Source organism: Mustela lutreola, chromosome 2, assembly GCF_030435805.1.
Source record: "Mustela lutreola isolate mMusLut2 chromosome 2, mMusLut2.pri, whole genome shotgun sequence".
Taxonomy (NCBI): Eukaryota; Metazoa; Chordata; class Mammalia; order Carnivora; family Mustelidae; genus Mustela; species Mustela lutreola.
Window position 1 is genome coordinate 140,990,119 of NC_081291.1, and position 61,482 is coordinate 141,051,600.

At 37.9% G+C, this 61,482-nt stretch overlaps 2 protein-coding genes across 2 annotated transcripts; one reads left to right on the plus strand and one right to left on the minus strand.

The window, feature by feature from the left end:
• Positions 1–10,930: 10,930 nt before the first annotated feature.
• Positions 10,931–55,616, minus strand: GFM1 (G elongation factor mitochondrial 1). The gene is made up of 18 exons (XM_059163667.1): positions 55,390–55,616; positions 54,008–54,160; positions 52,779–52,911; positions 51,758–51,962; positions 48,769–48,885; positions 46,457–46,607; positions 42,434–42,591; positions 41,752–41,836; positions 38,435–38,572; positions 37,185–37,286; positions 35,548–35,604; positions 32,525–32,662; positions 31,564–31,646; positions 21,047–21,209; positions 18,364–18,508; positions 12,919–13,079; positions 12,107–12,160; positions 10,931–11,960 (listed from the first exon to the last, which is right to left on the minus strand). The coding sequence occupies exons 1-18, from the start codon at positions 55,477–55,479 to the stop codon at positions 11,829–11,831; spliced, it is 2,265 nt and encodes a 754-aa protein (XP_059019650.1). The 5' UTR covers positions 55,480–55,616; the 3' UTR covers positions 10,931–11,828.
• On the plus strand, positions 24,975–31,534 carry LXN (latexin). The gene is made up of 6 exons (XM_059163666.1): positions 24,975–25,346; positions 26,855–26,917; positions 28,039–28,216; positions 28,488–28,624; positions 30,865–30,927; positions 31,204–31,534. The coding sequence occupies exons 1-6, from the start codon at positions 25,218–25,220 to the stop codon at positions 31,300–31,302; spliced, it is 669 nt and encodes a 222-aa protein (XP_059019649.1). The 5' UTR covers positions 24,975–25,217; the 3' UTR covers positions 31,303–31,534.
• Positions 55,617–61,482: the final 5,866 nt, after the last annotated feature.

A 61,482-nucleotide genomic window follows, 5' to 3' on the forward strand; every position in this document is an offset into this window, starting at 1 on the left:
CTGTGACACATAACGCATTGAGATAACAACATACTAGGACATACCAGGTTTCATAGAATTTTCTAAACACTTATTTTAATAACCTAACTACACAAATATAATTTAAGAGCATTTAGTATCACTTACTGACAGTGCTTCCCATGTAATCGAATGTACAAGCCTAATTAGTGTAACATACCTCCCTTTGTATAAGAAGAACAAATCTTTAAATGTTCCGTCAGGCCTCTGGAATATTTCAGTTAGAGTGTGGTTAAAAGATTTCATTTTAGACTTTGATTTTGGCAGGTTTCTCAAAAAATATCAGAAGGTTTAGACATTTGATTAAATAGGCTCACAGATCAATCTGAAACAATACTTAACAAAAGTGGTAAGAGATTTCAAAAGCAAGTACAGAAGGTTATATAGTTGTGAGCAATAAGGCTCAGGTGTTGTGTTTTTTTATAAAGACTCAACAGAGACAAAACATAGCATCTTTGTGTTTCTAGGCAGATTGCATGAAAGGTAAAGGAAAACTTTGTTTACAAACTCTTATAAAAAGCAAATCATTAGCCTAAGAAAATGTGTTCCTTTTAACAGAGAGAAAAAAACAAATTCTAATTTTGTACCACTGTACTTTTGATAGAAAATTTTTTTTTAAGATTTTATTTATTCATTTGACAGAGAAAAATCACAATTAGGCAGAGAGGCAGGCAGAGAGAGAGAGAGAGGGAAACAGGTTCCCTGCTGAGCAGAGAGCCCGATGCGGGACCTGATCCCAGGACCCTGAGATCATGACCTGAGCCGAAGGCAGAGGCCCAACTCACTGAGCCACCCAGGCACCCAGAACTCATTCTTAAATATTAATCTTAGCCAGTAATGACCATAAATAAAATTCCTTTCCAAAGGCTCCTTTGCTATGAACCTTCTACAACTTTTTGACTTTCAGAATTTCTCCTAAGTTTTCCCTCTGCAAATAATTAGACTCACTTTAGGACAAAATTGTTTTCTCCCTCAACAAAAATGTATTTTTTATATCTCACACTTTTTCTTACCAAAAACATGTACTTTACTTTCCTTGCATACAGAACTGTTTCTCTTATTTCTAGTACATTTAATACCATATACTTAGAATTCCTCAACCTTAGGAAATTTAATTTCTAGTAAAAACTAAGTAGTAAGCAATTATGAATTGCCTGTTACGCCACCAATTTTTACAATGGCAAATTTATGAATGCATTATATAATTTCTAGGAACATGAGTTTTGTCATAATATAATATTTTAATAAAGCACAAAACATGTTTACTAACAGACCCAAATTGATTTTTAGTTTCCCTGTAATAAGGAAACCAAAAGTAGAAAACCTTATGTTTAGTAATTATTTCTTATTTTGTCTTATTTGGAAATGACCTAGATATTCAATGAATCCAACATAGTTCATCTCTTAGTAAAACTTCAAAGTTCTAGAATTACCAAAAAGATCTGGGGAGAAACAATTTTAAAAGTTCACCTAACAACTTTTTTCTTATTTACCTCTATTCAATTTACTTGTTCTTAACAAGTATGCTTAAGTTACCCATAAAAACTTGAAGAGATAGCAAAGTCAGTCATCCTCTCAAGCTATGGTAATTATTTTTTAAACATTTTTTTAAACATATTTTTAAACATTTAAACAGAAATAACACCAACTTATTTGACTCTAAGTGAACACAAGCAGAATGAAAGTTTTAATTTTAATGCTGGTCATCTTAAAAATATGTCTCTTTTAAACCAACAACCTTAAATTAGCTTCAGTACAGAATATTTTTTTCAGATTTTGTGAACTTGAAAAACAATTGGGTTAGTTTCTGTCTTTCTAAGAGCTTTACAATGCCCGGTCCTTAGAAGTGCTTGCCTTCAAACCAACTAAATAGAGATCTTTCACAAACTAATTTTAGCAAGACAGACAGATGATAGATAGGTTGACAGACACACAAACAGATACAAACAAAAATCTTATAGCTTTTATTTTTACTAGTATTTGTAGTGAGGACATTATAGGCCTGATTTCCAACCTATTTTGTTTTTCTGATGAGAAACTTCTTTAAGTTTGTGTTTCCAAGGATGGCTCTTGGGTCCCAGAGAAGATGGGGGTAGAAAATTTACATCACAAAGACAGAGAAAGAACCCAACTTTTCTCCAAGATGGACTTTTTGGGACATACTGGCTTCTCAGAGGTGCTAGTCTGGGCATATCAGCCCTTTTAGCAATGTGTGTTTCAAAAAAGCACCTTTTCCGTTTTTAAAATCCCGTCGCATGTGAAATAAAACCAAAAATAAACTACTTGGACTATATCAAAATAAAAAGCTTCTGCACAGCAAAGGAAACAATCAATAAAACATAAAAGACAACCTATGGAATGGGAGAAGATATTTGCAAATGACATATCTGGTAAAGGGTTAGTATCCAAAATACATAAAGAACTGCTACAACTCAACACCCCAAAGCCAAATAATCCAATTGAAAATGGACAGAAGACATGAACAGACATTTCTCCAAAAAAGACAACCAGATGGCCAACAGACATAGGAAAAGATACCCAACATCACTTATCATCAGGGAAATGTAACTGAAAACTACAATGAGCTATCACTTCACACTGTCAGAGTGGTTAAAATCAATAACACAAGAAACAACACGTGTAGAAAAGGTTGTGGCAAAAAAAGAACTCCCAGGCACTGTTGGTAGGAATGCAAACTGGTGCAGCTGCTGTGGAAAACACAATGGCGATTCCTCAAAAAGTTAATATTAGAGCTATCCTCTGATCTAGTAATTGCACTATTGGGTACTTACCCAAAAAATACAAAAACACTAATTCAAAAGGATACATGTACCCCATGTTTATTGCAGCATTATTTAAATAGCCAAATTATGGAAGCACCCAAATGTCCACTGATAGATGGATAAAGATGTGGGGTGTGTGTATACACACACACACACACACACACACACATATATATATATACACACACAAATTATGGAAGCACCCAAATGTCCACTGATAGATGGATAAAGATGTGGGGTGTGTGTGTATGTGTGTATGTGTGTATACACATACACACACACACACATATATATATACACACACCCCACATCTTTATCCATCTATCAGATATATATATATGATATCCATATATCAGATATATATATATACACACATACACACACAACCATATATATATATATACACACACTGTTTAGTATATATTATGTTAGTATATATACACTATTATATTAATATATACTAATAGTAGACATGCTATTTATACATACTATTTATACTTTTTTATAAAGATTTTATTTATTTGACAAACAGAGATCACAAGTAGGCAGAGAGGCAGGAAGAGAGAGAGGGGAAAGCAGGCTCCCTGCTGAGCAGAGAGTCCGATGCAGGGCTCCATCCCAGGACCCTGAGCCACCCAGGCGACCCAAGATTTTATTATTTGACAGGCAGAGATCACAAGTAGGCAAAGAGGCAGGTAGGGCCGGGGGGGGGGGGGGAGCGGGGGCGGGAAGCAGGCTCCCCACTGAGCAAGAGCCCCATGAGGGGCTCAATCCCATGACCCTGAGATCATGATCTTTAACCCACCGAGCCACCCAGGTGCCCCCATACTATATATATATATAGAGAGAGAGATATAGATATAGAGATAGATATAGATATCTATATACCTATCTAAATGGATAAATAGATATGGAATATTACTTAGGCACAAAAGTGGAATGAAATCTGCCATTTGCAACAACAACGGATGGAGCTAGAGTGTATTATGCAAAGTGAAATCAGAAAGACAAATACCATATAATTTCACTCATACATGGAACCAAAACAAAGGAAAAAAAATAGACAAACCAAAAGAGACTATAGTGAAAAAAACCAACAAAATAACAACAACAACAAAACTGCAGGTGGTTACCAGAGGGACATGGTGAGAAGATGGGTGAAATATGTTAAGGGAATTACACTTACAGGGCCCCCCGGGTGGCTCAGTCTATTAAATGGCTGACTTTTTTTTTTTTTTTAAGATTTTATTTATTTGACACAGAGAGAGAGAGAGAGCACAAGTAGACAGAGAGGTAGGCAGAGAGAGAGGGGGAAGGAGGCTCCCCGCAGAGTAGGTAGCCTGATATGGGGCTCGATCCAAGGACCCTGAGATCATGACATGAACTGAAGGCAGAAACTTAACCCACTGAGCCACCCAGGCACCCCTAAATGACTGACTCTTGATTTCAGCTCTGTTCACGACCTCTGGGTTGTGAGATCAAGCCCTTTGTCAGGCTCCACCCTCAGTGGGGAGTCTGCTTCTCTCTCTCTCTGTCTCTCCCTCTGCCCCTCCCCCGATTCATGCTCTCTCTCTAAAATAAATAATCTATTAAAAAAAAAGAGAAGAGTCTACCATATAATGAGAAATAAGTAATGTATGGAATTGTTGAATCACTATATTCAGGTTTACACCTGAAATTAATATAACCCTGTATATTAACTATGCTGGAATCAAAATTTAAAACTTAATTTAAAAAAAAGGTGAGAAACCAGATGGGATCGGGAAGGAGAAAAACCATAAGAGACTCTTAATCTCACAAAACAAACTGAGGGTGGCAGGGGGCGGGGAGGTAGGGAGAGGGTGGTTGGGTTATGGACGTTGGGGAGGGTATGTGCTATGGTGAGTGCTGTGAAGTGTGTAAACCTGGCGATTCACAGACCTGTACCCCTGGGGCTAATAATACATTATATGTTTATTAAAAAAATTTACAAAATTATTTTTAAAAAGAAAAGGTGGGCTTGAAAAGATTTCTAGAGTTGCATTTCTGGTTTTGTGGCAATTTGTAAGACAAAGACAGTTGTTTCCAAAACCCAAAGAAATGGATTATAGACTGAATATCTATGGATTGACCTGCCTTTTTAATTAAACTTTTACCTTTTTTAAAGATTTCTTTATTTTAGAGAGAGTGTGTAGGAAGGGGGAGGGGCAGAGGGAGAGACAGAGAAGCAGAATCCCCGCTGAGGATGGAGCCTCGTGATGCAAGGGCTCAACATGGGGCTCGATCCCACAAAGCTGAGATCATGACCTGAGCCACAACCGAGAGTCGGACACTCAGCACACTGAGCCACTCAGGTGCCCCAGAAACTTTTAGTTTTTCTAATATCTGGGAGGTTTTCAACTAAAAAAGGGAATCTAAAGATTTTTGCCTTTGTAAAATCTGTGTCAAACATTTTAACAGAAGTCTTTTTTTCCGAGTACAGAATTTAACCTTAGCTGCCATTAGTGTCTCAATATTGGCCTTCCCCGATTCATTTGTAGAAGTAGGAGAAATTTTGGCCTTCTGTTTTCCCTCTGTGAAGGGCTTCTCCACGGGCCTATGTGCACGAATAACCATAGTATAATCATAGTGGAAGAATTCACCTTAGCAGCCAGTCAAGGTCTCTGGGAGTAGACTTGGGAATAGCCATTAACCTAATTCTTCTCTGAATTTGGTTGGATCTTCTGATAAGTGGAGGAAAAGAGGCTTTTTATTTCAAAAGATTGCTGCTATTCAGGAGACATGGGTTTTGCAGTGGTGGGGTTTTAGATACATCACAATAGTACTGCCCAGAAATTCCTGAAGCTGAAAGGGCCTGATTATAGCGAAGCAAGCCCTACTGCCTGTCCGGGGTACTTCTGCTAAACTCACTTTCTGGCTTTCAGCATGTACATGACTAGCCTGAATAGCCCGTCTCCTTTAAGCCTAGAGATTAGACCAGCATGTTCACTGTGGATCTTCCAGGTAAAGTTAAATAAGCAGATAGGGTTGGATTTTAAGATGAATTTATGTTAGATGTGGACATTAATATCTTAGGTCTAATTTTTTTTTTCCATCTCATTCAGGGAGTCCCTAGTATAGTGATTATACTAATCAGACAACTGAGAGCTCTCCATAAATAATTTTTTCCTTGCAAATACAGCCAATTTAAAGGAACCCTCTTCCGGCCACTGACAAGTAGGATCTTATTAATTCCAATAGCAACTCAAACCACTAAGCCCTTTTATGGTGTGATCAAATATGTAAGAGGTGTCCCTCTCTAGGGCAGATAAGGCAGGTCCTATCATACAAAAGTTTACTCCCAAGATTGTCTAAGAAAGCAAAGGGCTTTGTTGCACAGGCAAAACGGTGTCAGCTCTCTCCCACGAAAATGAGTAGATCCGCTGATGTGTGACGGCAGCCACTACTACTGGAATGGGACTTCCAACACTAACAAGCAACGAAGGATGACATGACGGAGGCCCTCGTGGGCTAGGACATTTTATGACAAACTCCCTTGAGGACGGGCATGCCCGGACAAAGCGTGCTGCTGGTAACTTGGAACCCCAGTCTATTTGGCCACCAAGGTACACACCAGTAAGTGCACATCTGGACAGTGAAGACGAGAAGATTCTTACTGATCACAAAGCTAGGCTCTTAGTACATGTAACAAGATGAAAGGAAAAACCCCACGTGCACATTGACAGCTTTAGCTAAGTGCTGGGTCTCTCAGATATGGTTCTCTTTCATATCTAGGAGGATGTGCTGTGGGTTGAGATTGTGCGGTGTTAGGCAGATAACCTCTTGTTAATCTAACCTGTTGTGACCAACTGATCCTAACACGGGAGTCCCTGAGTTAGGCAGTAAGCACTCTAAAAGCTTTTAAGTGCTCAACCCATGCCTACCAATTTTTAGGCTCTGGCTTCCAAGATTGCCCACGGCAACATCCTTTACCTCATGTGCACATTAATCCACAGGGGAGTTTGTCTCAGCAGACACCAGTCTGCTGAGAGCCATCACTTCATGAGTCTGTGGGGCTGGCTCCAAAAGTGCGCTTCTAGAGCACAGGCCTGCTTTCTGCCCCCTGGAAATTCCTTTTTATGACAACACAAAACACAGAGACAAAGGAAAAGAAAAGACCATCTCTGGAAGGAAATGGATCAATATTAGTACTCAACCACATCTTTACCAAGACTTGTTAAGTCCAGTGTAGTAGTTCCACAATATTTTCTCTTGCTAATCTAAATTTAAAGACAAAGGGCGCCTGGGTGGCTCAGTGGGTTAAGCCTCTGCCTTCAGCTCGGGTCGTGATCTTGGGGTCCTGAGATCGAGCCCCACTTCGGGCTCTCTGCTCAGCGGGGAGCCTGCTTCCCCTTCTCGCTCTCTGCCTGCTTCCCTGCTTACTTGTGATCTCTCTCTGTCAAATAAATAAAATCTTAAAAAATAAATAAATAAATAAATAAATTTAAAGCCCAAAGATTCTCATTACTCTCACTCCACCAGATTCTGCAGATTCTGGGAGGCAGACGTGGAAAGAAATCTTACCTTCTGCTGGTTTTATGTTAGATGTCCCAATACCTTAAAACTGCAGAATCTTCGGAGCAACTACTCCATGGAAACCAACTATAGGGGAGGAATTTAAATTTCAGTCTACCCATCAAGATTCTTTTCAGCTAGTCTAGGAATTGAGTTGGTAGGTGACAGGATTGGTAGGTGACAGATTAACAGGAGAAAAGTTTTATTATATGTGTAGAGAGACCCAACAGTGCAATTGAGACATAAAAAACTGGGTAGTTTATAGATAGATAATCTGTGAATAATAGATAGGACAAAGAAAACTTAACTTTGATTAACCCATTAAAGAATTCTAAACTGAATTAGGGCTGAGGCAGCAAATTAGTAACAAGTTATAAGCAGTGCTTATACAGATTTCTTGGCTCTAAATTTCCTATCTCTGATAACAAGGATGTTTCTTTACCTTGTGGTACAGAAATGGTGCCTTTTCACATCAGAGATTCATTTCGTGCTGTTCGGGGGAGAGGGTGTGGTCTGAGTGTCCTTGGGCACAGTCTTGTCTCTTATGCAACTTTTATTTAGAATAATCAATATTCCAAAGTGGGACATTTTGAGGGTGGTCTGTCCTTGGCTGCTACACATTTAATGGAATGCTTATATGAGTGTCTCAAAACCATTAACCAGGTTCCTTGGCCAGTAACTGATTAGGAAGCATCAGCCTTAAAATATGCCAAATTACTACTTTTAAGTCTATACTGTAAGAAAATTAGAAAAGTTTACACTGAAAAGAAAAATTTTATAGACTACAACAAAATAAAAATGAACAGAAACTTTTTAGATTTAATTTATGTATTTTTCTATTTAAACCCCTGTGTTTCATCTTCCCAATATCCACCTGATTTAAAAAACATTAAGTATCCTAAAATACTGGAAACAATTATTTAAATGAAACATATCTCCCACCTATGTAATAATGCAAAGAAAATACTTTTCCTAAAATATCCATCTACAAGGATTAAATCAGGTCAAAACCAAGCAACAAGCTCCTCTAACTGAAATCCCCTAAATAATCCTCAAAAAAGATACCAAGAGCATAATAATGTCAATGTCCTGTGATCTTTAATCAACTTTTTAGTATCGCCTTAAGGGCTAAGAAAGGGCTTTCAGCTTTCTAGTCTGGCTTATCTCAAAGTCCTCTTCTTCATGAAAGCATTTTTTAATTAATGAGATTAGGCTCAGATATGACCATTATTCAATTTACAGATTTCAGTGTAACATATTATTAAGAGGAATTCTACACATAGACAACACACAAACACAATTGTCTACATTTAGAAAACTTCCAAAAGTAAAACCAACTAAATATTTCTTACTAATATCATCATTAGAACATCTTTTCTAGCACAAACTCTAAAGTTGCTGACCTGATTTTATTAATATTGATTTTGCAAGCTAATGCAGAGAAAAATTACTTCATTAGCCTTAACATAAAATGAAAACTCTAAATTCCGGAAGTCGTCTTTCATTAGGAGGCTAAACTCTTCTGACTCACTGAGCCAATGGCAGGTATACATAGCATCACATTTATCTTCCTAATCTCTAGAACTTTCAAAATTTAGGATATACAAAATAATACCAGGACTTTGTCTGTATCCCACTACCTTCCACTGTTTCATTTTTCCTACCTGAATTGTGAATTTTTAGAAATTAAATAAATTCTTCTGAAAGTCATTTGGAAGCTTCTGTATTTGCCCTTGAATGATAGTTCCTCATCACGTGAGTTTATTCCACAAATTTCTCTCAGCTTAGAAAATTCTCTGACCTGTTCTATGTATGACCTTGCCTAGATTTCAAAGTACAACCACCTATTCACTGCCTAGCACTTATTTGAATGGACAAATGAATGAATGAATGCTCACAATAAATTGTAAATACAACAAACTATTTCAAGGGTACATTCCAGTGTTATTTGAAGACACTTGAAGCAGCAATTAAAGCTCTCATTCACCAATTCTTCTGAAATTCCAGTTTAGCAATGCAAATAGTTGTCTTCTTACAAAAGGATATACTTCTGCATGGTCACAATTTACTACTACCTGGTGGTGGCTAGTAGTAGCCACTGGCATCAATTTTAAAACTAATCCAGATTTCAAAATACAACAATATGAAAAATTCTAAGACTTCAGTATTAAAACTTAATGATTTTATAACTAAATAATCTAAGAGTGAGCAGGGAGGAAAGGAATGACAGAAAATTGACCACATTTCTTTAAAGACAAAGTTATCAAACTAAGAACCTATATGGCCCAAACTCTTAACATAACACAAGAGAAAATGAAAAATATGACACAAATAAACAAATCTTCCATGTCATGTCTTGAAGGTGCAGGGAATACTGGTCTTTAAACTTTCTTGTATATTAGAAACTTTTGATCTTGATCCAAAGAATCTGAGTATCTAGAGGCTGGACTGGGCATTTCTTTTTAAAGCTCCCCCTATGATTTTTAAATGCAGCCATATTTAGTAGGTTGGGAATCACTGCAATAGTGTCTGCCTAGTGCTATTACCTTTCTCCAACACAATACTGTCTTTCTTTAAATTAGCCAACAATTATCCTTTGTAAGAGTTAAAAAAAAAAATCCTCATTTGTGAATATTCTCATTAATTTTTCTTTGCTACAGAACCTTGGTTGCTATGTGGTCTTTACTAATTATAACCAAACTAATTAGCAAGAGATGCAGGTTCTGGTCCTAGATCTATCCCTATGTCATCCTGTTGCTGTTACTCCCCCACCAGTCAGGGCTGTGTTTTTGTCTATGAAATGCTGGTGTTGGATTAAATATCTAGGTTTTTTTCTGATGCTCTATCTTTACAAGCAGAATGTTTAACAAGTTAAAAACACATCAAAACTTATCCATCTTAGTTCCATTTTCCTAACTGTTGGCAATAGCCAGAGAAACTGCACTAAATTCTAGGAAGGTTTTTCATCAGGAACGATTTTGAAAATCATTGTCAATAGCATGAGATGCTGATGAAATGCTAAAGCCAATATTATTCAGGCTTCATGCTACTATAGCAACAAACATATTCATGGGGAAAATACATTTGGTTTCATGAATACAACTAATTACCAACTTGAAAATTCAGCAAGCTGTGTGGTCCCAGACAAGCTATTTACCCTCTCTGTGCTTCTGCTCTTTCTATTATGGACATAGTTACAGTACTGGCTTTCATAGGGTTGTGAAAACTAAATTAAATGCACTTAAAGCATTTGGCAGATACTTTGAAAACATGCTCAAAACTTCAAAAAATCTTTTTCTAGAAACCTTAAGTTATAAAGCCCAACCTGTAAATCAAGAAAAAGAAAGGAACCATTATTTTATTTCTGTTATCCACTAAGAGAAAGGACTAGAAAATGCCTTTCCCATCAGATCATTTGGGGATGAAATAATCCTCAACGATATGGCAGAACTGTCCAGGAAAGTCCAAACTAGTCTAGAAACAAAACTTAACATTTGTTCTTTCAGCATGTCAAGGAATACAATATAGGATAAACTCCCCACAGACTCAAATTCAGCTAGGGTTTACCAAGTGAATGAAACTGACCAGACAGCAACTATGTAAATTCTATTTTATTATTCAGAGTTGCAGAAACATTAAAATAAACATAGGTAAAAATAGCAATATGCAAGGGTCTGCTTTTCATTTTAACATATCCACAAGAAACTAACATAAAAGTAGGCATTTACAAATTTGCAGAAGTCACAAATTGAAGCAATCACCTGTATATAAAACAGCTAGAAATCTACTAGCCATTGTAACATCCCCATGAAGAATCTGGAACATGTTCTATATTAAGAACATATGAAATCCACCAACAAAAAAGTCTTGTTCAAGTGTGCGTTGGTGGTACAGTGGTGAGCATAGCTGCCTTCCACAAAAGCCTGCTCATTAAAAGAGGACACTTCCCCCAAGAACTTTCATGATATAAGCAATTCACTTTCAAATTGTTGCTTAGCAAAAATTTTTTTTAAAAATTAAATAGGTATGAGACACAAAGAGATAAGGCAACTATGACAAAATAAATTATTATGTGATGAACTAATTGTTAACAAGACTGTTCCTTATTGAGTGGAGGATGGAAGATACTGGCTATTCTCTGTACTGTCTTTTTCAGCTTTTCTATGTTGAAAATTCTTAGAATAAAAAATTCGGAAAGGAAGTTTACATACCATTCTAAACTTAGAAGTATAACTGATGTCAGTCTCTTCTTCCCTTAGATATTAAATATATCAGTAATAGTCATATTTTATTTGAGGTTTTTCAATGAACTATAAAGCCAATCCACAGATTTGGGATATATATAGAATTATCTTTGAATATGATAGAAGCTCCTGAATGTAAGAGGAAGGGCTTCTAAAATTTGTTTTAGCCTGAATTCATTCCACCAGAACCCATGAGAGTCTATAAATCTTGCAGATTCAGTTATAGCTAGTCAACTTAAAGTGAGGGAAGTTAGTTCTTGGCTTTTCCTTTTTTTACAGGGAGTTGACCTGTAGCTTCTAAGTACTTATTGATGAGGTCTTCTTGTGTGGACGATGAACAGGGCTGATATCTGCAGTACTCCATTGTGTATTCTCCCTTTCCCTAAGGAGTTAAAAACAACAGAGATTTTGTTTGTTTGTTTGTTTGTTTGTTTCGGTACATCTACCAAGACAGGATTTCACACATTTGAGCACTGTGTAGGGCGGTTTCTTAAAGAGCACCTGAGTAAAGTATAAATATCTGCTTACCTCTGTGCATGACCTAAGTTCAGTGGAATAACCAAACATATCATTTAGAGGGACCTGAAAACAAACACAGGATATTCTGGTATTGCTTACTGAAAAATATTTGAGTAAAGTACAGAAAAGCCTTAGGCATTTAATTCCTTTAGTCTTAGGTTTCTACTAACTACCCTTGATTTAAAAGAATTAAAAGCCAGAGAAGTATATATTTGTTTTACTGAAAGTATGAATCTTATTTAAAAATAATTTAACATGGCAGTCACAACTAGAAACCAAATCTTTCTGTTTCACAGGGTGGACACCACTCATACCCACTCCACACACTGGCTGCAGCTCAAACATGGAGAAGCGTTTCTTCTGTGAAAATGTTAATATAACTTTCCTCTGGACACCTCAATAATATGCTGATAGTAGTGTCTTTTAGGAGGCCTTATGTAATGTGATATACACTTTCTCCCATGAGATTTAAGTAAAGCACAGGCAATGGAACTCAATATTATCCAGTAAATAAGAGCTAATGTGATAAAGCAGTTACACAAATGAAACTTATAACAAGAAATAAAGACAACTTCTATACATCTAAGAAAATGACATACTCATCATAAAGGCCCACACAGATCTTATTTTTAGTTTTTGCATTTAAGAGCTGCTCTAACAGCAAATTATAGAAATTGCCACAAATATAATACCTGAATAGCTAGGAAAATGTGTCAATTCGCTCTACATTCTCCAAAACCAACTCTCCAAAACCAAAAACTAGCTCTCATTTCTATCTGCGGTTACTAAAAGCAAGATTGTCAATGATCAATAGTACTTACATCGGCATACAGCGTAAAATAGTCCTCAATCCCATCTTGTCCTGTGATTACCCCATGGCGTCGGTTAATTCCCGCAATCACAGGTCCTTGAAATTCATTTGGGGCTATGATTTCCACAGACATAATAGGTTCAAGAATACATAATGTTGCATTTGCCAGAGCTGGGTTAAAAAAAAATACACAAATTAGTTTATTAATCTTTAAATACATGGGAACTCTCCCCTACCCAGACATACAAAAGAGAGAGTGCTTCCAAAGGTACACGCAAGTGATGAGGCTCAAGTTTTGATCTGGACTCTCCTAGATGGAAATTCCAGTAAGACAACACATGATTACAGTATTAATAGTTCTAAACTATGTTTTTATCCTTAAACATCACTAAGCTGCAGAGAATATAAAAGGGGTATTCAAACGACATTCAATCAAGTTCTTTAGCATCAAAATTATCCAGCTGAGGGTTACTTATTCTCTTTCTCTGAATACTTTCAGGAGTAAAAACTCTCACTGTTAATTAAGTCTTTGTCCAGGTAAACCAGTTCCTTCTGGTTGGTCCCTGGAAGACAGTTATTTTTAACTGTAAGAGAATAACTTTTATCATATATTTGGAGACAATAAACAAGTCACACCTGAGTTATGTCTTTCTTTTCCTAGGCTAAACATTTTCAACACGTGATTGAGAATCAGAAGACCAAGTTTCTAGTTTCTGCTCTGACCTCAACAAGTTATATATGCCTTTTAGAAAAACAAAATGTGTCCAGCCCTCAAGTTTCTTCACCTATAAAATGACACTGGATGTGAAGAGACATTTAAGCACTGAAACGTGTGTGTCCAAGCTTATTTTTATTCCCCTTAATATATAACCAGAACACTTCTTAAAGTGACAAATGCCGACTGAGGGTTATATTTAACAATGTGGAGGGAACAGAATAACATTTCAAACATTCTTATCGAATTTGTATGTTATGACAGTGTGGAATAATACTTCAGCTTCAGACTGGATGAATCACCTCTAAATAAAAACTTTAAGCAAAACCTAGAAAAGATGACAAAGAAAATATTTTAAGATAATCACAGCTTTCCAGGCATCAATTTGTTTAGATTAATCAATTAATTAATTAATTGGCAATCATTCTCATATAGTCATTAAAGCACTTCTCCTAAAGCCACTAGTAGCTTAAGTGCAATAATTATAAGAACAGCAACTTAATATGCTTGGATTTCTTTGAATTATTCTCTAATTCAAATCATAGCTCAGACCTACCTTTGACTAATTAGTCCTCATTAGTGAATTTTGTTCTAAAAAAGAGAAGCAACTGAACTTTGCAGACTCCAAAGCTTCTTCAGCTAAGCCCCCCAAAACCCCGCACAGACGTGGAATGCAGCTAACAGTTTGGGACCGTAGAAACGGCTCTAGCTCCTGCAATGTCTGGGGTTAATCCAACAGCAGAGCTTCCCTGGCTCTAAAGAAATGCAATCCATGCAGAAGAAGATACCCAGAAAGACAGATATGAGCAGATGTATTAAGATTTAGAACACGTTACCTCATGCTTTCAATAGGTCAGTAATATAAAAGAGCGAGATTGTGAAAGGGTCATATTTTAAAGGGAAGAAAGGGCCAGGTAGACAGTGCCCATCACTTAATTGCTGAGGATGTCTTGTCCAGTTCTCAGTTTCATATTCTCTCATCCTGCTCCTTTCCCTTTAAGTTCCTCTTTCTTCCTCAACTCATCTCCTGACTCACTTCCAAAGAAATCATGCCTTCTTCTAAGCTGCTGTGGCAAGACTCTGGAGTGAATTCACCCTGCTGTATTCAACAGTCACACGGCAGCTCACTCCTAAAACCTATGTTTCCTCAAGCAGATCCGTGTGGTCTATGGCTTTTTAAGATAGCAAGTAAAAATACCAACATCATCACAGGTACTTTTAAGCCTGTGGTGGTGAGAAGAGGTAGTAATATTTTTATATCAACCACTAGGAATAATGCTGATAACACCATGCCAGGTGTTGAAGAGGCCGTACGAGGTGGTGTTCAAGGGATAGGACTCTAGGCTGGTTTAGCTCTCAGCTCCACCACTATCATGTAATCTTGAGCCATTCAATTAACTACTCTGAGTCCTATTTTCTCAACTGTAATGTCACTGTGAACGTAAGATACGATAATTCATGCACTCAGCATAAAACACCACACATAAGTGATCAATAAATGTTATTATGAGTACTCGGAGACAAGAAGCTAGGGAATAGTGGCATGGCACAGTACCAGGTCAAAGGCAATCTGAAGGAAAGCGTGACTAGCATTCACTGCCCAAGTATGCACGTGCAAGTTTTCAAAGATGTTCCTGTATGGAATTACTATTTCCAAGCAGCCTGGGGGAAGTTTCCACACAGTAAGTATGGAGCAGAGCTGGGATCTAATCCCCAAGACCATCACATAATGGGGCAGGAGCTCAAAGAAGGGGTGCTATCAAGTTAATTGAGCTAACCTTTACTTCTAGGGCTTTATTTCTCTTGTTGGGTGGCGACAAGTTTGAGGTTTCTGGGAGGACCAAGCATAGTGCTCTAAAACCTGGCCACAGAAGAAGATGGCAATGGTCGCATTTGTAAGGGGAAACACGCCCAAAGAGAACATTCAATTTTAGATTCGGTTTTAGTTATATCACTGATTCATCTCAGAGGCAAAGTTTAAACTGTGACCCAACAGTTCCAGTTTGCATTTGTTTTGGAAAAAATGACAATCCAAACTATTTTTCTTCCAATTTTGAACAGAGAATGGCTAAAACATCTAAGCTATTCTGATACTGGGCTCATTTCACGACATTTTTACCCCAAAACTCTCATATGGGATTCAAGAGAGGTTTGCATGAAAAGCTTATTTTCTTACTGAGCTAAGGAAAACTTCCTTTTACCCTATACACTTGTCCTTCAATCATGGATGACTGAATAACAAATGAAGAAACAGCCAAGTAATTCATTTTTCATGCTAGCATCCTGATTTGTACATGATTATCTGGCAAAAAAAAAAAAAAAAATCTCAATTACTATCTCGTGTTTTTCCTTTGCACACCTACGAGGCAGTTTTCATACTTAATGTCTGTACACTTAAATAATTAAAAAGTAAAGATCACATATTCACCAGTTTAGCTAATATACACAGATGTACAGGCTGTTTTCATGGATGCACATGTGTAAATTATGTGCATATATGTCTCCATTTAGTTATATCTCTTATAGGAGCAATTAAAGAAGAAGATGAGGCTTTTTGTTAACTGAGAACCATACCAATTATCTGGCTTTGTTTAAGCTCTATCTCCAGGAAAGCTACTAATTTCCAGTCAAGAAGCAGCATAAGATAATTGGTGATTTCTAATTTGACTATTCTTGTAGAAGGTATCAACATGGATGGAACTGGAAGAGATTATGCTGAGTGAGATAAGTCAAGCAGAGAAAGACAATTATCATGTGGTTTCACTTATTTGTGGAGCATAAGGAATAACATGGAGGACATTAGGAGAAGGAAAGGAAAAATGAATTGAAGTAAATCAGAGGGGGAGATGAACCATGAGAGACTATGGACTAGAGGAAACAAACTGAAGGTTTCATAGGGGAGGGGAGTGAGGGGATGGATTAGCCTGGTGGCAGGTATTAAGGAGGAGAGAGAGCACAAGCATGTGGAGTGAAAGAGGGAGAAGCAGGCTCTCCTCTGAGCCAGGAGCGGCAAGTGTTTTAATGTGAATCATGCCTTAGAAAATCTTTGTGACTTAATTTCCCTTTTTCCTATTAACACAATCTTCAGATTACGACAAGATTTCCAGATCACAGATTTCAACTGCATTTTTAACAGAGCTGGCAAAAGAAAATGAAGGACTTTCTCTCCCTTTCACAACTGAGAAACTAATACTCAAATTATTAATAGCTGCCATTAGTTTAAGTATATAAGGAATTAGCAACCTAGTCAAGAAATGAGCAATCTTTTCCAACGACTGCCCCACACCTGGTCACAGATGCAAACAGAAAAACAAAATGAAGTCCAAAATTCATGTAGAATCAACAAAATTGTGATTTACAGAATGCTTAAAAAATATTATGATTAATCTAATCTTTACTGTCCATTTTGACTGCCTCTGATAAAAATGTTTCTGAAATGTTTCATAAACCATAATATAATTCTCCTGTCTAAAGATACTTATGGACATTATTAATAATATGGAAGAGATGACAGAGAGAATACATTTTCTGGGTCCAGGACAGAGGTTTCAAGTTCCTTTGTTGAATAACCCTGATGTCAGATTGCTGTGTTATTTGCTCTTCTCTCTTAAAAGCAAGAATCAGATACACTTGCAATTGTTTAGGTTTCTGGTTCATCAGGGTTTTTAATACACCAGTTATTCTGTGTGGAAAAGGTTGACAATTCCAGCAGTTTATCAAGAGGTCTGCACTGTGAATTAAGTTTACTGAATTCCTTCAAAATATGTTGCCACCCACAAAATGCCTAAAATGTCACACTTTACAAAAATTACTTAAAATTTATGGATTTCCTGATATCTGAGTAAGTCAGTAAAAGAGCATGATGGCAATGTTTCTATAAAATATCTCTTAGTACTCCAAGCACATCTATCTTCTTTATTAAAAACACAACAGCCAAAATATGGAAAAAGCGCAGATGTCCTTTGACAGAGGAATGGTAAAGATATGGCATGCATATCTCTATCTATCTATCTATCTATCTATCTACACACACATACACACACACACACACACAAACACACACACGAATATTACTTAGCCATCAAAAAGACTGAAATTTTGCCATTTGCAATGATGTGGATGGAACCAGAGGGTATTATGGTAAGCAAAATAAGTCTATCAGAGAAAGACAAATATCATATGATTTCACTTATATGTGGGATTTAAGAAACAAAACAGATGAACACAGGGGAAGGGAGGATAAAATAAAGTGAAATCAGAGAGGGAGATAAACTATAAGAGACTTAACTCTAGGAAACAAATTTGGGGGTTGCTGTAGGGGAGGTGGTGGGCGGATGAGGTACCTGGGTGACGGGCATTAAGGAGGGCACTTGATGTAATGAGCACTGGGTGTTAATGCTACTGACGAACTCTACTTCTGAAACTAATACTACACTGTATGCTAATTAATTGATTTTTAAAAAGTGGCAAAAAAACCAGAACTTACAGGTTATCTTTAAATTTAAGCATATGACAAATATTAGGTAATTTAGGAGAACAGGTAGGCTTTCAGTTTTGTAAGGAAGAGAGTACAGTAAGCTACCCTCACTTCAACTCTAGATTTGCCCACACCTGCCAAGTGCCCCGGTGGGCTGCCTGGGATTCTGGGGCCCAAGACTAAAACACAGCACTGCACTCAGAGTCTCTGACGATCTGTCAGGGAAACACACACCGTGCTGCAGCAAACACAGGGCACAGTACCTTGTTTAAGAGCACCTTCTCCTGCACGGATGAAAGAGATTTCATTGGAATCAACCATGTGGTGCGCCCCATCTTGCAGGACAAACCGGAGCCCAGAGAGCTTGTGTCCAGAAAGAGGGCCTTTCTCACAGGCATCCAAAAACCCCTGTTAGTGAATGAATACAACTTATGGAGTCAGTGGATTTCACTTCCAGGTGAATTATCAAAAATACTCACACATTTTACTGTTCAGAAATTGAACATTTTTATGAATACTACATTTTACTCCTCAGAAAAATAAGTTTTAAAAAGCTGAATAGCTTAACTACTTAAATTTTATTATTGTGGCATCTAGATGAACAATCCCTTGGAAAAGCGTTATCACTTAAAAGTGCGAGCTGGTTTGAAAGTGATGCTGAGGGACGCCTGGGTGGCTCAGTTGGTTGGACGACTGCCTTTGGCTCAGGTCATGATCCCGGAGTCCTAGGATCGAGTCCCACATCGGGCTCCCAGCTCCACGGGGAGTCTGCTTCACTCTCTGACCTTCTCCTCGCTCATGCTCTCTCTCACTGTCTCTCTCTCAAATAAATAAATAAAATCTTTAAAAAAAAAAAAAAAAAAAAAAAAAAGAAAGTGATGCTGAGAGTGCCGACACTTAACATCTTCAGGAATTACTTACCTCTTATAACCCATTATACAGACAGCCTGCTCTTAATTTTATAAGGAGGAAACAGAGGAAAAGCAAGGAAGAATACTTCCATCAAACTTGGCATTGATTCAACAGCTATGTCCTGAGCTCCCATTATACACCTATCAGGGCTTTGCCTCACTGGCAGATCACTACATTATGGCTTTGGTGTTATACAATGCCAGTAAGAACTGGAATTCAAAAGTAAATTCATTTTTCCTGATGCAGTTCTTTTAAAAAAAAAAACAAAAAACCAGCTTCATTGACGTATGACTGATACACAATAAACTAAACATTTTAAAAGTATAATGTGATAAGTTTGCAATCCTTTTTCAGCCACTTCAACATTTGTAGAGCTCCCACAATTCAAGTTAGTTTTTCCTGACAATCACATTGCTGCACATAGAGTACAATATATTTCTGACTCTGCAAAACTATAAACTCTATATGCTGAAAAAAACATAAACCCTCCTTTACCTACATTAATATTGAAGAATACAAGATAACTTAAAGGTATACGAGTGACAAAATACTCTCCTGAAATAAAGTACAGTGAACGAAATACAGTAATCACAAAATGCTACCACCGCTAAAGCTGAAATTATAATTAGCAAAGATTTCTAAGCTAAAAGGGTAAATGAAAACCTAAAAATCTCAATATAGGAGGACAGTTGCTGAAGATTTTATTTATTTATTTGACAGAGATCACAAGTAGGCAGAGAGGCAGGCAGAGAGGGAGGGAAGCAGGCTCCCTGCCGAGCAGAGAGCCCGATGTGGGACTCGATCCCAGGACCCTGAGATCATGACCTGAGCCGAAGGCAGCGGCTTGATCCACTGAGCCACCCAGGCGCCCGGTTTACAACAGTCTTAAAGCCAGTGACCTAGAAAGCAAACAAAACACTAACCTCTTACATGTGCAAAGCACTTCACACTTTACAAAGAAATGTCACAGAGTATTATCTGACCCTCAAGTTGGTAAGGGGTTCAAGTTTAGTTTTCTATTTACTTACACTTTACAAATGAAGAAACTGGCTCTGAACACCATGATTTACCAAAGAGTGCATTAATCAGTAGCAGAGACGTTGGGAGAACTCAGATATTGGGAATCTTGGCAAAAGATCATGCTACTGTAACAGTAAACTTAAAACCTTCATAAAACCCTACTGACTGCTACAAAATTTTAATTGTTGATTGCTATTTACAACATAGGCTCAATTTATCAAAAGAAATAGAATAACTATGATTAAGAAACAGAATGAGGGATACTTGAGTGGCTCAGTCGGTTAAGCATCCAACTCTTGATTTCAGCTCAGGTCACGATCTCAGGGATGTGAAATTGAGCCCTCTATTAGGCTCTGCCCTGGGCACAGAGCCTGCTTAAGATTCTCTCTTTCCCTCTCCCTCTGCCCCTTAGGAGAGTGCTTAAATATGAAAAGTGCTTAATATATATTTGCTAAGTGCATGTCTTTGAAAAGCTGGCTACAATCTGGAGACGGGTGGACTATGAGAAGGAAAATAAGTCCTCTTAGAGAAAGAACTACTGCTTTGTTTTAGAAAAAAGATATAAAGGAAAAGAAACAGAATGAGTTCCCCCCTCACTGTCATAGCATATATTTATAGCTCTTCATCCTAATGAACTAAAGTTCCTAAATCAGATGGAAAGCTTACCAATCAGGTAAAGAAGCAGGACTGTAAATGAAATGAACCACAGAAGACAATGTGATAGAAATAGGATTTGAAGGGCACCTAGCTGGCTTAGTCAGAAGAGAATGAGACCCTTGATCTTGGGGTCATGAGTTTGAGTCCCACGTTGGGTATAGAGATTACTTGGATAAATAAAACTTTAAAAAAAAAAAGAAGAAGAAGAAGAGGAGCATGGTGCATAAACAATGACTCTTGGAACACTGAAAAAATTAAATTAAAAATATAAACACACAAACAAACAAAAGAAATACGATTCAATACCACCTAATAAACTGGTTGAAAAAAATGTAATCAAGTCATTTTTGTTGTTACCTTTTCTACTGCAGGCACAAACTGCTTTGGAACATTTGCCCCGAATGTTTCATCTGAAAACTCCAACTTAGTGTAGTTCTCTGGGTCCAGAGGCTCCAGTACACCTATCACTCTTCCAAACTGGCCTGCACCACCCGATTGTTTTTTATGTGTAAATTCAAACCTGAAAGTGATTTAGGAGGGGGGAAAAAATCAACATGGCATTAACATAATTAATTACCAAAATGAAATAATTCCTACCGATTTAAATGAAAAACCGCATTTTACCATTTTTACTTACTTGTTCCTTTGAATTTACTGCCATAAAATTTTACTGTAAAATTTATTTAAAAGGTAATTCTCTCTTTCATGTTTTTACTTGGAGGTGAGGATGAGGTACAACACCAAAATAATCCATGGTTTTCTTTCATTCTGCCAATTCTTTACTTCACAAGTAGAAACGTAAAAGTGTTAAAAGTCAGTCTAAGGTTCTTGCTCTAGTAACCTACATTCGAAGAGCTCAGCCTCTTCTTTTGGAATGCCTCCCTTCCCTGGGACACAGCGTTCTGTTCTTAATTTCTACAGCCAGAGACAGTTACTTGAAAATGGGAGCTCTGCAGTTAATTTATTCAGATAGTTCCTATCTAAATTAATTTACCACTTGGACTTTATGGAGTGACACAATACAAGAGACGGGAGTTTCAGGTGGATTAATACCTGAAGAGAGTAATGGCAAAACGGTGACTAACATAAGGCACTCATATAAATAGATACATATACAGAAAATATACAGACATAGCAGTGTTTACTTCAAACCACTAATGGCCACATAAACAGAGTAAGCACTTTCTACATACTTATTAAAACATTTGTAAACATACGCTATTTCCCTGAAAAAAAAAAAACAAAAAACAACAAAAAACAAAAAACAAAAAACCATTTCATGAGTATCCACACTGCCTGCAAAGCATTTCTTCCTTTAAAGTGAAACCTTCCTCAAGACCTCAAGATGAAAGAGGCCACCTCCTTTCAAAATTATCTCAGACAACTGCAGGTAAATGGACGTGAATGAATGTGTCCCTACATACAGATGTGTGGTGGTTTGAAATTACTAAATACTCATTTTTGTAGCAGACACCAGCTTGGAGTATGCGGTTTCATAAGAAGCCTAAATGTGAATATCCCTGCTGAACTGCCTATAAACAGTCTCTCTGCCACCAGGAGACTCGGGATGGGCTGAGAGAAACAAAGTACTGACAGAGACACTGTTCTGGGAGGGAAAAAACCAGCTATCAGAACTAAGAGAATGAAAGGACTTGCTGCAGGGATTCCATAACCATGGGCCCCTGGCAAGTCTTGGGTATGCACAAGTTCTCTAACATGTTTATAGTTTTGTTTTCAATTTGACAATAATATGACATCAATACAAACATACGCTCTGTTGTCTGTAGGGTAATCACTAACCAGGGATGTTTATAGTTAAGTTAAAATTTTTAAAAAATTTAAAATTCAGTTCCTCAGTTGCACTAGTCACATTTCAAGTGGTCAACAGTCAAATGTGGGAAATGGGTACAATATAGGACAGCACAGAGAACACTTCCAGCAGTGCCCTGCAGGACCAGTTTACAAACCAGTAAGTTTCAGGGCTCACGTCTGAATCATAATCAAGTGAAGGCCAAATAATGAAACATGGAGGCACCAGGCTTGTGCTAAGCAGATTTTACGGATCATTTTATTTGTTCTTCCCCACAAACTACGATTGTGTACTACTATCACCATTTTACAGATGAGAAGTAACTTGAGAAAGTAACTTGCCAAATATGATGCAGTTAAATAGCAGAGCCAGGATTGTACTAAAGCCAATGCTCTTAATTAAACATTTTTCTAGAAGGCTAATAAGAACATAAGCTGACATAACCTGCAAATGATGATTTCACTGAAAAAGCTGTTAGACGGCGGTACGTGAAGACAGACTACAGCAGCTTACAAGAGGTAGAAGAACTAAGACATCACTTGGTAGGCAGCTAACAGGAGTGCTGCAGGTAAAAGAACCAGGCCCCAGTCATGTTGGGGAGGCAATTTTGTTTCGGCAAAACATCATCTCTCACGATAAAATTAATGTTAATTAGAACAGTGTTGGGGTTTTTGTTTTGTTTTTTAGATTTTATGTATTTGAGAAAGAGCATGAATGGTGGGAAGGGGTAGAGGGAAAGGGAGAAGCAGACTCCCTGCCTAGCGGGGAGCCCAGTGCAGGGCTTGATCCCAAGACCTCAGATCATGACCTGAGCTGTAGGCAGCCACTTAACTGCCTGAACCACCCTGGCACTTCATAACTGTATTGGTTTTATCTCTATTTTGCACATTTATTTTGATTTTATAGTTGTGCCAAAATTGCAAGATAGAGATCTTTTTACTTAGTTTTCATTCATATTAGTTTTCATTATCAACCAAAAGCTCTTTCAGCATCATCAGAATGTACTCAGCCACTCTTTCCTGGACACGATCAAAGAAACACATGATTCAAACAATACACACACATACACACACAATGACAACCTAAGAGGTTGGCTGATACATATGAATGACTCACCCTCTCAAGCCCAAAAAGAAAAATCTTTTTTTTTTTTTTTAAGAAAAAAGCCTTAAGGAGAGAAACCCTGTCATCCTCAACTCACTTGACAATTGGTGGACTAATGTAACTAGAAACGACAGAAATGCTTTATTCCTTACATTAAAATATATATATACTTACTGCAAATAAAGACTGAGTAAATTAAGGATATTTGAGGGAAAGAACACATTACAAATACATTTTTAAGTTTATTTTTTAAAGTACAACACATATGCCCACCCAAGGAACTTTCAAAGAACCTTCAAAAATCCATTTTGAGGGAAAAAAGCAAAGAATCTCTATTTTCCAAGCCAATGAGCTTGGAAAGTTTGGCCATACAGATAAAAAGGAACCTTTGCTTCCTGAGCTAGAGCAAATCTAAAGCCTAAAGTATAGTCCCTTCAAAGGTAAAACAAGGTAATTAAGAAATCTGGAGAATGGAAATGCACTACCTACTAAAAGTCTGTGCTTGCTTAAGCAGCTATAAAAACTCTCATCTTTGTTAGAAGTTTCTTCAATGCAGTGCTTGAAGCTCAGTTCTTAAATGTTTTAATTCTTTTTTTTTTTTTTTTTTTTAAAGATTTTATTTATTTATTTGACAGAGAGAAATCACAAGTAGATGGAGAGGCAGGCAGAGAGAGAGAGAGAGGGAAGCAGGCTCCCTGCCGAGCAGAGAGCCCGATGCGGGACTCGATCCCAGGACTCTGAGATCATGACCTGAGCCGAAGGCAGCGGCTTAACCCACTGAGCCACCCAGGCGCCCCTTAAATGTTTTAATTCTTAAAGTAATTTCAAAGTGATCAGAAGGTCAGAAGCATGGTTTTACAGCAAAATCTTATTTTTCTAAGATCAGCAAAGGGAGAAAGGGGTGCAGGTGTTATTTATTTCTCTTGATCTAAGAAATTACATAGCCCTCCAAATTAATGCTAATTTCTCATATGCTGATTTGGGCAGCATTGGTCCAATTCCACAGAAAAGAGGATTAACCAAGAGGGCTCCTGGACCTCAGAAGGGGAAAGAGAAAAAAGTAACCAACCCACTCGCTACCTGGAGCTCCTTTTGCACTTTGCCCTGGGCCTGACACTGTGAGTAGTGTCTGAGGAAGGTGTGCTCTGAAGGGCATGTGAAGCAACCAGATTTCTTCCATGAAGAGGAAACTGGAGGCCCAAACGCTCCATAAACGAAAAGGCCAGAACGCCCCTCCCTGCACTTCAGTAAAGGTTAATGAAAGGAAGCACAAAGTCCCAGTCAGCCTCACCCACCAACTCCCTCCCTACACCTCCACCCTCGCCAGCCGGAAAGGCCACGGCTCTCCCCTCGCAGGAACAAGTCCGTGCTGTGGGTGGCAGTGGGGCGGGGCCCCAGGAGCAGCGGCGGGAGCCAGCGCCCTTGCGGCTGCTTCCTGAATCAGAAGGAGGGAAGGAGGAAGAGAAGGGTGGGAGCTGGCGATCCCGCCCACACCCGGCAGACCTCAGCGTGCGACTCTTCCGTCGTCGCAGCTCCCCGGCAGAAGGCTGAACCAGCGGTGCGCTGGGAGCGTCTGGTCCCTGCAACCTGAGCAGCCGTAGGCTCCCACCAAGAATGGAAATCCCCCCGACCCATTTCCCAGCCTCCAGGGCAGCCTCGGTGGCGGAGAACTGCATCAACTACCAGCAGGGGACCCCCCACAAGGTGTTTCTGGTGCAGACTATCAAACAAGCCAGCATGGAGGTGAGTCCGACAGAGGGCAGTGGGCGGGGGCCTGCACCTACTTGCTTTCCCTCCACTCCCGAGGGTCTCTGCCTCATTCTTCCGGAGATTTCCCTTCTACTCCACCCTTGCCTGTTTTTGGACTAGCTGTTGACGTCAGGTCTAGGGAACATTTCTGGGGATAGCTGACACTCCAGGACAGTCACAGCTGTTTGTTTTTTCTTGGAAAGTTAGAGACATTGATACAGGTTTTAATGGGCACTTACAAAGAAATGGAAAAGCGTTCTAAATGTGGGGCAGCATTTAACCATTTTCTGAATGAAACCTGTAGAACCATTCAAAAGAATCTCAAAACTGCTACTGCATTTCTCATCTGCTACTCCAATCTGAGCCAACAAAACATCCTGTCTTCCAAACAATACTTCTTTGCCGAAATTTTAGAACAATCTTTATCAGACCCTTTGACCAAAATGAAAGGGGAAGCAAAGAGCAAAACAAACTGACAACCAAAGTCAGAGAACAAAAGCATTGTGGGCTGAAGCTTTAACTACCCAAACACCACTACCACTGATTCCTGTAAAAGATAATGCTTTCACTGGCAAAGGATTAAATTAAATGCTTAAGGCCACAGCTGTCACTAACTAGGCTTGTTTCTATTTTACTAAAATGTAAGATTTGAGATTGTCGCTTAGTTATCTGACATAAACTTAACAGTCTGTAAGAGCTGATAGGGAGTAGATGTTGCTTCAAAACTGCACCAGATAATTAGGTACACACTCTTAACTCTATCTTGATTCAAAAGTGAAATACCTACACAACTGTCTTACAGTTATAAAATTTGTTAAATTATCATTTTGCAGGTTCACTAATGGACAAATAAAAACAGTATTTAACATCTCTAACCACTTCACAGTAATCTGTCCCCAAATGGACAGTGTTTGGAGGGTACACAGGGCTTTCTGAAAATGTTTTCAATGGTATATCCTGTTTTTCATCTTAGAATCAAAAGGTTTCACAATTTCTTTTGTAGAGAATTCAGGATTACAGATCCAGAGGTTGAGGTCCTCTGATGAATGAAAGTGAATTATAGCTTTTTTTTTTTTTTTTAAGATTTTATTTATTTGTCAGAGAGAGAGAGGGAGAGAGAGCGAACACAGGCAGAGGCAGAGGGAGAAGCAGACTCCCTGCCGAGCAAGGAGCCCGATGTGGGACTAGATCCCAGGATGCTGGAATCATGACCTGAGCCAAAGGCAGCTGTTTAACCAACTGAGCCACCCAGGCGTCCCAATTATAACTTATTTTATATATGCTTTTATCCCACTCTTCTGTTCCCATCCAAAATAAATCTCTTAATGCACCTCCTAAATTAGATGTTACATATATGGTGACATGCCTTTTTCAAAGTCAAAGGCTTTAATCATTTGCCCTCACCAAGTCAGCCTTCTGCCCCAACCAAATGATAATGTATTTTTCTAAAAACACAAAGAATGGAGTTATTCTTATAATAAATCACCACATTTTCTTAATAGGATATTCCGGGAAAAGGACACAAGTATTGCCTTAAATTTTCTGTGGAAGAAATTATCCAAAAAGTAAGTAAAATGTCCTTTATTATAAAATAAAATTTGACTTTATAAATATTTTAGATCACCTTCCCTAATCAAATCATAGGATTAACTTGTATTTTCTTTTTTAAGTTGTTGTGAAATTCCTGCCTTGAAAAAAATAATGAGCATTCAAGGGTCTAATTATACTCTTTTAAAAACATACTCTGAGATACATGAAGTAATTCTATTCAGCTACTTAGAAAAGACTACCCATATCAATTCAAATAAATTCTCTTAAATATATTCTTAGGGCAGTCTGAACTTATGCGTGATATGAACAAATAAAGTAATTTACTCTCCAGTCATCATCACTTTCTTATGTTTGCCTTTCTCATTCTATTTTTTTATTTCTTCCATTTAAAGAAAGCTGGTGCATTTAGATATTCATGAGCAATAAAATGATCAAATGATACCAGTATGTTCATAGGAATCTTTCAGTAATGTGGCAGGGAGATTTTTAAATATTACATACCTGCCAAATTATTAGTGAGACAAACTTAAAAAAAAAAAAAGGAATTGCAGTTTGTACCATAACCATCTTAAAACTTTTTAAAAAGCTTGCTCTTTTGTTGAGCATAATTCAGAAGAGACACAGGCTAACATAAGAGATTTATTAAGATTATCTGAGCTACTAGACAGCCATCTTTCAAAGCAGAACCAACTATTACTAGCTACTATTTGCTACTATTTTCTAATTTTACATCTAGATACAGATTAATTTATCTGGGCTTGAGGATATTTCTGTTGTTTCAGAAGCAGAGGGTAGAGTAAGACTTAAAAGTAACGGAAGTCTAGAGGTAGTACATAAAGTCTGACTAAAATCTGGCCTCACAAATGGGATACACCATTAACACTGACATAATAAAGTTTTAAGATGAATTGTAAGATTATGATACTTAATAAGTTATAAAATAAGTTACCTATTTTAGATACCTTCAAGAAAATTGTAGGCCACACCCAATTAGGATAGCTCTGTAATAGACACTCTGAAGTCAAGTTTGAAACATGATTGGGGGCCAACACTTTAAATGTTGCATCTCAACAATGACAATTAGGAATGGATGGCCATTTACATGTAAAGGTATTTTGCAAAATGTTTCAAACAGCAAGTTACACTGAACTGTACAGCGGAAGTACTTTACCCTCTAATGGGACAAGATACTGCACCAGAAGTCAACTTCACATTTGAAGGAGAAATTGGAAAGAACCCAGATAAAGAAGATAACACATTTTATCAAAGACTCAAGTCCACGAAGGAACCACTTGAAGCACAAAATATTCCAGGTATATAAATATGGCATGGAAAATTTTTTTTTCAACTTTAAGATCAGTATAAATTATCTGTGCTCAAAACCGTTAGATGTTAACAATATGTTGGAAATATACTGGCTTTTTGAAAAATATTCATTATCAATCTAATTCAACAAAAAGGGACTTACTTATATTCTGTACACATTTGAAGGAAACTAAAACATGATTTAGAATTTAGATTTCTTAAAGGTTAACACTGTATGTATAAATAATCCTATTTACTATATAATTGTTTCCTCACCAGACAGTTTTGGAAATGTAGCTCTAGAAATGAAGCCAGTTCGACACTTAGCCTGGGTTGCTTGTGGTTATATAATATGGCAGAATTCTACTGAAAACACATGGTATAAAATGGTAAAAATTCAAACTGTCAAGCAAGTGGTAAGTGATTTCTATAAAATATACTATTAACAGGGTTGTATTTTACTGAAAGTGTGATCATTCATAATTGGATAAATAGTGCCCCTTCGGTCATTTTATATTTAATAGTGATGCTGGTATTTTGAAGGAGTGGTCAGTTACAACTGAGGTTTAAAAAGTTGAAGCTACAGTTTCAAGAGAGTAAAGTATTGAGTTATAAATAATTTGGCATTCAGTTTTTGTGCTCAACTTAATACAGAGTATACCCTTTGGTGATCTAAATTTGGTATTGGAAGTCTTTATAGCTATGCAAATGAAACTGCCTCTGTTTTTTTTTCTCTATTGAAATGGTGGTGCCAGAGCTCCTCAGAGACAAGGCTGGCATTTTTTTGCCCTAAGAATTAGCTAGAACATATATCTTAGCATCTTTTAATCTTTGTGAAATTTGCTGTATATCATTTTCTTTTCTAGTCATAATCTACCACCTCATATCTAACTGCTAGCCTGCTAGTCTTTTAAGTCTGATAGGACTAGAAACTCCTCTTTCTAGTCTTTAAAGACATAAAGTGATCTTCACACTTTAGCTTTATTAAGAAGTTAAAAAGAAAAAAAGTCAACTGTTGATATCTAATGGATATGAAGAAAAACAGTACAAAGAAACCACAACAGTTTTAGTTCTATAAGAGAAAAGGACTTTCCAAATGACTTGTTTCAGCTTGCTGGAAACAAACTGCAAGGCAGCTGGAGCACCTTTACTCCACAGACTTTTGCAACCACCTAGTAGACACCTACGGGCACTGGCGGCCAGGACACCCAATCACAATAATTAGGATATGATGTCAATATCTAACATAAATACCACAACTACATTTTAAGAAACAGAGCCTTTTTTTGTTCGTTTTTAAAATTTTTAATTAGGCTCTGCACCCAGCGTGGAGCTCAACACAGGGCCTGAACTCCTGACCCTGAGATCAAGACCTGAGCTAGATCACAAGTCAGACGTTTAACCCTCTGAATCACCTAGGCATCCCAACAGAGGATTTTTGTTAATGCATTTCTGCAGACATCTACTTTAAGTACAAATTCCTATTGGGGTAACAAGGCTCAAATAATTGAGTAAAAGGTCCAGGTTACAGAGGTTATACAATCATAATCATGGTTTTCAAGGCATGATCTTATAGCAAAATATGCTCAAGACAGTGCTAGAAGTTTGATGACAGAAAACTCCTATAACCCCTCATCAAAGTTTTAAAGCATTATTAAAATTTCAGTAGAAAGGTTGACTGCACATTTATAATTGCTATTAACCGAAGAGGCCATAGCAGCTCATGCTGCCTCTTGGAGGCCAGGGATGGTTTCAACACATTGATTATAAACCTTAAAAAGCTTTGTACAGCAAATCTCTGGTGAATGCAGTTTTAAACGATGTGGATGCAATATTTCTGGGTAGCTGGTGGTCTAAATACTTTATATGTCCAAAACAATAAGCAGCACAGATCAAGGCTTTAATTGCAAAATCATTTAACTACATTGTTTTCCTATTTTCAGTTTTTATTTTATTTTTTTAAAGATCCTATTTTCAGTTTTTAAAAAGAGAATTTCCATTATAAAATTGGCTTCCTTTACTGTAAACACTCATTTCAGTAGTTTATCCCCTAAAATAATGCTTCTAAAAAATAAAAACATTAAGGAATCAATCTTTGACAAACTTTAGATCGTAATGTTCTGAAGTAACTATCACAACTCAGGGAACACAACTTTTAGAACAGGTGAAAAATCACGATTTCAAAATGTAGTTTGAAATACAGCTTTTTTGTAAGAACACAGTTTTTCTTTTTCTTTTCTTTTTTTTTTTTTTTTTTGTGTGTGTGTGTGTGTGTGTGTGTGTGTGTGAGAGAGAGAGAGAGAGAGAGAGAGAGCATGCAGGCATGGGTATTGAGTAGTAAGGGCAGAGGGAGGGAAAGGGAAGCTCCAGCATGCTCCAGGCCAAGTGCTGGCCCAGTGCAGGGCTCCAGCTCACAATCAGGAGATTGCGACCTGAGTTAAAACCAAGAGTTGGGTACTTAACGGACTAAGCCACCCAGGTGCCCCAGGAACACAGGTTTTCTGATCAGGCTAAATAAATTATAACATTCAATTTTTGTTTTTACGTATTAAATGGAAGTATTATCATCTAGTAATGAAAGCTGAATTTTAAAATGAAAATACCATTTTTGCCAAAGATACTGTTTCAAACACCAGATTTTTATTTTTTATGATAGCAAAGAAATGATGACTTCATTGAGTTAGACTACACCGTTCTACTTCATGACATTGCATCTCAGGTAAAGTATCAGCTACTTTTCTTTGATGAGACTTTGAAAATTGAGACTTGTTTTAGAGCCACAGTGTATGTATGCCTTATTAATTTTGACCCTAAGTCAGAATTCCTGTAAATTAATATAGACACCAGGTTAAAGTATATTATACTTGTAGCCAAACTTTTTTTTTGCTATTCTTTATAAGGACTGTTTTGTCTCTAACAAAATCTAAACCAACGTTGTTTTCTTACATGTTTTCTGAATTTTATCACAGCATTAGTTAGTTTCCTTTACTTGCAGGAGATTATTCCTTGGCAAATGCAAGTTCTCTGGCACCCGCAGTATGGTACTAAAGTCAAACATAACAGCCGTCTGCCAAAGGAAGCACAACTAGAATAACGGAAGACCCTCACACTGACGTGTCAATGTACTTACTGATGATGTGTGTATGCCTTCACTGATACCTAGTTTATGGGGTCAAGCAAATCCCAAAATATCACTTTGTATAAATGTCTTCATGACAGTATAGAACTACACAGATTCCATAATAGAGACTCACATGATGTAAAAGTGTCCCAACACTAATAGTGGTATGTATATCCCATAATAAAAAGCTTCAATTCTGGCCTCACAGTATGTTTAATTCTGCTGCATACTTACGGGACGGGGGCAGTAATGGTCTCTCTGAAAGCAACTTTTGGCTTTCCTGTGACACAAGGACAGCCATATTCTCTTTCCATCCTCTAAAAAGAAGAGAGGAGATAATTTTTTGGTATACTTAAAAAACAAACTGAAAGAAGAAAAAAGAATCTTAACTACATTTGAAGCACTCATTTAAATATGATAAAAATGATAAATCTTAAATCATTTAAGTATCTTACAAAGGTTAGATACATGATTTAAGTAATACAAATGATTCTTAAAGATTTTATAGAAATGAATTCTAACTTAGACTGTTTAACTTACACTTACCTCTAATTAATCTATCCACTAAAATGTCACCTTTATTTCATATTATTATATATTCTCTGGAATAGCCTATAAGTCTGTTGTCAGAGTTTCTACTACCTTAATTTCAAAAACAGGATCACAACCAGAATTTTCAATCATAAGTCAAATAGCTTTTGTTTTCATTCATAGATACAGAAGACCATTTCTAGGGGAAAATATAAAGCAATTCTAGTACTGTATCTATCTAAACCTTCAAGTACTGACTTCAGAAGAAAACAGTTAAGAAATGGTTCCAAGAGCAGGTACTGGTGGGCTAACTGCCTCAGCAGGTCTCTCCCGGCAGGTTGTCTCCCTAAGGCTGGCACCGGGATTTGCAATGACCCAACTAACCATGACCTAGTGTTGGATGAACGATCTTACTGCAAATACCTGGGAGTCTTGATTCTAGGAGTCTGCAAATGTTTTACAAATATAAGGATTTAGAAATAAATAATTAATTTTTAAGAGATGGTAACATTTATAACATAGTATACCACATCTGGATACAGACCAGAATGAAGTCTGAAGAACCACTATTAGTTTACAGTCATTAGACTGAGAATTATTGACTTGTAACAAAACAGAGACATAAATAAAATGAATTTAAGTTAACTTCCGTATTATTCATTACCTGAGCATAGATTTCTAAGTGTAATTCTCCCATTCCAGATACAATGGTCTCTTTGCTCTCATTGTCAAAGTGGACTTTAAATGTGGGATCTTCTCTTGTAAACCTGCCAATACCTTTTGAAAATTTTTCCAGATCATTCTTAAAAAAAAGAAAGTCATTACACATTTTAGTAAGCATGATAAGCAATAGGATTGTTAAAAGAACTTTACTAAATGTAATCAAATACACGAACAGTTAAGAAATAATAATGATCCCCATCTAGTTCCTAGGCCAGACCCTTTCAACATGTAAGCTTGGACACCACACAGTCAACAGAGCAGGGAATGGTTGGCTGACAGAATTTTCTTTCCACAAGATACAAAACAAGAGTCTAAGGCTTAACTATACCCTTTCCTATTTTATTCTTGGATATACATAGAAATTGTCCATTTGTGGAAAACTTTCTCCATCAAGGGAAAAGAAGAATCTGTGTTACTCTATCACATTTTAGAAATTCTACACATAACCAAAGGAATCCGCATGTTTCCCAAGACCGGATTGTAGAATCAAGCAGGAGAGTTAAGACCAAGAGTAAGGCAAATGCCACAGTGAGACTTCTTCCTTTAAAAACAGCCTGCTTGGATGTGATTGCATGTATCTTTATTCTCCTTAGATATAATTCCATACATGGTAAATAGAATTATGGTCCTCTAAGGATATGCCCTAATGCCCCCAAACCTGTGAATGTTACTTTATGTAGTGAAGGGGATTGTGCAGTTATAATTAAAGTTACAGACTTTGTGATGGGAAGATTACCATGAAGAATCTGGGTTGGCCCAATGTAATCACATGGGCCTTTAAAAAGGAAGAGGAATACAGAGGGTTAGGTTAGAAAGACAGAATGAGGGAAGAGGCAGAAGATATCTGAAGCACAAAAGTGACTGATTTCATGGTTGAAGGCACTGAAGACAAGATGACAGGGCCACAAGCCTAGGAAAATGGATAGCCTCTCAAACTAAAAAACAACAAACAAAAAAAAAACCCAGGCCCCAGGTGACAGTCATCAAAGGAATGGGGACCCCAGTCCCAACAGCCACATGAATTTTGCTAACAATTTGAGTAAGCAAAAAATAAAATGTCCCCAAGAGCCTCCAGAAAGCAACAGTCCTGTCAATATCTTGATTTTAGTCAAATAAAAACTTCGTCAGATTTCTAACACTGTATAATAATACATTTGTGTTATTTTAAGCCACCAAGTATGTGGTACTTTCTTCTTATGGCAGTAATAGAAAATTAACATACCCTGAATCACTAGTATTTAACACCGATAGGTGTGTGCATGGAACTGTGCTATATGTTTTGAATATGTACCTCAAATTCTAACCAAAATGCTGCAAGACAGAATTACCCACATTTCACAGGTGAGGAAACTAGGTGTAGAAAGGCTGAGTGACCTGCTCTAGGCCACAGAGCCAGTGCATGGCAAAGCTGAGACAGAATCCTCAGTCTATCTCCGAAGTTTTTTGGCCTTTTCCCTACATTAGCCAAGAACCCCCAACTTACTAGAAGATCATCCCTGCCCCCACTATCGAGATTCACAGCTTTATGCAGTGATTTCATTATTTGATTTAAATTTACTCCAACAAACAGACAATCCTGAGATACCAAAAACCTTTTAGATATTGATGCCTTTGATTTTCCTCCACTGTTGTGAACTATCAACAGTTAAATATCTTTAACTTCTCTCCCTGATTATTCAGAAGGGAAAAGCAAGCAATTTTAGCAAAGCAGCTGGAACTGTGGCATTTCACTGTATGGTAAGATGACCTGCTCTAGGCCACAGAGCTTTCCTCAAATTTCTGAGATGGAATGACATAATGTTTCTTGCTCCCTCAACATTTTTTTCTATACTGAGAAGGGTCTGGAAAACCTCATTTCCTCAAAACAGAGGAAGAAGTACCTGTTAATGTATCCACAAGACAATACATCAGAGTATGTTTTGTAAATAATAGTTCCCAGATGACATGAGATTATAAAATATTCACTCAATGCATGAATGAGTTCATTTCAATTTACCATATTAACATGACTGTTATGAATGTCAAACCAACTTAACTCAATTATTCGAACAATGCAAACTAATTCCAGTGGTAGTAATACAAGTAAGAAACTATTCAAGAAATTCTGGTTTCATAAAAAGCTAAATGACTTCAAATCCAACCATAAAACTATTCTATTTGAAACTGACAAAGAGGTGCCTGGGTAGTTCAGCTGGTTAAGATCTGACTCTTGATCTCAGCTCAGGTCTTGATCTCAGGGTTGTGAGTTCAAGCCTCACATCCACACCTAGCATGCAGTCTACTTAAAAAAAAAAAAAAAAAAAAAGTGATGCAATGCCTGGTAGTTCAGTAAGTTAAGCATGTCTTCGGCTCAGGTCTTGATCCCATGGGCCTGGGATCTGCCTTGCATCAGGCTCACTGCTCAGCGGGCACTCTGCTTCTCCCCCTGCTCCTGCTCCCTCTCCTTCTCTATCAAATAAATAAATGAAATCTTTAAAAAAAAGGGGGGGGGGGGAGGAAAAGTCTTGTTTGCAGGCTTTCCATGTTATAATGAGATATATACTTCATAACTACCACAAATCCAGAGATGTATTATAATCCATGAGGCAATTAACCTATGTAGTAATCTAATGTAGTTCAGTGAGGTTTCACTATAACTTAGGATAAATGTCCTATTTCCCCTATTCCGTTCCTTTATGATCTGTATATAGGAAAATATTCTTACCACTTTGGAGCCAATGATACTGTAAAGAGTTAGAAAGCACAGTCTTGTGCCTACTTTAATACCATCAACTTTTTCAGGTATAATGAGAACTAATTACTACCAAGAGACTGGTAGTTTTAGAAGGTGAGTTCAATACCAAAAGAAGAAAGAGAGACCATAAGATTGCTGGGTATCACAGGATACTATGTGCATTGTGTAGAAAGATGAAAAAGGGCTCAAGTTTTTATTGTGCTATACTGAGATTGAAACCAAACTCCTACCTTGTTAGAAGGCTTCATTGCTATTGAAATGACAGGATCAGGAACATGAATTGACTCCTAAAATATTTTTTAAAAGAACAAAGAAGAATTCAAGTACAGTACTATTTGGGTCAGGGATGGATTAATTTTAATGTGCTACTTACAAAAGAACAAAGGACAAATACTAGTCATCATGTTTATGCTAGACAATACATCTCTTTGGTCTGTTTTCTATTAAATATATTAATGCAATACATTAATAAATGAATGCATATACTTACATGATCTCCTCCCTCCCAAAATAACAAAAAAAAAGATTATTCACTATTTAAAACCCCTAAGTTTATTGACACATTCATTTTAAATATAATCATAATGAATCCAAATGCCAAAATTTGAAATTCTTATGTAGGCTAGTGGCTACACGTGCTGTTGCTGTCTTTTGCTAAGTTACTTTATTTAATCAAAAATATACCATGACTGATAAAACAGAGAAAGGGCACTAGATTCTTTATGCATATGATACCTCATTCAGTCAGTCACAACTCTGACAAGCAGATATCCCCATTTTACAAATAAAATCATTAAAGGCGTGGAAAGACAAAATAACTTGACAGAGGTGAGACTCTAATCAAGGTCTATTTGCTTCAAAGCCTAAGCATTTCTCACAACCTCCAGTCCCTTACATTACTAATTATAGGTATTTAGAGAAGGCCTTATCAACACTATTTGTTTACAAACTATGCCCCTTCTCTAGATCCCCCAAAACCTGTACAGACTTTGATTTTCTGTAGTATCTTAAATCAACATGGAAAGCCATGGACATTGGACATTAGAGAATATCTTATACAGAAAAGCTAAATTATAAAATTATGAATTCATCACATAATACAGGGACTATTATAGTGCTCATCTATTAGGGCTGGATCAGTTCTTAGGTAAATGACCCACTGTAAATTCCTTCACGGCAAATTACCCAGGTGTACTAGGTCTTTCTTTACTAAATTCAGGAGAGGGACCGCCCTCATGAACACATGGTCATACTGTCGGAGAGCCTACTCAATAAAGGGAAAAGTGAGTGAAGGGGGATTCAAAGGCAGGAAGTGCCCAAGTATGCTCTTCCCTCTGGGATCCCTCAGTCATGAAAAGGGACCTCTGAGTTCCACAGGACAGGCTGTGTACAGTAAGTCAGACTGCCTAGTTGCACCCTGCCTCTGAGCAACGTTCCAATCTCTTATACCCTAGTTTACATGTTAAAGCTCTCTGGGACTGAGGCAAGGGCCCTGGCTGGCTATTAAGTTAATAAGTGGCTGCCCACTGGGACTAGCCGGATTCTGGTGATAGGCAGTCGAGAGGCATCCACAAAGGGGAAGCAGATCTCAGAGTGCAGGAGTCAGTGCTTCAAGTTCAGGTGTATCTGGTGAAGATTTTTCCCTCCATGCTAAATCATAGGGGACTGTGGAATTATTTAACTAAGAAAAATCAGATAAGTTAGGTCACATAGAGCACTTGCCTAACTGACATCCAAAGAGCCACGAGAAATCTACACTGATGCCTGTGGCAATAAACGAAAACTGTCACTGTTTTTCTTAAGTATTAAATATACTATATAAACACAGACTTCTAAAAAGTGATAACTTTGAAATTAAATCACGTACCATAGAAAGGCCACTATTATTTCTGTTTGTGAATGTGTCTCCACTAGCACAGTCAATGCCAAACAATGCACAGATGTCTCCGGCATACACTTCCTCAACATCCTAAATAAAGAAATAAAACAAAGTAATACTTGCAAATAACACACATCAGGACATGGTAATCACACGAACACACTGGATATAAACAAACATGGCAGAATCTCACCATGAATTCTACAGAGAATGAATTAGCTAGAACCAATGTAATACCAATAATAACCAAGGCGAGATATACCTTGAATAGGGCCTTTATTAAAACCACATCTCAACTGACAGGACTTGACTTTACATGGAAACTCCAAGCTATGGCATCATGGCATCATGAGTTGGAAGATCTGTATTACTGAGAGAACACAGAGCTTCACACTTTTAGAGTTATTTCTATGGATTCAAAAGGATGTATTATGTATGCTGGCACAGTCCAACAATGAATATATGACAAAGAAGTACAAGGAAAAACTGCACAGGAAGTTTTGAAAACAAAGGCAGGCGAGTTCAGCCCATTGTACTTAAAATAGTCTTAATTTCTCACAGATGCAAGCCATCAAATAAACACAGGAAATCTAAGAACAAAGCACTGGTGCCTCTTAAGCTTCCTAGTTTTTGTCCATTTATACTGACAGTTCATTCATAACAGATGTGGCTATGAATGACCAAATGTGCCTGAGTCTTTAACAGTTCCACAGATGTAAACCTCTCATAGCCTCTGACCCATAAGAACATCTGTGACAATCACTAATTCCTGTATCATGCCCCCTGCTGCCTATCTCACAAAACAGCAATAACATCCAATTTTGAAAGACTGCCTATTCAAGAGACAGTATGGCTACACAAATTTCTGTACGTCCTAAGCTTTTGTTCAGAGCAATAAACTTCTCCAGCAATAGAGCTGACTGGGGAAAGAGTGTGAGCAAGAGACAACCCCACCCACATGGCATTTTTACTAAGGCCTAACCCTAAAAGACCACATAGAAGGCTAGAACAGATTGAGACCCAATTAAAAAATACAAGCTGTAAGCCAAAGTTTATTTCCCTAATTAGACTTTGAGAGGTTCTAAATCTTTAGAGGGATTCTAGCACTAATATGGTCCTTCTGGGGGAGCTGATTCTATAACAGGAATAATAAACTCTAGGGCTAAACAGGGCTTTCACACAGGGCCATCCCTTGCATTAGAGAAATTTCTGATGTGCCAGGAAGAACCTATACTTGCCTCCATCATGTCAGCATGCAGGCGAACCAGCCGCTGCACCCGCACCTTCTTTCCTGTCCTCGTGTTATAGATGGTGTCACCCTTCTTCAACTCTCCTTGGTAATTGCGGACATAAGTTAACTGTCCAAATCGTCCAGCCTAGAAGTCAAGATTGGATAAGGTGGAAAGAAGAAAAAAGAAACATAAGAATCAAAATTAAGGGGCGCCTGGGTGGCTCAGTGGGTTAAGCCTCTGCCTTCAGCTCTGGTCATAATCTCAGGGTCCTGGGATTGAGCCCCACATCAGGCTCCCTGCTTAGCAGGGAGCCTGCTTCCCCCATGTCTCTCTGCCTGCCTCTCTGCCTACTTGTGATCTCTGTCAAATAAATAAATAAAATCTTTAAAAAAAAATCAAATTTAAGAGAAAAACTTCACAACAACCTCCAATCGTTCCCTATGAATTGTGGTAGTATTCTTTATACACGTTTTGGTTTATTGTCTAAAATACTTAAATACTAGGTTTGAATATAAAGGAGTTAAATGGTTGTTGTTGATCTTTTTGGTACTACTTCTGATTCTTCTGAAATAAAAATTAGAAAATAATTTTAAATTGCATATACAATAAGGAATTATCCTTTTGCCTTCTGTTATTTCATAAGTTTGGTTTAATGCAATTAAGATATAAAACACAAATATAATTATTGGAAAGACAACAAAAATATAATTAGAAATGGTAAGACTGTATCATACATCTAAAAAAAATCCTTCGATAAGCACCTGCAAAGCTATATAAATAAGCATTCTTTAAAGTAACTGAATAGGGGCGCCTGGGTGGCTCAGTGGGTTAAGCCGCTGCCTTCGGCTCAGGTCATGATCTCAGGGTCCTGGGATCGAGTCCCGCATCGGGCTCTCTGCTCAGCGGGGAGCCTGCTTCCTCCTCTCTCTCTCTGCCTGCCTCTCTGCCTACTTGTGATCTCCCTCTGTCAAATAAATAAATAAAATCTTTAAAAAAAAAAAAAAAAAAAAAAAAAAAAAATAAAGTAACTGAATATAGGGGGTGCCTGGGTGGCTCTGCCTTTGGCTCAGGTCATGATCCCAGGGTCCTGGGATCGAGCCCCACATCGGGCTCTCTGCTCAGCAGGGAGCCTGCTTCTTCCTCTCTCTCTGCCTGCCTCTGCCTACTTGTGATCTCTGCCTGTCAAATAAATAAATAAAATCTTTAAAAAAAAAAAAAGTAACTGAATATAAAATAAATAACCAAGGATCAATTCCTCCTCAATACTAACACTAACAAACTGGGTATGTTTTAAAAGTTGCCATTTAACATTTAAAAGTTCCCATACTGATTTATAGGTTTAGCACAATAACAATAAAAACCCCAAAAGGAATTTTTAAACATATTATTGATTTTAAAATTAATTTTGAAAAATAAATGAGAAGAAAAAGCAATTTCTTAAAGTATTCTGACAATGAGAAGCTTACATGACTGATATAAAAACATTTTAATACTCCAAACTTAAACTCAATAGCATGCAGAGTAAAAAAATCTAAAATGCAGAATAGAACACATCTGTCAACAGACAATGATGACAGAAGACATGACAATGGATAAGTACAGCATTGTTCAATAACTGGGAGCTGGACAATTGGTCCTCTATGTGAAGGCAGAGGAGATACATTTAGAGTCCACCTCACAGCACACAGCAAAACACATTCCAGCAGAATTAACAATAAAAAAAAGGGTCACAAAAAAATAGAAAACATTTATAAAATATATACAAAGAAGAGGATGTCTAAGGTTAAAAATGAGAGAAGTAAAAAAGACTAATACATTTGACTATAAATTTAAACTGCTGTTTTTTTTTTAACTGCTGTTTTAAAAAATAAGATAGCATTCAAATAAGTAAACACTTTGACACTAATTTTTAAAATAAGAAATGAGACAATCGCAAAAGAGGAATTATACACGTTTTGGTTTATTGTCTAAAATACTTAAATACTAGGTTTGAATATAAATGAGTTAAATGGTTGTTGTTGTTGATCTTTCCATAATCAATATATGGAAAAATGTTCTGTACCATTAGGAATTAAAGCAAGATGTAAAGCAAGAAGAATTACTAACTTTCACTTATAAAACCGGTAATAATTTTTAAATAATACTCAATGCTGATAAAGATTCATTGAAATAATTTAATACATTAACTCTAGGAAAGAAATCTGATAATAAACCATTAATATTAATATTAATATTAAAACACTCCATTCCTGGGGCACCTGAGTGGCTCAGTGGGTTAAGCCTCTGCCTTTGGCTCGGGTCATGATCTAAGGGTCCTGGGATGGAGCCCCGAGTCAAGCTCTCTGCTTGGCAGGGAGCCTGCTCTCCCCCCACCCCGACTGCCTCTCTGCCTACTTGTGATCTCTGTCTGTCAAATAAATAAATAAAATCTTAAAAAAACAAACAAACAAAACAGTGTTAAAACATTCCTTTAATTCAGTAATCACCATTTCAGGAATCCTAAGAAGATATTCCTAAAGGTATATTTTTAAAAGCTTTACCCATAAAAATTGTCACAATTGTTATTTGTACTTTTCAACTTAAGTTTTCCAGAGTAAGTATATTGTAAAAATTTTACAATAAAAACTAAAAGCCCTCCAAATAGAATCCCATCCCAGAAATAACCACTTTAACACTTCTAACTTAACCACTTCCTTTCCCTGTTAAAATAATATGAACACCAGCAACAACAACCTAACAAAAAGTACCCAAATCTTGGGTTTCTAATACCATTCTCGGTTAAAAGTAATGGAACCAAGGCACCTAAAATGGTTGACTCAAGGGTGGAGACAGGGAGGATAAGCCTGGAGGATCCTGCAGTGCCATCAAAGTCAGGAAATACTTAAAAGAACAAAACACTACTCAATGACAAAAGGACACAGGAACAACTCAAAGAGCTCCAATGGCCAAATTTGACCAACCTGCACAACAAAATAACATACTACTCATTGTGACTCAAAATACATATCCATGAGGCCATACTGACATAAAGATAGACTGAATAAAAATATAAATGGGGAGACAAGACAACTCTCCCGTATAGAAGAATCCCAAGTAACTTAACAGTAGATACTGCTCCCTCAAGGAGGTGGAACATGATTTCTCACAGCTTAAGTGTGGGCTGCTTACAGCAACCCAACTTCCTTCTGAAGATGCAGTTTGGAAAGAGAAGGGGGAGTAATTTTCAGCAGAGCAATTTGTAACACAATCATTTTGTAATAGGAAGAATACCTTAGAAGAAAATTTCCACCTACAGCAATTACATACATTAGAAAACAACTTACCTCCAGTTTAAAAGCCAGGCCTACAAATGGGTGGGAACTACTTCTCTCGGAGTTCATTAAAATTTTGTTTTTCTCTCTTGAGTCACTTAAAAGAAATATAAACCTGTGAGATGCATTATTTGATATCTCTTTTATATCACTTTATTTTATTAAAGAAAAAGCATCTACATGTTAAACATTTCTACCTCATATAAGGGAAATTTCACTGAGATTGGTAAGAGTAACTTCTCGGGGCTTAGTTACCACATTATGACATGACCAGAGCAGACTAAAAACACAAAAATGGCAGAGAAAGAAAAGAAAAATAATCAATGAGAGCTTAAAAAAAAAATGCTTGCATTTCAAACTTTAAGGATTTTTGTTTGTTTGTTTTTGGTTTTGATTTTTTTGGTGTGGCCGAAAATAGCTGGTCCCAAATGAAAAAACATTTACTAATGAAGAAAACCTTAGTAGATAATAAACCATACTTCTAACTCACAAACAATATGATATGGCAAATGGTATAATAGTTTTCTACATGTCAAAAGTGTTACCCAAATAGAAACTGGCAACTGATTTTTGTAAATTATTCGGGGGAAAAAAACCGATAAACATAACTTAACCAAAGGAACCATTCTTAAATTCTTTCACAGTGCATAAATGTTATTTCTGCATGGACTAAGATTCAATTTCCAAGACTTACTCCTCCTGATTGAGAATAGCATAATTTTGGACTTCAGATGGATTTGGGAGGTATTCTAAAACAGCATCTAGAAGAGGCTGAACTCCTTTGTTCTTCAACGCACTTCCCAAAAGGACAGGAGTAAATGACCTATTTAGAGTAGCTCTTCGAATTGCACACTAAAAAAGAAAAAGAATTAACAATTAATCTTAAAAAAAGTTTTGTGTTTCAGATCAGTTACAAACCAGCAAGTGAGGGGCACCTGGGTGGCTCAGTGGGTTAAAGCCTCTGCCTTAGGCTCAGGTCATGATCCCAGGGTTCTGGGATCAAGCCCCACATCGGGCTCTCTGCTCAGTGGGGAGCCTGCTTCTCCCTCTCCCTCTGCCTGCCTCTCTGCCTACTTGTGATCTCTGTCAAATAAATAAATAAAATCTTAAAAAAAAAAAAAAAAAAAAGAAAGAAAGAAACTTCAAACCAGTAAGTAAATAAAAGGAATTGACACTCTTTGGAGTACAGGCTATAGTGGAGACTAGAACGAGGTCCTCTATACATTAAAGGTCAAAATACAAGGAAAAAAATCAGTTCCTTCTCCAGGGCTAGGAAGCAATTTACTGTATAACTGCTTTTGACATTCTTGGAATGTCACTAATTTCCAATGTGACAAAAATACACACAGACACACACACACACAGAAAACAGGCACACACAGAGAGAGGTATAAACAGTATGCTAACAATTATGTAATAATAAGGAAAAGTAACACACACACACACGCGCTGTGTCTGGAAAAATACAGCAAAAACTATTAACTGGCAACCTGTTTGAGGGAGGAGGCAGAGAACTAGGCAAACAGGAGACACGTGGGAGATTTTTTTTTCTTTACTGTGTACCTTTGTGTACTTTTAAATGTTTAAAACCTATGAAAATATCTATTAAAAAAACACATTTAATTAACAGATGTTTTCTTTCTTTCAAACAACATACATACAGGAAGCCAAATAGAACAAATCACTCATAAACTAAGAGCCATGAGAGTAACAGGCTATGATGTTACTCTTGCTTAAGGTGCGAGAGCTATGAATGTGTCCCAGCTGTGTGCCACAGGCAGCCCTCTGGGCTAAGCAGGTCTCTGAGAGTAAGCAATGGAACTAACTAAGTCTTAGCAGCTAGAAGATATCAACAGCAATAGGGAAACCAGTGTACAATTATTCTTCTAGAAAACTAGTTATCGTAAAAAAAAGAAAAAAAGCTTAAAGCAAAAACTTACAACCGTAACTTCTGAACATCACTATAATACAAGTCACTAACCACTTAATAAGCTACCTTAAGCCACAGGACCAAAACTCTGACTTACCAAACCTCCTGTATATGCAAGTAGGGACGTAAATAATCTTACCACATTTACTTTACAACAGAAAAACAGGAAGGTGGTAGATAAATAGAAAAAAAAAAATTAGAACCATCCTAATACCAGCCTAACAAAAGCTTTATTTTCAAAAATTTCCCTTGTTTTCATACTTCAAAGGTGTTGCCTTTCCACTGTCCTTATAATATATCCAATAATACAGAAAGTATACTCATGTATCCTCTTCAGAAAACAGTAAACAGAGCAGCACTGAATTGGCCATGCTTAGAAAGGCCTGTTTACAAGGTTGGCTCCTGGCTGGTGTCTGAGAACCTGGATTTCAGGGGGGTTCCCAGCATTCCCAGAACTGAGAATGGGTCACCATGGCTACAGTCTGCACAAACAATGGGTGGATGCTAAACACCTGCTTTCCTCCTGCAAGTCTGGAATTTGGGTAAATGCCAGGCAGAGGATGTCTTTCAATAGCCATTAATAAAACCTCATTCTAACAGATGAGATTCACAAGTATAGTCACAACTCACTGCTATAGGAGTGAGGCAAACCCTGCCATGACTCCACTGTGAGAGGACTCTTGGAAGCTGATACATGGTTTCTTATGGACTTCACCTCATGTGCCTTTTCCCTTTGTTGATTTCGTTTTGTATCCTTTTATTGTAATAATCAGAGCCACAACTATGATAAGGTGTTGAGAATTTTGTGTGATCCTCCTAAATCACTGAACCTGGGAATGGTCCAGGGGACCTCCGACATGCCCTTTAACAGATAAAAACCTAACTCTGTATTGTGGTTCCCAGGACACAGTGCTTAACCTATACCCTCCTACATAGTTTGTGAAAACTAAAGGACTCAAGTTATGAGATTAGTAAGCGTCCTCAGCTTCGACAGGGTTCTTTCCTTGTGTATTTTGCCTACTATCAACTCCTGTGCCAGGTCTTAAACACAGTAATCATTTATCTGATCTCTGCTAAGTGTACCATGTGGTTTGGTAAAATAAGTACCAGTTTTTTTAATGGTAAAATAAACAAGATTTATCACTTTAACCATTTTTAAGTATACAGTTCAGTGGCATTAAGTACATTTACACTGCTATGCTGTCGTTACCACTATCCATCTCCAGAATTTTTTCATCATCTCAGATGGAAACTCTGTACTTCTTAAACTCTCTATTCTGTAACCCACCCCTCTGCCACCACCCCTGGTAACCACTATTTCTGTCTTTAGGAATTATGACTGTTCTGGGTACCTCACATAAGTGGAAAAATATGCAATTTGTCCTTTTGTATGGTTCATGTCATTTAGCATGTCTTCATGGTTCATCCATGCTACAGCATGCATCCAAATCTCCTTCCTTTTTAAGGCTAAATCATAGTCCATTGTATGTATATACTAATTTTGTTTGTCCATTCATCCACTGATGGGCATCTGAGCTGTTTCCAGCTTTTGCTACTGTGAAGAGTGCTACTACCAACACAGGGGTACAAATACCTATTTGAATAATTCTTTCGGATATTATCCAGAAGTTGAACTGCTGAATCCATATGGTTGTTCTAGGTTTAATTTTTTTGAGGAATGGCCGTACTTCTTCCACAGTGACTGCATCATTTCACATTCCCACTAACAATGCACAAGAGTTCCAATTTCTCTGTATCTTCGCCAACACTTGCTATTTTACTAGCTATCTTAATGGATAAAGTGAAATCCCATGATTTTGACTTGCCTTCCCTAATAATTAGTGATGCTAAGCATCTTTTCATGTGCTTATTGGCCTCTGTGTGTCTCCTGTGCAAAAATTATCTACTAGAGGGGCGCCTGGGTGGCTCAGTGGGTTAAGGCCTCTGCTTTCGGCTCAGGTCATGATCCCAGGGTCCCGGGATCGAGCCCCACATCGGGCTCTCTGCTCAGCGGGGAGCCTGCTTCCTCCTCTCTCTCTGTCTGCCTCTCTGCCTACTTGTGATCTCTGTCTGTCAAATAAATAAATAAATCTTTAAAAAAAAAAAAAAAAAAAAAAATTATCTACTAGAAAAATAAATACCAATCTTAAGCAGAGATCTTTTTTTTTTTTTTAAGGATCTAAATGACCAAGTGAAGAAATCTATACAGCCTTCTAAACAGTACAAGTATCAACATTTAGACTGTAACCATTTAGCAGCCTCATCACTTAATTTGTTTTATTGCTGTAACACTTGTATATTTATCTTCTCCTTAAGGAGATATACCGAAGAAGTTGATTTATTTTCGAAGATTTTATTTATTTATTTGACACACAGAAAGAGATCACAAGTAGGCAGAGAGTCAGGCAGAGAGAGAGACGGAGGAGGCAGGCTCCCTTCTGAGCAGAGAGCCTGATGCAGAACTTGTTCCCAGGACCCTGGGATCATGACCTGAGCTGAAGGCAGAGGCTTAACCCATTGAGCCACCCAGGCGCCCAAGAGGTTGGATGTTTAAATATCATCTTTTCTTTTTAGAACTATAACTCCTTTCCCATTGTAAGATGTTATACAACTCATTATTTAAAGAATAATAAGAAATAGCAAGTATTTTTTGAAAAAACCAGTAATATTAAATAAATTTACTCAGATTTCATTAATAAAACCCATGCATAAAAGCATGTCTCTTACCCACAAAAAACCCCACCCTATTTTTCTTGTTATTGTAAGACTTATTTTGAGAGCACTTGCCTTTAAGTCAGAAACTGAGGGGATTTTTTCCTCCAAGAACATCTCACCAAGCTGTTCATCTGAATTTGCAACACATTCAATCAGCTCTTGCCGGTGATCCGCTGCTGCTGCCCTGAATTCAGCTGGAATTTCCCCATATCGAACAAACTGACTAAGAAAAGAAATGCTTTATTTTACTACTATAAGAATATTCAATTATACAATATAAAGCACCAATGAAAAACACAAACCCTAATGGCTAAAAATTTTTTTTAAATTTTTTATTTTTTATAAACATATATTTTTATCCCCAGGGGTACAGGTCTGTGAATCGCCAGGTTTACACACTTCACAGCACTCGCCAAAGCACATACCCTCCCCAATGGGCTAAAATTTTTTTAAATGAGAAAGAGCTTTGATATATTTGCATTAAAATGGCAAGACCAATGTAGATCTTTAAAATTTAGACAGAATAGTGGGCAAAAATACTTAAATAAGCAAAGCAAACTGCCAAGGCTGTACTACTAATAAATACAAGAGCCAAGCTTCAAAGTCATTCTGACTCCAAAGCTCATATGACTCTTGAAAATTCTATTAACCAAATTAATCAGAATATCACAGTCACTAACAAAGAGGAAAAGAGACCTGACTCTATTCCTTCCACGGATAACAAACCCAATTACACAATTTTAACACAGAATATAGTAAAAAAAAAGGTTACTAAATATGACAAACTCTTCAACCTTAACTCCAGATCGCCATTTCTTTAGGGGCTGGATAGGAAAGATTTATAAATATACACAACTGAGAAACAGATATACATGATACTCAAAACATCAGTCTCAAAAGTTTCAAAGTACTTCTTTAAAAATGGAAACTAACGTCCAAAATATCAGCTTTTCAGAAAATGTGTTCCTAAATTAAAAAAGTAAAGGAAGTCAACCGCATATAGTCAGAAAATAATTCTTAACTCAAAAAATGCTCTTCACAGCCTTCAGATCATAATTTCATCCTTCCTGTCAAGCTCCCCTGGTTCTTAGCCAGAATCAGCTGTGGGTCCTTTCAAAATTTATATACCCAGAGGTCTAGGGCTGGGAAAGAGGGCAGATATAATAAGAAATTTCATCTGTGGTAGGGGCATAACAAAGTTTAAGAGCCTTTACTTTAGAAGACAAATGTGTGCCCTGGTAACTTTGGGAAAGTGGATTTATTAATTCATTTACAAATATTTTTGAGTCCTTATTGTGTACCAGAAAGTGCTAGGGCTTGGGACAGAATTGAATAAACATGAAAAAATATCCCTATCCTCTTGGGCCTTACATTCTAAGAAATAGTAGATAAACCACAGTCACTACTGTCATACAAGAAGGGAGAGAAACACCTCATCTACTAGACAGCCTATATCCTTCCCCTGCCTACAAGATAGCTGATGAAGATAAAGGATACAGTTAACTGAACATAACACCCTTCACCCACCCGCCAGACTAGCAATCCCAGTTTCACAGCAGAGAAAGAAAACCTCTCAGGAATTACTTCTAAAGAAACTGCTAGGCTATTGGGGACCACTCCTCATAATGAAGGGTCATTTATGTCTTCCCACATTGTCCAAAACAGTGCCACTCAAAATGTGGTCTATAGATCTATAATGGCAGCATCACCTGGGAGCTTTCCAGAAATGCAAATTCCAGACTCCCCCCAGACCTACTGAATCAGAATCATCTGGAAGTGGATCCAGGAATGTGTTTTAACAAGCTTGCACGTGATTTTTCTGAATGTCAAATTTTGATTAACAGTTTTGTATGTAGAGGTCACTCAAAATTGATTGATGGATCAAATACCATGTCAAAAAATCACCAATTTGCTTCTTATGTTCTCCAAACCACATCTGCACTATTTTTAACTGCTTTTATGTATTGTCGTTTTATCTCTGTAGTCTCATAAATAGAGCAAACATTCATGATCCATATTTTCTTCCCAGTTTTTATCATAATACCCAGGACACAGCAGCTACTCCATAAAAGTCCACAGGATGAATCAATGAATAAATAAACAAATGGAAAACGAGATACATTACTAGCCCAAGCTGATGGCCTGTTACCATACCATGCATATAACATGATATAAATTACCCAAAAAATAACATACTCTCCCTTGGAAAGAATACTAAGCAAAATGGGAACCAACTAGGATTAAAGGCATTAAAACAAAATCATTTTGGAGTATATTCCTCCAGCCATATTTTAAAAAGAAGTTTTCTCTATATTTAAAGAAATCATCCTTTCTTTTTTCTCTTTGATGCTTTTTAAGGTATTAATAATACATTTTTAACTTACCCAAAGTCTCCATCAAAATAGATGGCTCGTTCCTCAATAAGGTCTATTATACCTCTAAAATCACCCTCCAAACCAATGGGTATCTGCATAAATGCTGCATTGTGACTCAGTTTAGACCTGAAAAATAAAAATATATATGTTTACCAAATAAAAATACATATGTCCTCCCTAAATCCCTTTGAAATGACAAAAATAAATCAATGGCAGATATTGTGGAACCGAGAAGGGTATCATCAGGAGCTCAAAACAGAAAATATATTGGGGCACCTAGATGGCTCAGTTGTTAAGCATCTGCCTTGGGCTGGAGTCATGATCCTGGGGTCCTGGGACTGAGTCCCGTATCAGGCTCCCTGACCAGTGGGAGGCTTGCTTCTTCTCCCACTCCCCCTGTTTGTGTTCCCTCTCTTGCTCTGTCAAATAAATAAAATCTTAAAAAGAAAAAAAGCCAAAAAACTCAGAAAATTTAAAACGATTGGGAGTAACCAAATTCACCATGCTCAGGAAGCCAAAACCCTATTTAAGCAACAAGAGAACTCTAAAATAAGTGTTTCTCCATCAGCTCCCCAGAATATCCTGGATCAAAAACATAAGGGGGAAGAACAAGTCAATGGTGGTTGATCAGAAAACTAAAGGATAGTGGGATCACCTTGCCCATCTCTCCTTAGATCAGCTGACTCTAGCAAAGCTGAGTACAGTTAAAGAGGAAGTTCTTACAGGAGAACTTTTAGCATGCATGTTAAAAATCAGATATTCGGGACGCCTGGGTGGCTCAGTTGGTTAAGCGGCTGCCTTCAGCTCAGGTCATGATCCCGGTGTCCTGGGATCGAGTCCCACATCAGGCTCCATGCTTAGTGGGGAGCCTGCTTCTCCCTCTGCCTCTGCCTGCCACTCTGTCTGTCTGTGAGCTCTCTCTCTCTCTCTCTCTGACAAAAAAAAAAAAAAAAAAAAAAAAAAAAAAAAAAATCAGATATTCATTATCAGCCTATACCCTCAGTCAGGCACAACCACTGAAGGGATTCAAGGCAGGTATTCTCACTGAAAAAGAAACATGCTCTGGCTACCATAGTGTAGTCTAGACTCTAGGCCCCCATCTAGAACTATGGATAGAAAACTAAGAATCACCAAATATTTGAAGGTTACCAATAGCTTGAAAGAGACATGTGAGCTCAAGAAACAGTATTAACTTCCAAGGACAGAGTTATCGAAAGAAAATAAAATGCAAAGATCTGAGAACTACCTTTCTATTAATGAAGACGATGCAATACAAGACAAAGTTTAGGAAATTAATTACATAATTACAGAAATTAAAAAGAAAGAAAAGGCTAACATAACAGAAGGGACACAGATGACCTTCAGATTAGTGAGCTGGAAGACTGACCTCAATTCTCTCATAACCCAGATGAAAATGAGAAGAAACAAATGTATGAAATGGTAGAATGAATGGTAGAAAAGGTAATACACGGAGATGAGATCCAGAAGTTCTAAAATCTGTTTAATAGGAGTTACACAATGCAGATAAGAGGGAGCAGAGAAGAAAGAGAACTGCAGTAGTCACATAAATGCTAGAAGAGAATTTTCCTGGAATTCACACAACATGGTAGAAATAGTCCATCCATTGCCAAGTACAAGTAAAATATAAGTAAAAAGGACAAAAAGTGAAAAGGCTTTGTTTTCAAACCTAAGTAAGTAAGAAATTACTAAGTAACTAAGTAACTAAGTAAGAAATGACTACAAATACCCAATAAAGAAAACTTTCAAGCTCATATTCCCAAATATATCACTTCCATCAGTGCGCACAGCAATACTGTCTTTTTTTGTTGTTGTTGTTGTTTTAAAGATTTTATTTATTTATTTGACAGACAAGAGATCACAGGTAAGCAGAGAGGCAGGCAGAGAGAGAGGAAGGGAAACAGGCTCTCTGCTGAGCAGAGAGCCCGATGTGGGGCTCGATCCCAGGACCCTGGGATCATGACCTGAGCCGAAGGCAGAGGCTTAACCCACTGAGCCACCCAGGCGCCCTGCAATACCGTCTTTTGAAGCTCTTCAACACCGTATCCTTCATGATCAGACACATCGCTCTTGGTGTCTCCACTACCAGAAACTTTACTATTTTCATCAGCTCTGCCCTAGGATATTTCAATAGGAAGTTGATAGCTCCAGTTACACATCCACCAAAGATGAAAGTGAAACTTCCACTCTTTTCAAAGGCTATGTGAAATATACAATATTGAGCAAAGTGTAAAATGCTAGGACCACAACTTAGTTACATCTGGTACAGAAAGGAAGTGTTACTGTTATTTTAGCAAGTATGTTACCATATGAACCCAAGTATGTTACCATACACCATAACTTCTTAAGGGCATTAATTAAAATTCCTTAAATTGGGGTGCTTGGGTGGCTCAGTGGATTAAAGTCTCTGCCTTCAGCTCAGGTCATGATTCCAGGGTCCTGGGATTGAGCTCCACATCGGACTCTCTGCTCTGCAGGGAGCCTGCCTCCTCTCTCTCTCTGCCTGCCTCTCTGCCTAGTTATGATCTCTGTCAAATAAATAAATAAAATCTTAAAAAAAAAAAGGATAAAAAATAAATAAAAAAATAAAGTTCCTTCAGTAAAGGTTAAAACAGACAATCCTCTAGGTTTGTCTAAATATATACTTATAGAATCCACACTAGATTATTACTTCTCTAATCACAGCAAAACAGTGAAATGCCAGATTGTTATCTGAATTCACCTTAAACCTCCCTATAATTTAAGTCACATTTTCCCCATTTTACAGCAAATGTAACTGATGAGATCACATCACAAACCAAACTACTGACTTCGATGTTTCTTTTACTAAGATAAGTACTCACATAAATTTTAGGGAAAAAAACTTTTTTTTTTCCCTAAAAATTTTTTTAGGAATAGAGCTTAATGACATTGAATTAGTAATTATCCTTCTATGTCAGGTTTCATCACAGCCCCTCCTGTTCTTTCTAAGGCTCAGTACCTCATTTGCTGCAGGGCCCTGGTGGGGTTGGAGCCCATTCGGTCCAATTTGTTAATAAAAGTTAAAAAAGGAACGTTGTAGCGCTTCATCTGACGATTAACAGTCATGGTCTGGCACTGCACCCCTCCAACAGCACAGAGAACGAGGACTGCACCATCCAACACTCTCAGGGCCCTTTCAACTTCTATTGTGAAGTCCACATGTCCTAAATTAGACAAAGAAGTGTGGGTCTTAAAGTATGAATTTTTCTAACATGCACGATTACAAGCTTTTGTATCTCTCCTCATGATGTAAGTCTTTTAATTAGAATGTGGATTTCTTAAACCACCATACTATTTACTCACCATAAGGTCCAGGGGCCCAACTCTTCAAAAAACTATGAGGTGGGTGCCTAAGTGGCTCAGCTGTTAAGCACCTGCCTTCAGCTGGGGTCATGATCCCAGAGTCTTGGGATCGAGCCCCGCATGGGTCTCCCTGCTTGGCGGGAGGCCTGCTTCTCCCTTTCCCACTCCCTCTGCTTGTGTTTCCTCTCCTGCTGTGTCTCTGTCAAATAAATAAATAAATATCTTCAAAAAAAAAAAAAAAACACAACAAAACTACGAGGGCCTGGGCACCTTTAAATCAGATACAGCTTTCAATGGACAAGAACCTTCCTACTCAAAATTTATTTGCACTGGAGATTTTACTTATTTATTTGATACAGAGAGAGAGAGAACAAATGGGGGAGCTGCAGGCAGAGGGAGAAACAGCAAGCCTGATCCAGAACTCGATCTCATGGATTATGACCTGAGCTGAAGGCAGTTGCTTAACCAACTGAGCCACCCAGGCGCCCTATTTGCACTCTCTTTTAAGGAAACCACATAATGATGAAGAGCTCTAGGTCCCAGATTTCTCTAACAAGAACTCACAGTCACACTTTTGAATATCATTTGACACTTAAAAATGAGCTGGGACATAATAAGGAACTAAATGTGCTTTTGTCAAAACAATCTGCAACAATTAAACTAAGACTTCAACTCACCAGGAGTATCTATAATGTTGATATTGACATCTTTCCACATGGTATAGGTGGCTGCTGACTGAATAGTGATTCCTCGTTGTCTCTCTAGTTCCATGGAATCCATGACAGCACCAACTCCATCTTTACCTTTCACCTAAACACAAGCACAGCAATTCAGAGTCCCCCATCCCTACATCCCAAGAAGGAAAGAAATCTTACTGAGCTGGAACTAGAACACAGAAAGTTAACTGATGCAATTTTCAGAGAAGTCAGACCATATCATATTATGAAACAGAGAAATGATTACAAGTTTTTCCCTCTATTATCTGTCTAACCCTCTTTTCATTGCTCTTCCCAACAACGGCTAAAAAGATCAATCACCTCAGTCTTGGAGCCAACCCCGTTTCCTCTGCACTGTTCCTGCCCACTAGCCTTGTGGTAGTCCATGAGCAGATGCTCAAAGCACACATTTTTCCCTGCTCTATGACATGTGGATTTTGAGGCCTGAGTGGGAAGGAGTCAGCTTGCAAAATATGTGACTTAACAAGATGACCTTCATCTGAAGAAATGGAGAGTTAAGTTACCCAATAATATGGTAATTTCTTTAGAAGACGTTCAAGTAAAAAAAATTTTTTTCCTGATATATGTATTTTGTAACTATTAACATTATACTATATATAGTTTTAAACCCTTCTTAAACATCTCTCCATAACGTTAAAAAGTATGTAAATACGACTTTAACAGCTGCTTAAGAATATATCATGATGTATTAATTGAAGTATAATTAATAGTTGTATTAGTTTCAGGTGTAGACTTAACATTCCTAAAGGACAATCTACCGAGGATACTCATAGTGATGATTTCTTTTTTTTTTTTTTTTTTAAAGATTTTATTTATTTATTTGACAGAGAGAGATCACAAGTAGGCAGAGAGGCAGGCAGAGAGAGAGAGGAGGAAGCAGGCTCCCTGCCGAGCAGAGAGCCCGATGTGGGACTCGATCCCGGGATGCGAGATCATGACCTGAGCCGAAGGCAGCGGCTCAACCCACTGAGCCACCCAGATGCCCCATGATTTCTAGAAAGATTCCTCACAACAACACTGCAAGCCAGTTTGACCTATCTATCCCTTTGTTCTAGGACTTCAATAAAGATCCACTGTAACCGTTCTTTTAATCTTTCAGGTTTTGTGATGTTTATTAAATCATAACTACCAAGCTCAAACTAGCTTTGAATCAACCAGGAACTCCACACCTCATGCATCTTTGCAATTCTGCCAGTGTAGTAAAGCACTCGTTCTGTTAATGTAGTTTTTCCAGAATCAATGTGAGCTGAAATTCCAATATTTCGTATCTTTTCATTAGGAATCACTCCTGACGAACTCCATCGGCAGACTTCCCAATTAACCTGAAAAAATAAGAGCTCAAATCAATGCACTTTTTATAAGAGATAATGGGCAACTAGAATTGGTTTGGTTGGTATCTTTCCATCAAAGAATCTCAATGAAAAAAAACATTATGTGAGATTATGTGCAACTCCTTTAACCAAAGGAGAAACTGCAAGAGAGGACAGAAAGGGCACACACATTCTTATAAATAAATCAGAAAAATATAGTCAAATAAGCTAGTTAAATAAAGGGGGACAGATACTTTTCCAAATGTCCACAGGTTTGAAAATACATGCTGAGGCTAATAAAACCAGTAAGACAGCTTCCAACAATTTTAAAAGGAAACACAGTTTTTCGTTTAAATTTTACTTCTATTCCCCCTTCTCCCTTATTGTAGTTGACAGCTAGCAAGGATGTTTTCCAACACATATGCTTTGTGTTGTGGTACGGATAGTTCCAAGGGACCCCACAAAACGTTTCCAATTCCTTCTGCACGGGAAGAATTACTTTTTTAAAAACTTCATTTCATTTTGGTGGAGGTGGGGGTAAGGGAGAACCTTATATTTTACCGAATCAAGACAATATAAACCTCTCCCTATAGGACTGCAAATCCAAAAGGTACTGCAGCACTTCTGGGGAAAGGGAAACAGAAGAACTTAGAAAAGCTGGGCAAATACTAAATGGATTCTGGTGGACAGGCATTTAGATGAAATCCCATGAATATCAGCAAGCAAAGCAAACGACGTCTGCATACCAGGAAAAGCTCAACTCCCACCCCAACCTACTCCACTCTGCAACCTCCGCAAAAGACAGAAATAGGATCAAAGTACCGGGAAGTTCGAACGACAAAACAAATAACCCAGGGTCTGCCCGAAGAGGGCTGTCCACAGCCCAAGGACTCTGCGCAGAAAAGAGCACTCGATAATGAGTCAGAAGCCCTGGGTTCGAACCCTGAACACACTAATTTTTCAGCTGTTCTGGACCGGCACTCCAGTCACTTCCCCCCCACCCCCAAAAGAGGCTGAAACATAAAACGGTGGCCCGTCCACTCCCCCAGGGTACCGAGACGCAGCTCATGAATAACGAGATGTTCAGGTACCGAAAAACTTTTCAGCACTGAGGCACGACACCTCGTACCCGGAGCTCTCAGGAGGTCCCAGAGAAGGCATTACTGTTCCCTAGCCCTGGAGGGACAGCAAGGTCCTTTATGCAGTCCCTGGTTTGGTTTCGCCTCGCCGGGCGCTAGTACCTGCTTCCTCTGCCATCCCAGGGTAGCGAGGACCCGCGGGAGCGGCCCGCGCCCCAAAGCCGTGGCAGCGGCTGCTCCCACCAGTCTCATGGCAAGCGCAGAAGTGGCGTAAAGGTGGGGCAGCTGTAGGTCTACTCAACAACCTGACCCACATCAAAATGCGTTCAAAGTCACGCCGGCAATCAGTGCCGGAAGAGCGCTTCCGGGTCGAAGGATGCGGAGGCGGCGAGAGGAAAGAAAAGAGGAGAGACTTCCGGCCCTCAGAGCCGACCAGCCCCGTCTACTGCCCTTGCGCCCTCTATGGACCTGGAAGAGAAAGTGCAATCGCTCTGCCCCTAGGAAGATGCAACATTTATTTTTCCTTTTTTTTTTTTTAATTTTTATTTTTTTAAATTTCTTTTCAGTGTTCCAGAATTCACTGTTTATGTACCACACAGTGCTCCATGTAATACGTGCCCTCCATAATACCCATCCCCAGGCTCACCCAACCTCCCAACCTTTTGAACGTGGTTATTTTGCGTGTTCGGTGTTGCCATCATGTCTACTTTTGTGTAGGTTTAAAATTTTTCATAACTTTTTAAAAAGTTGTGAGGGACGCCTGGGTGGCTCAGTTGGTTAAGCAGCTGCCTTGGCTCAGGTCATGATCCCACTGTCCTGGGATCGAGTCCCACATCGGGCTCCTTGCTTGGCAGGGAGTCTGCTTCTCCCTCTGCCTCTGCCTGCCATTCTGTCGGCCTGTGTTCGCGCTCTCTCTGTGACAAATAAATTAAAAAACTTAAAAAAATTAAAATTAAAATTAAAATTAAAAAGTTGTGAAACTTTAAAAGTTTAAAAAAGTTTTAAAAAGTTATGAAATAGCCTCCACTCTCCTTTAAAGGGCCTAGAAGGCCCTGCTTGAACAGCCACACCAATATAACAAGAAATGTGGAGATGTGTTTATAACAGAATAAAGTAAAAAACAAAATGCGAAGTTGCTGTTTATGTTATTAAAAAAATAATAATAATTATAAGACATGACCCGAAGGGCGCCTGGGTGGCTCAGTTTGGTTAAGTGACTGCCTTCAGCTCAGCTCCTGATTCTAAGGTTCTGGGATGGAGCCCCGCAGCGGGCTCCCTGCTAAGTGGGGAGTCAGTCTCAGTCTGTCTTCCCCTCTGCCCCTCACCACTAACACCCCACCTGGCTCATATTCTCTGTCAAATAAATAAGATCTTTAAAAAGAAAAAAGACATGACTTGAAAAATGATCTGTCAATTATAAATGTTTTTTCTCATTTCAAAAAGTTCACTGTTGGATGTTAAATGTTACATGTTCAGGCCGTAGGGAAGATGGCATCTTTGATGATTTCAGTTAGATCTCTTCGAAGTGTTTTGAGGGTGGCCTGGGTGGCTCAGTGGGTTAAAGCCTCTGCCTTCGGCTGGGGTCAGGATCCCAGGGTCGTGGGATCGAGCTCTCTGCTTGGCGCGGAGCCTGCTTCCTCCTCTCTTTGTCTGCCTTTGCCTACTTGTGATCTCTGTCAAATAATAAAATCTTTAAAAAAAAAAAAAAAAAGGCATTTCGAGCTCAGTGTGTCCAAAACGGAGCTTATCTTCCTCCCCAAAACCTTCTCCTCCAGTATTTCGAAAATGGAAACCCCGCTGAAGTTGCCCAGACAAAAATATCACTTCACTACTACTCTTGGACACCTCTGGTCTAACCTGTCAGCATATGTTCTAGGCACCACCTTCAAAAATAGATCCAGGATCTGCCCTTTCTCCCCGCCTCTCAACACTGCCATCTCTGCACCAGATTATAATAGATTTCCTAAAGATCTCATTGCTTTGCCTACAGCTCAGCTTATTCTCAACCCTGTAACTAGAGGGATCCTTTTAACCCAGACCTTGTCATTTCTCTGCTGAAAATACTCCATCCAGTGAGTTCGTCGTTGCTGTTATCTCCACTTTTGTGTAGGTTTGAAACTTTTCATAACTAAATTTTTAAAAAATTCTAAAGTGGCTTCCCATCCTCCTCAGAGTAAGTGGCTGCAAATGCCCTACTTCAGCAGCCAAACCAACATAGCCTTACTTTCCCTCGCTGGTTTTGCTCCAGCCACATTGGCCTCCTTACTGATCCTCATATAATCAGAGACTTTGCTCTTCCCTAGATCCTGTGGCAGCCCTTTGCTTTGTTTTCAGTAGCCTCATCAGTGAGAAGTTCCCTGACCAACTTTTCTGAACCAGCAGCCTCCTCCCTTTCTATCTGCTCATGCTGTTTAATTTTCCTTTGGAGCACTTCTTAGATAGATCCAGACATTTCACACACCTGTTTATTGTCCAGCTCTCCCAATGGAAATGTAAGTTCCATAAGGAAACCAATTTGGTTTTGTTAATTTCTGTATCCCTTTGCATATGGTAGGTGCTCAATAAGTATTAAATGAATGTACAAATGAGAATAAGTAAATAGAAATCAGAGTAAATTACAAGGGACAAGAAAAGAAAAATCACAGTTTCAATGATGAATTTCAAATTCACTTTCCATATGCCATCCATGCATTAATTTGCAAGAAAGGATTTGTAAACTGATTAGAGAATAAATCCATTAATGCTGAGTATAACCAATAAACTTTTGTTTAGACTTTCAAAAATTCAGTCTTTATAAGCCTTTTATGTATTTGCTTAAAATACATAAATATGTAATTATGCAAATGATAATTAAATTAAGGTTATTTTAAAGATATAAATTGTTAAATAAAACAGCGTATCTACAACACTAAAACCACTTTAACAAACTAAGCTTAAGTAAAAATTCATGCTCATTATCTTGTGTATTCATATTTTTCTGTAACTATGCTGATGTTTTTAAAGATTTTATTTATTTGACAGACAGAGATCACAAGTAGGCAGAGAGGCAGGCAGAGAGAGGGGGAAGCAGGCTCTCCGCAGAGCAGAAAGCCCGATGTGGGGCTCTATCTCAGGACTCTGGGATCATGACCTGAGATGAAGGCAGAGGCTTTAACCCACTGAGCCACCCAGGTGCCCCAAGATTTTATTTATCTGATAGACAGAGATCGCAAGAACGCAGAAAGACAGGCAGAGAGAGAGGAGGACGCAGGCTCCCCCCTGAGCAGAGAGCCCAACATGGGACTTGATCCCAGGATCCTGGGATCATGACCCAAGCCAAAGGTAAAGGCTTTAACCCACTGAGCCACCCAGGCGCCCCTGAATATATTATTTTTATTAATCACTTTTAATCAAAATAATCAACTTTTCTTTATTCCAAAAGGAAAACTGGAAGACAGAAAACCAAGAACTGTCTAGCTAAATTTTTATGTTATTATAGATTATCTCTGTTAAGGGGTGTGTGTGTGTGTGTATGTGTTTAGAGAGAGCAAGCTTGTTGGGGGCAGAAGGCAGAGATAGAAAGAGAGGATCTTAAGCAGGCTCTACGGCCAGTGCAGAGCCCTATGCAGACTGGATCTCACAACCCTGAGATCAGAACCTGATCCAAAATTAAGAATTAGACACCCAACCAACTGAGCCACTCAGGTACTCTTAATTCCATTAACTTTTAAAGTGGCAAAATACACATATACAGTATCATCCAAAACATTTCCACAGTTAATTCATAGTCATTTTATAATCTCTAAGAAATTTGAAACCATCTTCAGTGACCAAAATCTTGTATCAGTTTTTACTTAGAAACTATCCAAGTATGGGGTGCCTGGGTGGCTCAGTGGGTTAAGTCTCTGCCTTCAGCTCAGGTCATGATCTCAGGGTCCTGGAATTGGGCTCTCCGCTCAGCAGGGAGCCTGCTTCCCCCTCTCTCTGCCTGCCTCTCTGCCTACTTGTCATCTCTGTCTGTCAAATAAATAAATAAAATCTTAAAAAAAAAAAAAGAAAGAAAGAAACTATCCAAGTGTCCAAGGACTAATTTAATATTTTCTAAGCTCTGGAAAAGTTAACTAAAGATTTGGAAAATTACAATTTTAGCTAACACTTTCAGTCATTATAATAAATAGTATTATTGTAATCTTGTAAGATTAAACCCCCTTTAAAAGAGATCTACATTGTAATTTTATTTAGATAAACACCATTTTGTATTTTGCAATCTTACACAATTGATGGAGTCAACAATAAATGATCTGACCCATAAAATCAATATAGGAAATTTGGAAAGTTTAAATCATGAGAAGTTCAACCTTGGTTTTATATAAACTAGAAGATTTTATTAGCATTAATTTATGTAATAAAACTTGGAAGAAGACTATAGTTGAGCATATTCATTCCTTTACACAAATGCACCTATTTATCAGAAATATTTCATATAACTTTTAAAAAAGTACTTCATAAACCTTATATTCATAATCATTAAATCATATTTAAAAAATCCTCTTTTATCTTGAAAACTTTCTTATAATCATACTAACAAAAGCTATTATTTAAATGCACTTGTCCACATTTTTTATGCAAAACAGCACAAGTGGTTAACAGACTTTTTGTCTTAGACATTTTGGACTATTTGGACTAGATATTCCTAGATTACACATATGCCAAAATGACTTTTTTCTCAATTCATCTTTAAAAATTTTCAAGTGCTCGGTGCCTACGTGGCTCAGTGGGTTGAACATCTGACTCTTGATCTCTGCTTGGGTCATGATCTCATCGTCTTGAGATAAGTCCCATGTCAAGCTCTGAGCTCATCAAGGAGTCTGTTCATCCTTCTCCCTCTGTTCCTCCCCACCGGCTTGCACATGCTGTATTTCAAATCAATCAAAAAATAAAATCTTTAAAAATTTTCAAGTGGGAGGAAAAAATTGGAACAGGAGAAACAGTGAGCTAGATGGCATATTAAACATTTTGAGTTTGAGGGTCACATGGCTGGATCAATCAGTAGAGCAGGTGACTCTTGATCTCAGGGTTGTGGTTCCAGCCCCACACTGGGTAGAGAGATTACTGAAAAAAATTAAAATCTTTAAAAATAAGTTTGAGTTTGAAGAAAAATCAATTGCAATAAGGCAGTGGCCAAACAGGAAGTGGTTAGGAGGTCTCCACCAACCAGAGCTAAGGGAGACTTTTATAAAGAAGAGGCAGAAGCAAACAAGGAAAGTTATTCGATTGACTGGCGTTAGCTTAAATGGTTGCCGTCTATGAAAAAGTCTGTTAGTGATTGATATCTTTAAGCTTCAATTTCTTAACCTTGAGGCATAAAAGGCTTATTTTGATTTGGTTAAATGGGCTACTAAGACATTAAAGCTATCTAAGTCTACTAGCTTCCTTGTTTAATTAATAATACAAATATTAAAGTATTCCTATAGAAGTATAATTACTTTCCCTCTTCAAGAAGGGAGGAGAAAGTTTAAATATAAACCATACAGTTACAAAGCTCTTAAGTATGGGGACATCTGGGTGCTTCAGGTGGTTAAGCTTCAACTCTTAATCTCAACTCGGGTCTTGATCTCAGAGTTGTGAGTTCAAGGCCTGCATTGGCCTCCATGCTAGGCATGGAGACCACTTAAAAAAAATAAAAAAGCTCTTAAGTATGGAAATAAAAGACAGAGAATCTTTTTCATAAAGTGGTCTCTTTTAGAGAAGTAACACATAGACTCCCCTGAGGTTTCGTTAGTTGTTTTTTGGTGTCATTCTTCCAAGGTTCCTCTCAAGGCAAGTGCCTTGTTCAAGTGCAAGTTCTTTCACATCCAAATTCCCTAAAATTGTCACTAAAATTCCTTGCTAAAGGTATGCCAGGAGGTAGTCCAAGTCTATTAGTGACAAACCCATGAAAAACTGCCTATGATCTATCAAATGTAAAACACTGCTGTCTGTCTCAGGCTTTAATGTTAAGCCACATGACTACTGACCTGAGACACATGTAGTTAGAAGGCAACATGGGTAGATAGAAGGGCTCTCCCAAAGCAAACTTTTCATACAAGCGACAAGACTGAGGAAAGTTTTCATAGACAAATAATATAAGATGGTGGGCAGGTAGCCAGAAGATAGGAGATGGTGCTTAAAGTCAAATTCACCAGAAGACACCAAAGTCTAATCAGAACCCCCAATCCCCAAGAGACAATAAGCACGACTCTGGAGACAGAGAAATCATCAGAATGCAGATTTACT

Bases quoted from the DNA above. Each gene is read 5' to 3' on its own strand.
- GFM1 (XM_059163667.1), bottom strand. From the start codon at position 55,479: ATGAGACTGGTGGGAGCAGCCGCTGCCACGGCTTTGGGGCGCGGGCCG. The intron at 52,912-54,007 runs GTGTGGAGTTCC...GCTTGTGTTTAG, and splicing joins GAATTGCAAAGATGCATGAG to GTGAAAGGTAAAGATGGAGT. The intron at 31,647-32,524 runs GTAATGAATAAT...TCTTCTTTTTAG, and splicing joins ACTTAGAAATCTATGCTCAG to AGGATGGAAAGAGAATATGG.
- LXN (XM_059163666.1), top strand. From the start codon at position 25,218: ATGGAAATCCCCCCGACCCATTTCCCAGCCTCCAGGGCAGCCTCGGTG. The intron at 26,918-28,038 runs GTAAGTAAAATG...TGTTTCAAACAG, and splicing joins TGGAAGAAATTATCCAAAAA to CAAGTTACACTGAACTGTAC. The intron at 28,217-28,487 runs GTATATAAATAT...TTTCCTCACCAG, and splicing joins TGAAGCACAAAATATTCCAG to ACAGTTTTGGAAATGTAGCT.